The 72089-nt window shown below is 47.7% G+C and overlaps 2 protein-coding genes across 7 annotated transcripts in view; one reads left to right on the top strand and one right to left on the bottom strand.

The window, feature by feature from the left end:
- Positions 1 to 37099: 37099 nt before the first annotated feature.
- On the top strand, positions 37100 to 54742 carry LOC147081220 (uncharacterized). Of its 4 annotated transcripts, none has more exons than XM_085980889.1 (2): positions 49963 to 50181; positions 50453 to 54742. In XM_085980889.1, exon 2 carries the CDS (start codon positions 52363 to 52365, stop codon positions 53836 to 53838), a length of 1476 nt encoding a protein of 491 aa, XP_085837015.1. In that variant the 5' UTR covers positions 49963 to 50181; positions 50453 to 52362; the 3' UTR covers positions 53839 to 54742. The 4 variants fall into 3 exon arrangements, with proteins under 4 accessions (XP_085837017.1, XP_085837016.1, XP_085837015.1 ...); XM_085980891.1 differs by lacking the exon at positions 49963 to 50181 and adding an exon at positions 37100 to 37164; XM_085980890.1 differs by lacking the exon at positions 49963 to 50181 and adding an exon at positions 37574 to 37662.
- Positions 54743 to 62901: 8159 nt separating this feature from the next.
- Positions 62902 to 72089, bottom strand: part of LOC147081219 (uncharacterized) — a 22279-nt gene continuing 13091 nt past the window's right edge. For all 3 annotated transcript variants that reach the window (XM_085980885.1, XM_085980887.1, XM_085980886.1), the window contains one exon: positions 62902 to 64927. In XM_085980885.1, coding sequence (XP_085837011.1) covers positions 63589 to 64927 — 1339 coding nt within the window. In that variant the 3' untranslated portion in view covers positions 62902 to 63588. The remainder of the gene's footprint in view (positions 64928 to 72089) is intronic.

Genomic DNA, 72089 nt, shown 5'->3' with positions numbered 1-72089 from the left:
ATCTGTGTCAACAGTTGTCTAGGGAAGTTATTCTGCAGTATTCTAAATAGTAGATTACTTGATTTTCTTAACAAACAAAATATCCTCAGAAAAAACCAAATAGGCTTTCTTCCAAAACACCGCACCGCCGACCATATCTATACCCTTCACACCCTCATTGAAAAACATAAACACCAAACAAAAAATGGGAAAATATTCGCCTGTTTCATCGACTTCAAGAAAGCCTTTGACTCTATATGGCACGAAGGGCTCTATTATAAACTTCTTCAGTGTGGAATAGGGGGCAAAGTCTATGACCTTATTAAATCAATGTATCTGAAAAACAAATGCGGGGTCAAAATTGGAGACAAACGCACCGATTTCTTCACCCAGAGAAGAGGCGTCCGGCAGGGCTGCAATTTGAGCCCGACCCTGTTCAACATATACATAAATGAATTAGCAGACATGCTGGAGCAAAGCGAGTCACCAGGTCTCCGTCTCCTGGATGGAGAAGTGAAGTCCCTGTTCTATGCGGACGACCTGGTTCTGCTGTCTCCCACAGAACAGGGATTACAGCAACAACTAGACCTACTCGACAAATACTGCCAAAATTGGGCTCTAACAGTAAATCTAAAGAAAACCAACATCATGATTTTTCAGAAAAGACCCAGATGTCAGGAAAACAAATACCAGTTTACCCTCAGTGATACCACTATAGGACACACTATGAGCTACACCTACCTTGGTCTAACTATTACAGCATCAGGGAGCTTCAGCATAGCAGTGAATGCACTAAAAGAAAAAGCCCGAAGAGCCCTATATGCAATAAAAAGAAAATTCTACAACATCCAAATCCCAATCAAAATCTGGCTCAAAATTTTTGACAGCATAATCCTGCCCATTGCACTGTACGGTAGTGAAGTATGGGGCCCGCTAAATCACCAAAGCTACACTAAATGGGAAAAACACACAATAGAAGCCCTACATGCAGAATTCTGCCGAAGCATCCTTCGCACCCAAAGAAAAACGCCAACAAATGCATGCAGAGCCGAACTAGGCAGATACCCACTGATAATAAACATCCAAAAACGAGCACTAAACTTCCTAAATCACCTCAAATCTAGCTCCCCAGACACCCTTCATTTCAAAGCCTTTCAGACCCAAGAGCTAAACCCAGAAAAGAGTCCCCTGAGTCAGCTGCTACTGAAACTAAGTACTCAGCCGGACCCTGACCAGCCCCAGACCAACACAGCCGTCCAAACACCAATCCGAGTGAACCAAATCATTAAAAAATGCAAAGAAACCTACCTGGAACATTGGAACAAAATAACCGAAAGCCAAAGCAGATTAGAATGTTACCGGGCCCTAAAAAGAGAATATAAACTGGCAGACTACCTCACGACCATCAGAGACACAAAACAGAGACAGACCCTCACCAGGTACAGACTAAGCGACCACCAACTGGAAATTGAAAAAGGCAGATACAAGAAATCCTGGCAGCCTAGAGAGAATAGAATATGCGATCAATGTCTGGCTGGCGAGGTTGAAACAGAAATGCATTTCCTCCTAAAATGCGAAAAATTCAACACATCAAGAAACATATTATTCAACAAGCTAAGCCAAACAACCCCAGATTTCAAGGAATTGGATGATCTGTCAAAATTGAGATTAGTCCTAGGAGAAGGAGACAGACCATACCTTGGGGCTAAATATGTAACAACATGTCACAACCTGAGGACTGTTTAAAAGTAAGACTGTTTAAAATTAATATTGAACGTACCAAATGAAGTAGAAAGACTGTTTAAAATTAATATTGTTTAAAAGTAATATTGTATATACCCAACAAATGTCAAATCGATTGACACCTACAGAATGTTGGAAAACTGTACCTTTTTGCAATGTAAGCTTTGGCAATATGGTTCTCTGTAAACTTTCATGCCAATAAAGCATTTGAACTGAACTGAACTGAACTGAAAGCTGGCGAGAGAGAGACAGAGAAAGCTGGCGAGAGAGAGAAAGGGAAAGCTGGCGAGAGAGAGACAGAGAAAGCTGGCGAGAGAGAGACAGAGAAAGCTGGCGAGATAGAGACAGAGAAAGCTGGCAAGAGAGACAGAGAAAGGTGGCGAGAGAGAGGCAGAGAGAGCTGGCGAGAGAGACAGAGAAAGCTGGCGAGAAAGAGACAGAGAATGCTGCTGAGAGAGACAGAGAAAGCTGCTGAGAGAGACAGAGAAAGCTGGAGACAAACGCACCGATTTCTTCACCCAGAGAAGAGGCGTCCGGCAGGGCTGCAATTTGAGCCCGACCCTGTTCAACATATACATAAATGAATTAGCAGACATGCTGGAGCAAAGCGAGTCACCAGGTCTCCGTCTCCTGGATGGAGAAGTGAAATCCCTGTTCTATGCGGACGACCTGGTTCTGCTGTCTCCCACAGAACAGGGTTTACAGCAACAACTAGACCTACTCGACAAATACTGCCAAAATTGGGCTCTAACTGTAAATCTAAAGAAAACCAACATCATGATTTTTCAAAAAAGGCCCAGTTGTCAGGAAAGCAAATACCAGTTTACCCTCAGTGATACCACTATAGGACACACTATGAGCTACACCTACCTTGGTCTAACTATTACAGCATCAGGGAGCTTCAGCATAGCAGTGAATGCACAAAAAGAAAAAGCCCGAAGAGCCCTATATGCAATAAAAAGAAAATTCTACAACATCCAAATCCCAATCAAAATCTGGCTCAAAATATTTGACAGCATAATCCTGCCCTTTGCGCTGTACGGTTGTGAAGTATGGGGCCCGCTAAATCACCAAAGCTACACTAAATGGGAAAAACACACAATAGAAGCCCTACATGCAGAATTCTGCCGAAGCATCCTTCGCACCCAAAGAAAAACGCCAACAAATGCATGCAGAGCCGAACTAGGCAGATACCCACTGATAATAAACATCCAAAAACGAGCACTAAACTTCCTAAATCACCTCAAATCTAGCTCCCCAGACACACTTCATTTCAAAGCCTTTCAGACCCAAGAGCTAAACCCAGAATAGAGTCCCCTGAGTCAGCTGCAACTGAAAATAAGTTCTCAGCCGGACCCTGACCAGCCCCAGACCAACACAGCCGTCCAAACACCAATCCGAGTGAACCAAATCATTAAACAATGCAAAGAAACCTACCTGGAACATTGGAACAAAATAACCGAAAGCCAAAGCAGATTAGAATGTTACCAGGCCCTCAAAAGAGAATATAAACTGGCAGACTACCTCACGACCATCAGAGACACAAAACAGAGACAGACCCTCACCAGGTACAGACTAAGCGACCACCAACTGGAAATTGAAAAAGGCAGATACAAGAAATCCTGGCAGCCTAGAGAGAATAGAATATGCGATCAATGTCTGGCCGGCGAGGTTGAAACAGAAATGCATTTCCTCCTAAAATGCGAAAAATTCAACACATCAAGAAACATATTATTCAACAAGCTAAGCCAAACAACCCCAGATTTCAAGGAATTGGATGACCTGTCAAAATTGAGATTAGTCCTGGGAGAAGGAGACAGACCATACCTTGGGACCAAATATGTAACAACATGTCACAACCTGAGGACTGTTTAAAAGTAAGACTGTTTAAAATTAATATTGAACGTACCAAATGAAGTGGAAAGACTGTTTAAAATTAATATTGTTTAAAAGTAATATTGTATGTACCCAACAAATGTCAAATCGATTGACACCTGCAGAATGTTGGAAAACTGTACCTTTTTGCTATGTAAGCTTTGGCAATATGGTTCTCTGTAAACTTTTATGCCAATAAAGCATTTGAATTGGAATTGGAATTGGACAGGCCGGGAGAGGGAGAGAGAGACAGGCCGGGAGAGAGAGAGAGACAGGCCGGGAGAGGGAGAGAGAGACAGGCCGGGAGAGGGAGAGAGAGACAGGCCGGGAGACAACTCGATTGTGAAATAAATAAAAGCGGTAGGGAGGTAGTGCAACTCTGCCGAGCCTTAGGCCTGTACATAGTTAACGGTAGGTTCAGAGGGGACTCCTTAGGGAGACTCACATATTCCTCAACTCTTGGGTCTAGTGTGGTGGATTATACAATCACTGACCTGGACCCTTGCGATATCAACGCATTCACTGTCAGGCAGCAATCCCCCCTCTCAGACCATAACCAAATAAATGTGTACCTTAAACTTTCTGCCCAAACTACAGACACAAAAAAGGAACCCAGTAAGCTACATAAAATAAACCAGACATACAGATGGGCCCCAGACAGTGGAGATAAATTCATCGCAGCACTAACTTCACCTGATCTCACAAGTAAAATTTCAAAATTTAAAGAAAATCTATATGAGATCACCAGAGATGGTGTAAACATGGCCATAGAGGATATAAATATGATCTTCCATGAGACAGCTGTAAAAGCCGACCTCGTGAAACAGAAGAGGAAGAGTCACAAAAGACAAAATAAAAATAAGAAATGGTTTGACCACGAATGCAAAAATGCCAGAAAAGACCTGAGAAAAATATCAAACCAAAAGCATCGCCAACCAAACAATCCGGACCTACGTACTAGATACAATGAAACCCTCAAAAGATATAAACACACCATTAGGAACAAAACACAAAACTATACCCACAAAATACTAGAAGAAATTGAAAACTCCACCAATCCAAAACAATTCTGGGAAATGTGGAATAACCTGAGTACAACACAATTGCAAGCATTACCAATCCAAGATGGCGACATCTGGAGTACACATTTTGAAAACCTCTACAAAGACATCCCAATAAACGAAACAAACCCAAGTCAACATCAGGTCACAGAAAAACTCCACACATTAGAAGCAACAATCAAAGACAACCAAAACCCTCTAGACTCCCCAATCACATGGAAAGAACTGGCCACAAAAACAAAATCTCTCCACCTAAAGAAAGCCTGTGGCCCAGACAACATCAAAAATGAAATGCTCAAGTTCAGCAATATGGAGATGCAGGGTGCGGTACTCAAATTATTCAACATCATATTACGTTCAGGCTGTTTCCCGATATCTGGTGCCAAGGATTAATCTCCCCCATATATAAAAGCGGAAACAAATCAGACCCAAATAACAATGCGGCATCTGTGTCAACAGTTGTCTAGGGAAGTTATTTTGCAGTATTCTAAATAGTAGATTACTTGATTTTCTTAACAAACATAATATCCTCAGAAAAAACCAAATAGGCTTTCTTCCAAAACACCGCACCGCCGACCATATCTATACCCTTCACACCCTCATTGGAAAACATATACACCAAACAAAAAATGGGAAAATATTCGCCTGTTTCATCAACTTCAAGAAAGCCTTTGACTCTATATGGCACGAAGGGCTCTATTATAAACTTCTTCAATGTGGAATAGGGGGCAAAGTCTATGACCTTATTAAATCAATGTATCTGAAAAACAAATGCGGGGTCAAAATTGGAGACAAACGCACCGATTTCTTCACCCAGAGAAGAGGCGTCCGGCAGGGCTGCAATTTGAGCCCGACCCTGTTCAACATATACATAAATGAATTAGCAGACATGCTGGAGCAAAGCGAGTCACCAGGTCTCCGTCTCCTGGATGGAGAAGTGAAATCCCTGTTCTATGCGGACGACCTGGTTCTGCTGTCTCCCACAGAACAGGGATTACAGCAACAACTAGACCTACTCGACAAATACTGCCAAAATTGGGCTCTAACAGTAAATCTAAAGAAAACCAACATCATGATTTTTCAAAAAAGGCCCAGATGTCAGGAAAACAAATACCAGTTTACCCTCAGTGATACCACTATAGGACACACTATGAGCTACACCTACCTTGGTCTAACTATTACAGCATCAGGGAGCTTCAGCAAAGCAGTGAATGCACTAAAAGAAAAAGCCCGAAGAGCCCTATATGCAATAAAAAGAAAATTCTACAACATCCAAATCCCAATCAAAATCTGGCTCAAAATATTTGACAGCATAATCCTGCCCATTGCACTGTACGGTAGTGAAGTATGGGGCCCACTAAATCACCAAAGCTACACTAAATGGGAAAAACATACAATAGAAGCCCTACATGCAGAATTCTGCCGAAGCATCCTTCGCACCCAAAGAAAAACGCCAACAAATGCATGCAGAGCCGAACTAGGCAGATACCCACTGATAATAAACATCCAAAAACGAGCACTAAACTTCCTAAATCACCTCAAATCTAGCTCCCCAGACACCCTTCATTTCAAAGCCTTTCAGACCCAAGAGCTAAACCCAGAAAAGAGTCCCCTGAGTCAGCTGCTACGGAAACTAAGTACTCAGCCGGACCCTGACCAGCCCCAGACCAACACAGCCGTCCAAACACCAATCCGAGTGAACCAAATCATTAAAAAATGCAAAGAAACCTACCTGGAACATTGGAACAAAATAATCGAAAGCCAAAGCAGATTAGAATGTTACCGGGCCCTAAAAAGAGAATATAAACTGGCAGACTACCTCACGACCATCAGAGACACAAAACAGAGACAGACCCTCACCAGGTACAGACTAAGCGACCACCAACTGGAAATTGGAAAAGGCAGATACAAGAAATCCTGGCAGCCTCGAGAGAAGAGAATATGCGATCAATGTCTGGCTGGCGAGGTTGAAACAGAAATGCATTTCCTCCTAAAATGCGAAAAATTCAACACATCAAGAAACATATTATTCAACAAGCTAAGCCAAACAACCCCAGATTTCAAGGAATTGGATCATCTGTCAAAATTGAGATTAGTCCTAGGAGAAGGAGACAGACCATACCTTGGGGCCAAATATGCAACAACATGTCACAGCATGAGGACTGTTTAAAATTAAGACTGTTTTAAATTAATATTTAACGTACCAAATGAAGTACAAAGACTGTTTAAAATTAATATTGTTTAAAAGTAATATTGTATGTACCCAACAAATGTCAAATCGATTGACACCTACAGAATGTTGGAAAACTGTACCTTTTTGCTATGTAAGCTTTGGCAATATGGTTCTCTGTAAACTTTCATGCCAATAAAGCATTTGAATTGGAATTGAATTGAGAGACAGGCCGGGAGAGAGAGAGAGAGGCAGGCCGGGAGAGGGAGAGAGAGACAGGCCGGGAGAGGGAGAGAGAGACAGGCCGGGAGAGGGAGACAGAGACAGACCGGTAGAGGGAGAGAGAGACAGGCCGGGAGAGGGAGAGAGAGACAGGCCGGGAGAGGTAGAGAGAGACAGGCCGGGAGAGGGAGAGAGAGACAGGCCGGGAGAGGTAGAGAGAGACAGGCCGGGAGAGGGAGAGAGAGACAGGGCGGGAGAGAGAGAGAGACCCGAGCCCTTTAGATGTCACACCAGCCATCGCAAATCGGAACAACCTTGATCGTGAAATAAATAAAAGCGGTAGGGAGGTAGTGCAACTCTGCCGAGCCTTAGGCCTGTACATAGTTAATGGTAGGTTCAGAGGGGACTCCCTAGGGAGACTCACATACTCCTCAACTCTTGGGTCTAGTGTGGTGGACTATACAATCACTGACCTGGACCCCTGCGATATCAACGCATTCACTGTCAGGCAGCAATCCCCCCTCTCAGACCATAACCAAATAAATGTGTACCTTAAACTTTCTGCCCAAACTACAGACACAAAAAAGGAACACAGTAAGCTACATAAAATAAACCAGACATACAGATGGGCCCCAGACAGTGGAGATAAATTCATCACAGCACTAAATTCACCTGATCTCACAAGTAAAATTTCAAAATTAAAAAAAAATCTATATGAGATCACCAGAGATGGTGTAAACACGGCCATAGAGGATATAAACATGATCTTCCATGAGGCAGCTGTAAAAGCCGACCTCGTGAAACAGAAGAGGAAGCATCAAAAAAGACAAAATAAAAATATGAAATGGTTTGACCACGAATGCAAAAATGCCAGAAAAGACCTGAGAAAAATATCAAACCAAAAGCATCGGCAACCAAACAATCCGGACCTACGTACTAGATACAATGAAACCCTCAAAAGATATAAACACACCATTAGGAACAAAACACAAAACTATACCCACAAAATACTCGAAGAAATTGAAAACTCCACCAATCCAAAACAATTCTGGGAAATGTGGAATAACCTGAGTACAACACAATTGCAAGCATTACCAATCCAAGATGGCGACATCTGGAGAACACATTTTGAAAACCTCTACAAAGACATCCCAAAAAACAAAACAAACCCAAGTCAACATCAGGTCACAGAAAAACTCCACACATTAGAAGCAACAATTAAAGACAACCAAAACCCTCTAGACTCCCCAATCACATGGAAAGAACTGGCCACAAAAACAAAATCTCTCCACCTAAAGAAAGCCTGTGGCCCAGACAACATCAAAAATGAAATGCTAAAGTTCAGTAATATGGAGATGCAGGGTGCGATACTCAAACTATTCAACATCATATTACGCTCAGGCTGTTTTCCCGATATCTGGTGCCAAGGACTAATCTCCCCCATATATAAAAGTGGAAACAAATCAGACCCAAATAACTACCGCGGCATCTGTGTCAACAGTTGTCTAGGGAAGTTATTCTGCAGTATTCTAAATAGTAGATTACTTGATTTTCTTAACAAACATAATATCCTCAGAAAAAACCAAATAGGCTTTCTTCCAAAACACCGCACCGCCGACCATATCTATACCCTTCACACCCTCATCGAAAAACATAAACACCAAACAAAAAATGGGAAAATATTCGCCTGTTTCATCGACTTCAAGAAAGCCTTTGACTCTATATGGCACGAAGGGCTCTATTATAAACTTCTTCAGTGTGGAATAGGGGGCAAAGTCTATGACCTTATTAAATCAATGTATCTGAAAAACAAATGCGGGGTCAAAATTGGAGACAAACGCACCGATTTCTTCACCCAGAGAAGAGGCGTCCGGCAGGGCTGCAATTTGAGCCCGACCCTGTTCAACATATACATAAATGAATTAGCAGACATGCTGGAGCAAAGCGAGTCACCAGGTCTCCGTCTCCTAGATGGAGAAGTGAAGTCCCTGTTCTATGCGGACGACCTTGTTCTGCTGTCTCCCACAGAACAGGGATTACAGCAACAACTAGGCCTACTCGACAAATACTGCCAAAATTGCGCTCTAACAGTAAATCTAAAGAAAACCAACATCATGATTTTTCAGAAAAGACCCAGATGTCAGGAAAACAAATACCAGTTTACCCTCAGTGATACCACTATAGGACACACTATGAGCTACACCTACCTTGGTCTAACTATTACAGCATCAGGGAGCTTCAGCATAGCAGTGAATGCACTAAAATAAAAAGCCCGAAGAGCACTATATGCAATAAAAAGAAAATTCTACAACATCCAAATCCCAATCAAAATCTGGCTCAAAATTTTTGACAGCATAATCCTGCCCATTGCACTGTACGGTAGTGAAGTATGGGGCCCGCTAAATCACCAAAGCTACACTAAATGGGAAAAACACACAATAGAAACCCTACATGCAGAATTCAGCCGAAGCATCCTTCGCACCCAAAGAAAAACGCCAACAAATGCATGCAGAGCCGAACTAGGCAGATACCCACTGATAATAAACATCCAAAAACGAGCACTAAACTTCCTAAATCACCTCAAATCTAGCTCCCCAGACACCCTTCATTTCAAAGCCTTTCAGACCCAAGAGCTAAACCCAGAAAAGAGTCCCCTGAGTCAGCTGCTACTGAAACTAAGTACTCAGCCGGACCCTGACCAGCCCCAGACCAACACAGCCGTCCAAACACCAATCCGAGTGAACCAAATCATTAAAAAATGCAAAGAAACCTACCTGGAACATTGGAACAAAATAACCGAAAGCCAAAGCAGATTAGAATGTTACCGGGCCCTAAAAAGAGAATATAAACTGGCAGACTACCTCACGACCATCAGAGACACAAAACAGAGACAGACCCTCACCAGGTACAGACTAAGCGACCACCAACTGGAAATTGAAAAAGGCAGATACAAGAAATCCTGGCAGCCTAGAGAGAATAGAATATGCGATCAATGTCTGGCTGGCGAGGTTGAAACAGAAATGCATTTCCTCCTAAAATGCGAAAAATTCAACACATCAAGAAACATATTATTCAACAAGCTAAGCCAAACAACCCCAGATTTCAAGGAATTGGATGATCTGTCAAAATTGAGATTAGTCCTAGGAGAAGGAGACAGACCATACCTTGGGGCTAAATATGTAACAACATGTCACAACCTGAGGACTGTTTAAAAGTAAGACTGTTTAAAATTAATATTGAACGTACCAAATGAAGTAGAAAGACTGTTTAAAATTAATATTGTTTAAAAGTAATATTGTATATACCCAACAAATGTCAAATCGATTGACACCTACAGAATGTTGGAAAACTGTACCTTTTTGCTATGTAAGCTTTGGCAATATGGTTCTCTGTAAACTTTCATGCCAATAAAGCATTTGAACTGAACTGAACTGAACTGAACTGAGAGAGACAGGCTGGGAGAGAGAGAGAGAGACAGGCCGGGAGAGAGAGAGAGAGACAGGCCGGGAGAGGGAGAGAGAGACAGGGCGGGAGAGGGAGAGAGAGAGACAGGCCGGGAGAGGGAGAGAGAGACAGGCCGGGAGAGAGAGAGAGAGACAGGCCGGGAGAGGGAGAGAGAGACAGGCCGGGAGAGGGAGAGAGAGACAGGCCGGGAGAGGGAGAGAGAGACAGGCCGGGAGAGAGAGAGAGAGACAGGCCGGGAGAGGGAGAGAGAGAGACAGGCCGGGAGAGGGAGAGAGAGAGACAGGCCGGGAGAGGGAGAGAGAGAGACAGGCCGGGAGAGAGAGAGAGAGGCAGGCCGGGAGAGGGAGAGAGAGACAGGCCGGGAGAGGGAGAGAGAGACAGGCCGGGAGAGGGAGAGAGAGACAGGCCGGGAGAGGGAGAGAGAGACAGGCCGGGAGAGGGAGAGAGAGACAGGCTGGGAGAGGTAGAGAGAGACAGGCCGGGAGAGGGAGAGAGAGACAGGCCGGGAGAGAGAGACAGGCCGGGAGAGGGAGAGAGAGGCAGGCCGGGAGAGGTAGAGAGAGACAGGCCGGGAGAGGGAGAGAGAGACAGGCTGGGAGAGGGAGAGAGAGACAGGCCGGGAGAGAGAGAGAGACAGGCCGGGAGAGAGAGAGAGAGACAGGCCGGTAGAGAGAGAGAGAGACAGGCCGGTAGAGGGAGAGAGATACAGACCGGGAGAGGGAGAGAGAGACAGGCCGGGAGAGGGAGAGAGAGACAGGCCAGGAGAGGGAGAGAGAGACAGGCCGGGAGAGGGAGAGAGAGACAGGCTGGGAGAGGGAGAGAGAGACAGGCCGGGAGAGGGAGAGAGAGACAGGCCGGGAGAGGGAGAGAGAGACAGGCCGGGAGAGGGAGAGAGAGACAGGCCGGGAGAGAGAGAGAGATAGGCCGGGAGAGGGAGAGAGAGACAGGCCGGGAGAGAGAGAGAGAGAGACAGGCTGGGAGAGGGAGAGAGAGAGACAGGCCGGGAGAGGGAGAGAGAGACAGGCCGGGAGAGAGAGAGAGAGAGAGACAGGCCGGGAGAGAGAGAGAGAGACAGGCCGGGAGAGGGAGAGAGAGACAGGCCGGGAGAGGGAGAGAGAGAGACAGGCCGGGAGAGAGAGAGAGAGAGAGGCAGGCCGGGAGAGAGAGAGAGAGACAGGCCGGCAGAGGGAGAGAGAGACAGGCCGGGAGAGGGAGAGAGAGACAGGCCGGGAGAGGGAGAGAGAGACAGGCCAGGAGAGGGAGAGAGAGACAGGCCGGGAGAGGGAGAGAGAGACAGGCCGGGAGAGGGAGAGGGAGCGAACCGGGCAGTAAATAACCTAAACAATATTTTTGATAATTTGGCAACAAGTGCAAACTTGAAAGCTCGCAAGAACAAACCCAAAACAAAAAACTATGAAAAATGGTTTGACCCAGTTTGCCATAACATGAGGAAAAAACTTAGATAAATATCAAACCAAAAACACAGACATCCAGAAAACGAGGAATTACGCCTTACTTATTGTCAGACACTAACACAATACAGGAACACACTCAGAACCAAAAAAGAGCAATATATTAAGAATACACTCAGCTCCATGGAGGAATCCATTGATTCCAATTGTTTCTGGGACAACTTGAATACACTACACAAAAAACAACACGACAAATTGGCCATTCAAAATGGGGACACATGGGTAAACCACTTTGAAAAATTATACCAGACAAACGCACTAAGACCAGAGCAACACCAAATATGCAAAAAACTGGAAAAGCTAGAAATGGCCATAAAAGATAACCAAAACCCGCTAGACTCCATAATAACAGAAAAAGAACTTTTTGAAAAACTCAAGGACCTGCGACCAGGAAAAGCTTGCGGGACAGACGGCATACTAAACGAGATGATTAAACACACAGACGACAAAATGAAACTGGCTATCCTAAAACTTTTCAACTTGGTTCTGAGTGTCGGTTATTTCCCTGATATCTGGAACAAAGGACTCATAACGCCCATATACAAAAGTGGGGACAAAATCGACCCAAACAACTATTGAGGCATCTGTGTAAACAGTAACCTGGGGAAGGTATTCTGTAGTATCATAAACAAAAGACTTATAAACTTCCTTGAGGAGCACAATGTCTTGAGTAAAAGCCAAATTGGATTCCTGCCAAACTATAGAACATCAGATCATATCTTCACCCTACAGACCCTAATTGACAAACACGTTCACCATAACAAAAGCAAAATCTACGCATGCTTTATAGATTTCCAGAAGGCTTTCGACTCCATCTGGCATGACGGTTTATTCCTGAAACTTATCGAAAGCGGGGTAGGAGGAAAAACATATGATGTAATTAAATCAATGTATACAAACAACAAATGTGCAGTTAAGATTGGAGACAAACAAACAACATACTTCCCACAGAGGCGGGGGGTGACGCAGGGCTCGCCAATCTCACCGACACTCTTTAATATTTACATAAATGAATTGGCAAAACTACTTGAACAATCCACAGCACCCGGCCTCACCCTATATGAATCCAAGGTTAAATTCCTCCTTGGGCAGCACGGTGGCATAGTGGTTAGCACTGTTGCCTCACTGCGCCAGGGACCCAGGTTCGAATCCGGCCTCGGGCGTCTGTCTGTGTGGAGTTTGAACATTCTCCCCGTGTTTGCGTGGGTTTCCTCCGGGTGCTCCGGTTTCCTCCCACAGTCCAAAGATGTGCGGGTTAGACTGATTGGCTATGATAAATTGACCCTTAGTGTTAGGGGGATTAAATACGTGGGGTTACGGGGATAGGGTGGGATATGTGTTGGTGATGAGGATCGGGTGGGATATGTCTCGGTGCAGGCTCGATGGGCCGAAATGGCCTCTATCTGCACTGTGGGGTTTCTGTGATTCTGTGATTCTATGCAGACGACCTGGTTCTGCTGTCACCAACTAAGGAGGGTCTACAGCAGAACCTGGACCTGCTGGAGTTGTACTGCCAGACTTGGGCCCTGACAATAAATCGCCAAAAAACCAAAGTCCTTGTGTTCCAGCAAAGATCCAAACATCAGGGACCCAAAACAAATTTCACACTAGGAACAACCAAAATTGAACAAACCACTAACTACACATACTTGGGCTTAAAAATCAGTTCTACGGGAAACTTCAAACTGGCTGTGAATGAACTGAAAGAGAAAGCAAAAAGGGCTTTCTATGCCATCAAAAAATCAATCCAAATAGAAATCCCAATTAGCATTTGGCTCAAAATTTTCAAATCAGTAATTGAACCAATTGCACTCTATGGCAGTGAGGTATGGGGACCGCTAACACAACAAGAATTTGCAAAATGGGACAAACACCCAATTGAGATCCTACATGCAGAATTCTGTAAAAGTATCCTCCGGACTCAAAGGAAAACAGTAAACAATGCATGCAGGGCGGAACTAGGCCAATATCCATTAATAATCACTATCCAAAAAAGAGCCACCAAATTTTGGAATCACCTACAAATGAGCAACCCCCAATGCTATCACTACGACGCCATGAAATGCCAAGAGCTGACCATAAAGAAGAATACCCTCAGTCAACTAGTCCTGGGACTCAGTGAAGTAACTACTAACAATACTAACAATAACCAGCCCCAGGACAGTGACAGGGTAACACAAAGAATTCGACCCAACACAATCGTCGCTAAGCAAAAGGAAAAATATCTGACATATTGGGCAGAAACAACAAAAACCCAAAGCAAACTCAATTGCTACTTGGCCCTAAACAGACAATACAACATAGCTGATTACCTGACCATGGTAAAGGATAACAAACTGAGAAGAACCTTGACAAGGTACAGACTTAGCGAACATAGCCTAGCGATCGAAAAAGGCAGACACAGGCAGACCAGGCTGCCAAGAGAAGACAGGATATGCTCTCACTGCAGTCAGGGAGTAGTGGAGACAGAGATGCACTTCCTCACAGCCTGTGGAAAATATCAGGGCATCAGGGAGAATTTCTACCAAAAATTCTCACAAATATGCCCTGAATTCAGAAATCTGAATGACAACCAAAAACTCCCATACCTACTGGGGGAGGAGAGAAGCTGTGTAACACTGGCGGCACACTATGTTACAGCTTGCCATGAACAGAGGGACAACCAGTAAACTTAGAAAAGAGTATATATAAATAATGCGAATGTATATTTATACACTCAGGGATATATCTGTTTCTACACTGTATGAATAGAACTGCGTTTATGTGTTCAACCATAAATGTATTTTGATGCTTTGGCAACATAAGATGTACCTTATCATGCCAATAAAGCGATTTGAATTGAATTGAATTGAATTGAATTGAGAGGGAGAGAGAGACAGGCCGGGAGAGGGAGAGAGAGACAGGCTGGGAGAGGGAGAGAGAGACAGGGCGGGAGAGGGAGAGAGAGACAGGCCGGGAGAGGGAGACAGGCCGGGAGAGGGAGAGAGAGACAGGCCGGGAGAGGGAGAGAGAGACAGGCCGGGAGAGGGAGAGAGAGACAGGCCGGGACAGGGAGAGAGACAGGCCGGGAGAGGGAGAGAGAGACAGGCCGGGAGAGGGAGAGAGAGACAGGCCGGGAGAGAGAGAGAGAGAGAGACAGGCCGGGAGAGGGAGAGAGAGACAGGCCGGGAGAGGGAGAGAGAGACTGGCCGCGAGAGGGAGAGAGAGACAGGCCGGGAGAGGGAGAGAGGCAGGCCGGGAGAGGGAGAGAGAAACAGGCCGGAAGAGGGAGAGAGACAGGCTGGGAGAGGGAGAGAGAGACAGGCCGGGAGAGGGAGAGAGAGACAGGCCGGGAGAGAGAGAGAGAGACAGGCCGGGAGAGGGAGAGAGAGACAGGCCGGGAGAGGGAGAGAGAGACAGGCCGGGAGAGGGAGAGAGAGACAGGCCAGGAGAGGGAGCGAGAGACAGGCCGGGAGAGGGAGAGAGATACAGGCCGGGAGAGGGAGAGAGAGAGACAGGCCGGGAGAGGGAGAGAAAGACAGGCCGGGAGAGAGAGAGAGAGAGACAGGCCGGGAGAGGGAGAGAGAGAGACAGGCCGGGAGAGGGAGAGAGAGAGACAGGCCGGGAGAGGGAGAGAGAGACAGGCCGGGAGAGGGAGAGACAGGCCGAGAGAGGGAGAGAGAGACAGGCCGGGAGAGGGAGAGAGAGACAGGCCGGGAGAGGGAGAGAGAGAGACAGGGCGGGAGAGGGAGAGAGACAGGCCGGGAGAGGGAGAGAGAGAGACAGGCCGGGAGAGAGAGAGAGAGACAGGCCGGGAGAGACAGAGAGAGAGACAGGCCGGGAGAGGGAGAGAGAGACAGGCCAGGAGAAGGAGAGAGAGACAGGCTGGGAGAGGGAGAGAGAGAGACAGGCCGGGAGAGGGAGAGAGAGACAGGCCGGGAGAGGGAGAGAGAGACAGGCCGGGAGAGGGTGAGAGAGACAGGCCGGGAGAGGGAGAGAGAGAAAGGCTGGGAGAGGGAGAGAGAGACAGGCCGGGAGAGGGAGAGAGAGACAGGCCGGGAGAGGGAGAGAGAGAGAGACAGGCCGGGAGAGGGAGAGAGAGAGACAGGCCGGGAGAGGGAGAGAGAGACAGGCCGGGAGAGGGAGAGAGAGACAGGCCGGGAGAGGGAGAGAGAGACAGGCCGGGAGAGGGAGAGAGAGACAGGCCGGGAGAGGGAGAGAGAGACAGGCCGGGAGAAAGAGAGAGAGAGACAGGCCGGGAGAGGGAGAGAGAGACAGGCTGGGAGAGGGAGAGAGATACAGGCCGGGAGAGAGACAGGCCGGGAGAGGGAGAGAGAGAAAGGCCGGGAGAGGTTGAGAGAGACAGGCTGGGAGAGGGACAGAGAGACAGGCCGGGAGAGAGAGAGAGACAGGCCGGGAGAGGGAGAGAGAGAGACAGGCCGGGAGAGGGAGAGAGAGTCAGGCCGGGAGATGGAGAGAGAGAGACAGGCCGGGAGAGGGAGAGAGAGACAGGCCGGGAGAGGGAGAGAGAGACAGGCCGGGAGAGGGAGAGAGAGACAGGCCGGGAGAGCGAGAGAGAGAGAGAGACAGGCCGGGAGAGGGAGAGAGAGAGAGGGAGAAGCCCTACATGCAGAATTGTGCCGAAGCATCCTTCGCACCCAAAGAAAAACGCCAACAAATGCATGCAGAGCCGAACTAGGCAGATACCCACTGATAATAAACATCCAAAAACGAGCACTAAACTTCCTAAATCACCTCAAATCTAGCTCCCCAGACACCCTTCATTTCAAAGCCTTTCAGACCCAAGAGCTAAACCCAGAAAAGAGTCCCCTGAGTCAGCTGCTACGGAAACTAAGTACTCAGCCGGACCCTGACCAGCCCCAGACCAACACAGCCGTCCAAACACCAATCCGAGTGAACCAAATCATTAAAAAATGCAAAGAAACCTACCTGGAACATTGGAACAAAATAACCGAAAGCCAAAGCAGATTAGAATGTTACCGGGTCCTAAAAAGAGAATATAAACTGGCAGACTACCTCACGACCATCAGAGACACAAAACAGAGACAGACCCTCACCAGGTACAGACTAAGCGACCACCAACTGGAAATTGAAAAAGGCAGATACAAGAAATCCTGGCAGCCTAGAGAGAATAGAATATGCGATCAATGTCTGGCTGGCGAGGTTGAAACAGAAATGCATTTCCTCCTAAAATGCGAAAAATTCAACACATCAAGAAACATATTATTCAACAAGCTAAGCCAAACAACTCCAGATTTCAAGGAATTGGATGATCTGTCAAAATTGAGATTAGTCCTAGGAGAAGGAGACAGACCATACCTTGGGGCCAAACATGTAACAACATGTCACAACCTGAGGACTGTTTAAAATTAAGACTGTTTAAAATTAATATTGAACGTACCAAATGAAGTACAAAGACTGTTTAAAATTAATATTGTTTAAAAGTAATATTGTATGTACCCAACAAATGTCAAATCGATTGACACCTACAGAATGTTGGAAAACTGTACCTTTTTGCTATGTAAGCTTTGGCAATATGGTTCTCTGTAAACTTTCATGCCAATAAAGCATTTTAATTGGAATTGGAATTGGAATTGGAATTGGACAGGCCGGGAGATGGAGAGAGAGAGACAGGCCGGGAGAGGGAGAGAGGGACAGGCCGGGAGAGAGAGAGAGAGACAGGCCGGGAGAGGGAGAGAGAGACAGGCCGGGAGAGGGAGAGAGAGACAGGCCGGGAGAGGGAGAGAGAGACAGGCTGGGAGAGGGAGAGAGAGACAGGCCGGGAGAGGGAGAGAGAGACAGGCTGGGAGAGGGAGAGAGAGACAGGCCGGGAGAGGGAGAGAGAGACAGGCCGGGAGAGAGGGAGGGAGAGACAGGCCGGGAGAGGGAGAGAGAGACAGGCCGGGAGAGGGAGAGAGAGAAACAGGCCGGGAGAGGGAGAGAGAGACAGGCCGGGAGAGGGAGAGAGATACAGGCCGGGAGAGAGACAGGCCAGGAGAGGGAGAGAGAGACAGGCCGGGAGAGGTTGAGAGAGACAGGCTGGGAGAGGGACAGAGAGACAGGCCGGGAGAGAGAGAGAGAGACAGGCCGGGAGAGGGAGAGAGAGAGACAGGCCGGGAGAGGGAGAGAGAGTCAGGCCGGGAGATGGAGAGAGAGAGACAGGCCGGGAGAGGGAGAGAGAGAGAGGCCGGGAGAGGGAGAGAGAGACAGGCCGGGAGATGGAGAGAGAGAGACAGGCCGGGAGAGGGAGAGAGGGACAGGCCGGGAGAGAGAGAGAGAGACAGGCCGGGAGAGGGAGAGAGAGACAGGCCGGGAGAGGGAGAGAGAGACAGGCCGGGAGAGGGAGAGAGAGACAGGCCGGGAGAGGGAGAGAGAGACAGGCCGGGAGAGAGAGAGAGAGACAGGCCGGGAGAGGGAGAGAGAGAGACAGGCCGGGAGAGGGAGAGAGAGACAGGCTGGGAGAGGGAGAGAGAGACAGGCCGGGAGAGGGAGAGAGAGACAGGCTGGGAGAGGGAGAGAGAGACAGGCCGGGAGAGAGGGAGGGAGAGACAGGCCGGGAGAGGGAGAGAGAGACAGGCCGGGAGAGGGAGAGAGAGAAACAGGCCGGGAGAGGGAGAGAGACAGGCCGGGAGAGAGAGAGAGAGACAGGCCGGGAGAGGGAGAGAGAGATAAGCCGGGAGAGAGAGAGAGAGAGACAGGCCGGGAGAGGGAGAGAGAGAGATAGGCCGGGAGAGGGAGAGAGAGAGACAGGCCGGGAGAGAGAGACAGGCTGGGAGAGAGAGAGAGAGACAGGCCGGGAGAGGGAGAGACAGGCCGGGAGAGGGAGAGAGATAGACAGGCTGGGAGAGGGAGAGAGAGAGACAGGCCGGGAGAGGGAGAGAGAGACAGGCCGGGAGAGGGAGAGGGAGACAGGCCGGGAGAGAGAGAGACAGGCCGGGAGAGGGAGAGAGAGACAGGCCGGGAGAGGTGAGAATATCATTTCGAGAAACAGAAACCAGAAACTGTAGAAACAGCAGAGAAGTAAAAAGGGCTGGCCTGATACCTGATCTTTAATTGTTAACGAGGCTGGCACCCATGCTGTTACCCCTTGCTGATAGGAACAATGTAGCAGAAACTGTTTAGACTTTAGTGATTGCAAACGCATTACCATAATGTTGAGGTGATCATAACACATTCCCAGTATGTATACTTAGCTGTAACCCATTCAGTAAAATCTGACTTCTTTATTTGAAACTGCCAGACCAGGAAATCCAATTAAAATGTATACATGCACAGCTCCTGATTGGTGCAGAATGTACGAGGTGTTAATGCTCTCTCAAAAGCAGGGATAAAAATGTAGCACGCTGTATGAGAAATTGCTTGCTCTGTTGGGTTCGTTAGACTCTTGCAGGAGTTGGTGCCGACATTTCAGAGTAAGACTCCGCGGGTAATAAATCATTTGAATTCTCCAGTTGCATTCGACTCAGTGATTACTGAACCAGACTGAGGGTAAAAGAATCCGTTCTATCATTTGGTGTCAGAAGTGGGATCTCAACGGACAGTCACCGAGAGTTCGCGAACTTGGAGCTGAATCGTCTCGGACGTGGAGGGAGGAAATGGGCCCCCGATGTAAGTAGTTTCTTGTACTGCCTCGGTTTTCCTCTGATTCCGCCAGTCTGACGACGAGTCGGCCAATCGCTAACTCCCGTGTGGTGTCACGCCGAGATCCGGTTCAGTCTGGCGAATACTGGATGGGATAGGTGATTTGGTCAGTGATCGGATATCACTGAGGGTCAGTGATCGGATATCACTGAGGGTCAGTGATCGGATATCACTGAGGGTCAGTGATTGGATATCACTGAGGGTCAGTAATCGGATATCACTGAGGGTCAGTATACGTACTGAGGGAACAACTAGGAACTGTGTGAACTTAGTAATAATACTTGTGTCAGGTAAGGTGTAGACCTTGTAACTCACTTGGCCCACCTAGGCTCTGAACAAGTTTAAAACGTGACTGTGTAAAGTTCACAAGGGGAGTAAGATGGGCAACTGTTTAGATACCACGACTGAATCGGGTAGCGCCTTACAGACCCTTTGTGAACAACATCCTGACAAAGCGAAGCAACTCAGACAGTTGTCAGGAGGATTAAATATGAAATTAGGAAGTGATCAATGGCCACTAGGAGGAACTAAGAATCTAGATGCCGCTAAAAAGGCTCAAGAACTAATTTGGAAAAGTAACAGGGGCACCACTGCCAAAGAACTAATTGCCCTATGGAGACAGTACTGTCAGGAACTGAAAGAAACTTCCTTGTTAGCAAGTTGGCAGGATAATGCCTTAAAATTAGGAATAGCACTTACAGGGGGAGGGGTAGTCAAATCAGTAGAGGTATTGAAAAAGGAATGTGCTCATGAGAAACGCTTAAAACAAAAGTCTGAAAAGACCATGAGCGAGCCTGGAAAGGCTGATAAGAGTGGATTACGTAATCCAATGGTTGGCCTTGCCTTGACAGAGGGAGATGGTGATGATGATTTGGACGAATGGAATCACAGGGCTCGTGTTGTTCCCCGCGCTCCCCCCCGCCGTACGTTAACATTTATCCCCCGGTGGCACCACCCGTACCAACTGCACAAACCCCCGCGCCGACACCTCAAGTATCTGCCAGTGTCGTTTCCCCGCCGCCGTCAGTCACGGTTCAGATGAACAGTCCCCCGCCAGTCCAGATGGGAAACCAACCACCGGGTCCCCAGTATACTGACCCCGTAGCTTTCCGTACCCGACACAACGGAAGGAGAATCCCACTTCCCCCACCTTTAGATAGTCCAGTAGGGAAGCGCAGATGAAGAAGAAAGAGACAGATGGTGCTGAGTAAGAAGTCAAACAGTCAGGAACAGAGTTCCCTAGAGGCTCCAGACTATAGTGATACTGATGAGGGAGATTCGGGAGACGACTGGTCATCCCTGGAATAAGAATCTGATACCGAGAGACCCACCAGACATAAACCGACACCCCGGCAGTTGCCGGTGAGACAAATGCCGAACCCTACATTTAACGCAAATATTCCAGTGGCCACCGATAACCCCCGGACCATAGGTATCTTCTACCCCTGGAAACCTAACGAGATAATGGCTATCTTAACCGGGATGCCAGATAGGAAGAAATCCCCTACCTTGTTTGTAGATTTCCTCCGGACTACTATACTCGTCTATAATGCTGAATCCAGAGACTTATGGGCGTTAGTACAGCAGATCTTGAATCCCGCCGAACATGCAAGGTTTTTGGTTAACCTAGGCTTTGAGGACCATGCCACATTAGAGGCTCAAAAAGCACAGAGTGCTGCTCGTGAACGCGCCATACTCACTGCTTTAACCACCACCCTGCAGAAACCCATTGATATATCCAAGGTGTTGGATACTAAACCACGAAAGGGCGAGGGAGCAGAGGAATTTCTAGAGAGATTCTCTGAGGTGTATCGGAGTCAGTCAGGAGATGCTAATTACCAGAATGGAGCAAACTCGCCGCAATACTGTGCTATCCTGATAAATTGTCTACCAACCTCGGTGTCTGAAGCAATTAAGACTAACAATATGGACTGGTCAGAGAATAGTCCCAGCCAGATGGCCAGGGCAGTGGAATATTATTGGAAAGAAAATAAGAGCCAGGAGAGTCAGCCCCAGTTCAAAGTCAAGACTGAGTATGTGATGAAAAAGGAAGAGCCAAAGCCCACCCAAGATGTAATGGGATTTCAGATGGAACCCCAGCAATGTGTCCCAGGGTGGGTTGATGGACAGGGGTACAGATATATCAGCCACCCCAACGGACCGACCGCCCCTACGAAATGAGTTCATAAAACACCAATTCGTGATCACAAATGGGCTGGATTGCAATCTCATGGCCAGAGACCTGTTATGCGCATTTCAATTAAGAAGCATTGTACTACTATCAACCAGCATGTTTTCTCACAGAACCACCCCTCGAACAAACAGACCCAGGACATGATTGTCTATTTTTAATCAAGATACCTCCGTCAGGGAGTATCTATCTGATGCCCCAATGCAGAGTCCTGACACAACCATGTATGTAGATGGAAGTGCGTCCGTCAGTCCCCTTGGGAAAAGACTTTCTGGATATGCAATCATAAATCAGACGGTAACACTTTGGAGTCTGCTGCCTTTGAGTTTCCGTTTTCCACCCAACAAGCAGAACTGTTCGTATTAATACGAGCTTGTATCTTAGGGAAGGACTTAAAGGTTAATGTTTATACAGACTCAAGATATGCCTTCGGAGTGGTTCATGATTTCGGGCAATTATGGAAAAACAGAGGGTTCCTAACCTCTGCAGGAACACAGATACCCCATCAGAAATTAGTATCTGATTTGCTACAAGCCCTCATGCTACCAAAACAGATCTCCATGATAAAGTGCTCTGCACACACAGCAGGACAAACCCCAGTAGATATAGGGAATAGATGCGCTGACCAGGGAGCTAGGGAAGCGTCCCAGGAACAACGAGTGGTTGTGACTAGAATGATGAGCCAGACTAAAAGCTCAAATAAAAGCAAGTCTCCCTCGGAAAAGCCAATGCCAACCATCCAAGACGTCAATAAGTTACAGGAGGACGCTCCTGACCGTGATAAGGGACTGTGGAAACAGCTCGGTTGTACATATGATTGTGTGTCTAAATTATGGGTCACCTCCGCCGAGCAAACTTGTATGTCAGATGAGCTAGCATTATGGGTTATTGAATGTATACACTTTGCATCTCATTGTGGTGCCAGAGCAACTAGTGACACGTTATTAGCTACATGGTGGCATCCTAGATTACAAGCTCTGGCTCAAGGTATTAGCAGTCGTTGCCTCATTTGTCAGCAGCATAACCCGGGAAAAGGCATACCTTGTGAAACGGGTAGGACGCCGTTACCCACGGGTCCCTTTGAGACCCTCCAGATGGACTACATTGAATTAGAAAGGTGTCAGTGTTATGGTTATTGTTGATGTATTTAGTAAGTGGATTGAGGCCTACCCGACTACGGATAACAAAGCCTCCACTGTTGTAAAAGTTTTAATGAGAGAAATTATACCAAGGTAGGGAATTCCAAACCGATTAAGTTCAGACAACGGCCCTCACTTCGTGGGTCTGGTAAACAAGGAGTTCTGCACTCAAATGGGCATCCAACAGCAGCTACATTGTGCCTACAGGCCACAGGCCACCGGACTGGTCGAGCGGGCTAATCAGACCTTGAAAAATAAACTTGCCAAATTACAGGCCGAGACGGGAACTACATTGCTCAAACTACTCCCCGTGGCCTTGTTCCAAATACGCACTACCCTGGCTGGTGCAGCAAGATTAAGCCCTGCTGAAATCATATATGGCAGACCTCTCAAAACCCCGTGGAACCAGGAAGTCCCAAAGACTGTCCACTTTCACCACATGACGGCAGAAATGACTAACTATATTTTGTCGTTAACCAGGGCATTGAAAAGTTTGCACTCCCGGGTATGCGCTGCTTACATTGACCTCCCTCCTATAGTCAGTCCGTCCCAGGTCGAGCCCGGAGTGTATGTATTAATCAAGAATTGGACGCGAAAAGGATTGGAACCTCGTTGGGAAGGACCCTATCAAGTCCTACTCACCACCCCAGCTGCTGCCAAAGTAGAGGGAAAGAGTGCTTGGGTTCACCTCCACCACTGTAAAATTGTCAGTAATGCTATGCCTGCAACTTAAAGAATGCTAACCTCTCTTGCTCCCAAGAAATCTCTCCCTAAACAGATGTACCGCGCCGACCAGCCATGCAGACGTCGCTGTGGATCCTCTCTATCAGTGTCCTGATCACCCTTGGAATAACTCAACAGCCCAGAAGGAGAACATGCCGGCGGAACCAACCCAAGCGGGTACACCACCGATGCCATGGAGACGTGCTTCGGTGCAATGATGATAACCCAGGCGGGTTCGGGAAATGGAACGTGATCAACTGGGACACCTACATTGGGCTTATTAGACAGCCCCACCGCTCGCTAATGCTGAGATACATACACAGAGGAACATTGCCATGCCATTGGACCAAGTGTAAATTTGATTACTTCTGTCAACGCCAGGTGACCAAGTCTGTTACTGTAGGACCATGCAACAGAACTACCGATACCAAAGGACAAAGCTATTATCCGAAGTCCAACCAGGAAAGGAAAAGAAATGGACTGCCCCCTATAAGCAGCTTCGACTATTCGAGGGTAGAAGGTATCCTCACAAAGAGACATGAATGAGATCTCCAACACACTTTAACGGTTGGTTATCATAGAATGATAAAAGGAGGGAATGAGAATACCAAGGTCAAGGAAATAGAAACAAGAAACTGTGAAGGCAGCAAGAAGTAAAATAAAAAGGCTAAACTGATCTTTGGCTGCTAATATGACTGGCGCCCACAATGTCACACCTTGCTGGTAGGAACAATGTAAGGCAGCGTGCAGAAGTTATACAGGCAATAGGCGATCAGAAAACGCATTACCATGATTGCAAACGCATTACCATAATGTTTAGGTGATCATGAACACATTACCAGGATGTTTACTTAGCTGTAACCCATTCAGTTAAATGTGACTTCTTTATTTCAAACTGCCAGGCCAGGAAATCAAATTAAATGTATACGTGCACAGCTTAGGATTGGTGCAGGAATGTACGAGGTGTTAATGTCTTCTCAAATGCAAGTATAATAATGTAGCACACTGTATGACAAATTGCTTGCTCTGTTGGGTTCGTCAGACTCTTGCAGGAGTCGGTGCCGACATTTCAGAGTAAGACTCCGCGGAAAATAAATCGTTTGAATTCTCCAGTTGCATTTGACTCAGTGATTACTGAACCAGACTGAGGGTAAAAGAATCCGTTCTATCATCACAGCATACCCTCCCACCCAGCCTTGTGTCATCTGCAAATTTGGAGACATTACATCCAATTCCCTCGTCCAGATCACTAATATATATTGTGAACAGCTGGGGTCCTAGGACCGATCCTTGCGGTACCCCACTAGTCACTGCCTGCCACTCGGAAAACAACCCATTTATTCCAACTCTTTGCTTTCTGTCCGCCAACCAGTTCTCTATCCAAGTCAATACTTTGCCCCCAATCCCATGTGCCTTAATTTTGCACGCTAATCTCTTATGCGGGACCTTATTGAAAGCCTTCTGTAAGTCCAAATACAGCACATCCACTGGTTCTCCCTTATCTATTTTACCAGTTACATCCTCAAAAAATTCCAGTAGATTAGTCAAGCATGATTTACCTTTTGTAAATCCATGTTGACTTTGTCCGATCCTGTCACTGCTTTCCAAGTGCTCTGCTATTACATCTTTTATAATGGACTCTAGCATTTTCCCCACTACCGATGTCAGGCTTACCGGTCTATAATTCCCCGCTTTTTCTCTACCACCTTTTTTGAATAGTGGGGTAACATTAGCTACCCTCCAATCCATGGGTACTGTTCCAGAGTCTATCGAGTTCTGGAAGATGATCAGCAATGCATCTACTATTTCTAGGGCCACTTCCTTAAGTACCCTAGGATGTAGATTATCAGGCCGTGGGGATTTATCGGCCTTCAGTCCCATCAATTTTTCTAACACCATTTCCCTACAAATACTGATTTCTTTCAGTTCCACCCTTTCATCAGACCCTATGTTCCTGGCATCTCTGAGAGAAAGACTTGCATTTGTATAGTGCTTTCATGACCACCAGATGTCTTGAAGTGCTTTACAGCCAATGAAGTACTACAATGAAGCAGTCACTGTTGTAATGTGGTATAGAGCAGGGTAATTATCCCCAGTGTCCTAGCCAATGTTTATCTCTCATTCAACATAAAAAGATAGATTATCTGGTAATTATCACATTGCTGTTTGTTGGAGCTTGCTGTGCGCTAACTGACTGCCGTGTTTCTTACATTACAACAGTGACTACACTTCAAAAGTACTTCATTGACTGTAAAACACTTTGGGATGTCCGGTGATGGTGAAAGGTGCTATATAAAGACAGCAAAAAACAACAAAATGATTGATTAAGAAAGGGAAGATAGATTATGAAACTAAATTAGCAAAAAATATAAAAACAGATAGAAAGAGTTTTTATAGTTATATAAAAAGAAAAAGGATGGCTAAAGTAAATGTTGGTCCCTTAGAGGATGAGACCGGGAAATTAATGGTGGGAAATATGGAGATGGCAAAAACACTGAATGAATATTTTATATCAGTCTTTACAGCAGAAGACACTAAGAATATCCCAACACTGGACAAACAGGGGGCTAAAGGCGGGGAGGAGCTAAACACGATCAAAAGCACTAAGGAAGTGGTACACGGTAAAATAATGGGACTCAAGGCAGATAAATCACCTGGACCTGATGGCTTACATCCTAGGGTCTTGAGGGAAGTGGCGGTAGGGATTGTGGATGCATTGGTAATAATTTTCCAAAACTCCCTGGACTCAGCAAAGGTCCCGGCAGACTGGAAAACTGCTAATGTAACACCCTTATTTAAAAAGGGCAGTAGACAGAAGGCTGGAAACTATAGACCGGTTAGCCTAACATCTGTGGTAGGTAACATTTTGGAGTTCATTATTAAGGAGACAGTAACAGGACATTTGGATAATCATAATTTAATAGGACAAAGTCAACATGGTTTTATGAAGGGGAAGTCATGTTTGACAAATTTGCTGGAGTTCTTTGAGGAAGTAACATATAGGGTGGATAAAGGGAAACCAGTGGACGTAGTGTATTTCGACTTCCAAAAGGCATTTGACAAGGTGCCACACAAAAGATTATTGCTTAAGATAAAAAATCACGGGATTGGGGGTAATATTCTGGCATGGATAGAGGATTGGCTATCTAACAGAAGGCAGAGAGTTGGGATAAATGGTTCATTCTCAGGCTGGCAATCAGTAACAAGTGGTGCTCTGCAGGGGTCAGCGCTGGGTCCCCAACTCTTTACAATCTATATTAACGATTTGGAGGAGGGGACCGAGTGTAACATATCAAAGTTTGCAGATGATACTAAGATGGGAGGGAAAGTCGTGAGTGAGGAGGACATAAAAAACCTGCAAGGGGACATCGACAGGCTAAGTAAGTGGGCAGAGATTTGGCAGATGGAATACAATACTGGAAAGTGTGAGGTTATGCACTTTGGCAGGAAAAATCGTAGAGCAAGTTATTATCTTAATGGCAAGAAACTGGAAAGTACTGAAGTACAAAGGGATCTGGGGGTCCTGGTGCACGAAACTCAAAAGGTTAGTATGCATGTGCAGCAAGTGATTAAGAAGGCCAATGGAATGTTGGCTTTCATTGCTAGGGGGATAGAATATAAAAATAGGGAGGTATTGCTTCAGTTGTACAAGGTATTGGTGAGACCGCACCTGGAATACTGCGTACAGTTTTGGTGTCCATACTTAAGAAAGGACATACTTGCTCTCGAGTCAGTACAAAGAAGGTTCACTCGGTTAATCCCGGGGATGAGGGGATGGACATATGAGGAGAGGTTGAGTAGATTGGGACTCTACTCATTGGAGTTCAGAAGAATGAGAGGCAATCTTATTGAAACATATAAGATTGTGAAGGGGTTGGATCGGGTGGATGCGGGGAGGCTGTTCCCGATGATGGGTGAAACTAGAACTAGGGTGCATAGTCTTAGAATAAGGGGCTGCTCTTTCAAAACTGAGATGAGGAGGAACTACTTCACTCAGAGGGTGGTAGGTCCATGGAATATGCTGCCCCAAAAAGCTGTAGAAGCTACATCATTACATAAATTTAAAACAGAAATAGACAGTTTCCTAGAAGTTAAGGGAATTAAGGGTTACGGGGAGCGGGCAGGAATTTGGACATGAATCTAGGTTCGGATTGGTCATGGCCCTGTGGGTAGCAGAGCGGGCCCAGGGGCCGTGTAGCCTGATCCTGCTCCTATTTTGTGTGTCTAATTCTGTTAGTTTCAGGAGATGGTTCTGTGATAGCAGATTGGTGGTTAGGATCAGATCAGCCATGATCTTATTGAATGGCGGAGCAGGCTCGAGGGGCCGATTGGCCTACTCCTGCTCCTATTTCTTATGTTCTTATGTTCTTAAGTCTTTGTTTCTTTACTGATCTCACCAGCGACCTCTTCTAGCTGATGATTTATTGACATTACAAGAGGATTTGAGTACAGGACTAAAGAAGCCTTACTCCAATCGTACAGGGCCTTGGTGAGACCACACCTGGAGTACTGGGTACAATTTTGGTCTCCTTACCTAAGGAAGGATATACTTGCCACAGAGGGAGTGCAACAAAGGTTCACGAGATTGATTCCTGGGATGGCGTGACTGTCGTATGAGAAGAGATTGAGTAAACTAGGCCTGCATTCTCTTGAATTCAGAAGAATGAGAGGGGATCTTATTGAAGCATACTCAATTATTACAGGGCTTGATAGGGTGGATGCTGGGAGAATGTTTCCCTTGGCTGGGGAGTCTAGAACCAGGGGCCACAGCCTCAGGATAAAGGGTCGGCCATTCAGGACTGAGATGAGATGAAATTTCTTCACACAGAGGGCGGTGAATCTTTGGTATTCTCTACCCCAGAGGGCTGTGGAGGCTCAGTCATTAGGTATATTCAAGGCTGAGATCGATTTTTGGACTCTAAGGGAATCAAGGGATGTGGGGATCGGGCCGGTGAATGGAGTTGAGGTGGATGATCAGCCATGATCTCATTGAATGGTGGAGCAGGCTCGAGGGGCCGAATGGCTACTCCTGCTCCGACTGGGGACAGCCGAGAGTCCGCGCATGCGCACGCGGGTCGGCGGTTTGGGCCGAGTCCGGCACAGCAACCCCTCCCGGTCACCAAGGGCAATAACTGCGCATGCCCAGAGGAGACCAGCCCCCTCCCCCACTTGGAGCTGCGCCTGCGTGGTCGGATCCTGCCGGACAGAGTCGGTGCGGGGCATTCCGGGGAGGGGCCTTGGTGTTGGGTCCAGAGTCGCGATCGGTGACGCAAAGTGAGTTTTCTCTGCTCCGATTGGGTGGAGAATCGCGCGGGGTGGTGGGGGGAGGGGTGGATCGGGAGAGAATAAAGCGAAATAGAAAAACCCCGGCGAGGCCCCGGACCGAGCGGCCTCAGTTGGACGGTGCACGTGATCTCCTCGGGGACACGTGACCCGGGCCCACGGGCTGAGTGACGGGAGCTTCCGACCAATAGGGAGTGAGCGGGGCAGGGCTGGAGGAGTGAGCCGGCGGCTGTTCCTCCAACCAATCGGGGAGCCCGAGGGGCGGGACTAGCGCCGGCTGATTGTCTGATCCGCAGGGCAGCGAGTTTCTCCAGTCCCTTGTTCAGGGCCCGGGGCCAGGGGAGGCTGTGGGCCTTTATTCCCCGCATTGGACACAAGGCTCTTTGGCTCACAACACATTGGCTCAGGTTTTAATAGAGACTTTTTAAATTCATCAATAAAAGCAGATAAACCTCGTGCTTCTGTGGAACAAACTTTCTTAATGTTTTATAGAATCAGAGAATGGTTACAGCACAGAAGGAGGCCATTCGGCCCATCGAGCCCGTGCCGGCTCTCTGCAAGACCACTTCAGCTAGTCCCACTCCCCACCCTTTCCCCGTAACCCTGCAAATTTTTTTATTTCAGGTACACGAGGGGGCGAATGGCCAGCTCCTGCTCCTATCTTCTATGTATCTATTATCCGAGGCGCAGGTAGGCCCCACAGTGGTGGCAGACCTGTGTGGAGCGAGGCGGCGGTGATATAAAGAGCGAGGCAGAGCAGGTAGGTCCCACAGCAGCGGCGGACCTGTGAGGAGCGAGGCGGTGATATAAAAAGCGAGGCGGCGGAGCAGGTAGGCCCCACAATGGGGGCGGATGGTGATATAAAGGGGGGAAAACTCTCCATTGGTTGGAATCATATCTAGCACAAAGGAAGTTGGCTGTGGTTGTTGGAGGTTATTCATCGCAATCACATGACATCACTGCAGGAGTTCCCCAGGGCAGTGTCCTAGGCCTAACCATCTTCAGCTGTTTCATCAATGACCTTCCCTCCATCATAAGGTCAGAAGTGGGGATGTTCGCTGATGATTGCACACTGTTCAGCACCATTCGAGACTCGTCAGATACTGACGCAGTCCGTGTCCATATGCAGCAAGACCTGGACAACATTGAGACATGCAAGTAACATTCGCACCACACAAGTGCCAGGCAATGACCATCTCCAACAAGCAAGATTCTAACCATCTCCCCTTGACATCTCCTGCTGAATCCCCCACTATCAACATCCTGGGGGTTACCATTGATCAGAAACTGAACTGGACCAGCCATATAAATACTGTGGCTACAAGAGCAGGCCAGAGGCTGGGAATTCTGCAGCGAGTGTCTCACCTCCTGACTCCCCAAAGCCTTTCCACCATCTACAAGGCACAAGTCAGGAGTGTGATGGAATACTCTCCACTTGCCTGGATGAGTGCAGCTCCAACAACACTCAAGAAGCTCGACACCATTCAGGATAAAGCAGCCCGCTTGATTGACACTCCATCCACCACCTTCAACATTCACTCCCTCCACCACCGGCGCACTGTGGCTGCAGTGTGTACCATCTACATGATGCATTGCAGCAACTTGCCAAAGCTCCTTCAACAGCACCTTCCAAAGCTGCGACCTCTACCACTTAGAAGGACAAGGGCAGCAGATGCATGGGAACATCACCACCTACAAGTTCCCCTCCAAGCCACACACCATCCTGACTTGGACCTGTATCGCTGTTCCTTCACTGTCGCTGGGCCAAAATCCTCGAACTCCCTTCCTAACAGCATTGTGGGTGTACCTACACCATATGGACTGCAGCGGTTCAAGAAGACGGCTCACCACCATCTTCTCAAGGGCAATTAGGGATGGGCACTAAATGCAGGCCTAGCCAGCGACGCCCACATCCCATCAATGAATAAATTTTTTTTTTTTTAAATATAAAGAGCGAGGCGGCAGAGCAGGAAGGCCCCACAGCGGCGGTGGACCTGTGAGGAGCGAGGTGGCAGTGATATAAAGAGCGAGGCGACGGAGCAGTTAGGCACCACAGTGGCGGCGGACCTGTGAGGAGCGGCGGCAGTGATATAAAGAGTGAGGCGGTGGAGCAGGTAGGCCCCACAGTGGCGGCGGACCTGTGAGGAGCGGCGGCAGTGATATAAAGAGCGAGGCGGCGGAGCAGGTAGGCCCCACAGCGGGGGCGGACCTGTGAGGAGCGAGGTGGCAGTGATATAAAGAGTGAGGCGACGGAGCAGGTAGGCCCCACAGTGGCGGCGGACCTGTGAGGAGCGGCGGCGGTGATATAAAGAGCGAGGTGGCGGAGCAGGTAGGCCCCACAGTGGGGGCGGACCTGTGTGGAGCGAGGCGGCAGTGATATAAAGTGAGGCGGCGGAGCAGGTAGGCCCCACAGCGGGGGCGGACCTGTGAGGAGCGAGGTGGCAGTGATATAAAGAGCGAGGCGACGGAGCAGGTAGGCCCCACAGTGACGGCGGACCTGTGAGGAGCGGCGGCTGTGATATAAAGAGCGAGGCGGCGGAGCAGGTAGGCCCCACAGCGGGGGCGGACCTGTGAGGAGCGGCGGCGGTGATATAAAGAGCGAGGCGGCGGAGCAGGTAAGCCCCACAGTGGGGGCGCACCTGTGTGGAGCGAGGCGGCATTGATATAAAGCGAGGCGGCGGAGCAGGTAGGCCCCACAGCGGGGGCGGACCTGTGAGGAGCGAGGCGGTGATATAAAGAGCGAGGCGGCGGAGCAGGTAGGCCCCACAGCGGGGGCGGACCTGTGAGGAGCGAGGTGGTGATATAAAGAGCGAGGCGGCGGAGCAGGTAGGCCCCACAGCGGGGGCGGACCTGTGAGGAGCGAGGCGGTGATATAAAGAGCGAGGCGGCGGAGCAGGTAGGCCCCACAGCGGGGGCGGACCTGTGAGGAGCGAGGCGGTGATATAAAGAGCGAGGCGGCAGAGCAGGTAGGCCCCACAGTGGGGGCAGACCTGTGTGGAGCGAGGCGGCAGTGATATAAAGTGAGGCGGCGGAGCAGGTAGGCCCCACAGCGGGGGCGGACCTGTCTGGAGCGAGGCGGCAGTGATATAAAGCGAGGCGGCGGAGTAGGTAGGCCCCACCAAACTCAGAGCTCCGAGAGCGTGAGAGAGAAGTAAAAAGTAATCGAACTGTAACGTCACCAGAAAGCAGGTACGTGATTGGTTGGTGAGTATTTCTTTCTTTCTCCTTTTTTACAAACTTAAATTTTGTGGTTTTTAGTTTATCGGGTGTCTGTGGTGTAGCAGGGACTGCTGGTAAACAAGGGCCCTTGAGTATATCATTTAATTGTTGTGTAATTGGTGGGATTGATTTGAATTAATTTAATTTGAATTAATTAAAGGGTAAGTCATGGCAGGAGAGCTCGGCCCCGTGGTATGCTCCTCCTGCGCTGTGTGGGAAATCTGGGACACTTCCTGTTTCCCTGATGACCATGTGTGCGGGAAGTGTATCCAGCTGCAGCTACTGACAGACCGCATTGCGGAGCTGGAGCTGCGAGTGGATACATACTGGAGCATTAGAGAAGCTGAGGAGGTCGTGGATAACATGTTTAGGGAGTTGGTCACACTGCAGGTAAAGGCTGCACAGGCAGGAAGAGAATGGGTGACCACCAGGCAGAGCAGTAGGCGCAGGCAGGTAGTGCAGGAGTCCCCTGTGGCCACCCCCCTCTCAAACAGATATACTGCTTTGGATATTGGTGAGGGAGATGGCTTATCAGAGGAAGGCAGCAGCAGCCAACTTCCTGGCACCAGGGGTGGTTCTGCTGCACAGGACGGGAGGAAAAAGAGGGATGGAGCTATAGTAATAGGGGATTCTATTGTCAGGGGAATAGATAGGTGTTTCTGCGGCCGCAAACGAGACTCCAGGATGGTATGTTGCCTCCCTGGTGCAAGGGTCAAGGATGCCTCAGAACGGCTGCAGAACATTTTGGAAGGGGAGGGTGAACAGCCAGTTGTCATGGTGCATATAGGTACCAACGATATAGGTGAAAAACGGGATGAGGTCCTAAAAGCTGAATATAGGGAGTTAGGAGGTAAATTAAACAATAGGACCTCAAAGGTAGTAATTTCAGGATTGCTACCAGTGCCACGTGCTAGCCAGAGTAGAAATAGAAGGATATTTCAGATGAATACGTGGCTAGAGGAATGGTGCCAGGGGGAGGGATTCAAATTCCTGGAACATTCGAAACAGTTCTGGGGGAGGTGAGACCAGTACAGACCGGACGGTTTGCACCTTGGCAGGACCAGGACCGCTGTCCTAGGGGGAGTGTTTGCTTGTGGTCTGGGGGAGGGTTTAAACTAAAATGGCAGGGGGTTGGGAACCTGAGCAAGGAGACGGAGGAAAGGGAAACCAGGATAGAAGCAAAAGAAAGGAAGGAGAAAAACAAAGGCAGCAGTCAGAGAAATCAAGGTTTTAAATCAAACATGGCCACAGTAAATAATAATTCTAAAAGATGTAAGAGTGTTAAAAGAAACAAGGCTGAAGGCCTTGTGTCTTAATGCAAGGAGCATTCGTAATAAGGTGGATGAATTATCTGCGCAAATCGAGGTAAACGGATATGATATGATTGGGATTACGGAAACATGGCTCCAGGGTGACCAAGGCTGGGAACTCAACTTCCAGGGGTATTCAATATACAGGAAGGATAGGCAAAAAGGTGGGGTAGCATTGCTGGTTAAAGAGGGGATTAACACAATTGAAAGGAAGGATATTAGCTCCGATGATGTGGAATCTGTATGGGTAGAACTGAGAAATACCAAGGGACAGAAAACGTTAGTGGGAGTGGTATACAGACCTCCAAACAGTAATGCGGAGGTTGGGGATGGAATTAAATGGGAAATTAGAGATGCATGCAATAAGGGCACAGCAGTTATCATGGGTGACTTTAATCTACATATAGATTGGGCTAACCAAATGAGTAACAGTACTGTGGAGGAGGAATTACTGAAGTGTATACGGGATGGTTTCCTGGACCAATATGTCGAGGAACCAACTAAAGATCAGGCCATCTTACACTGGGTATTATGTAATGAGAAAGGATTAATTAGCAATCTTGAAGTGCGAGGCCCCTTGGGTCGGAGCGATCATAATATGATAGAATTCTTCATTAAAATGGAGAGTGAAGTAGTTGACTCAGAGACTAGGGTCCTGAATTTAAATAAAGGAAACTACGATGGTATGAGGTGCGAGTTGGGTAGGATTGATAGGGGAATGTCACTCAAAGGGTTGACAGTGGATAGGCAATGGCAAACATTCAAAGATCGCATGGAGGAACTACAGAATTTGTTCATCCCAGTTTGGCATAAAAATAAAACAAAAAAGGTGACTCAACCGTGGCTAACAAGGGAATTTAGGAATAGCATAAGATCCAAGGAGAGGACATATAAATTGGCCAGAAAAAGCAGTAAACCTGAGGATTGGGAGCAGGTTAGGATTCAACAAAGGTGGGTTAAGGGATTAATTAAGAGGGGGAAAATAGAGTATGAGAGTAAGCTTGCAGGGAACATAAAAACTGACTGTAAAAGCTTTTACAGATATGTGAAGAGAAAAAGATTGCTGAAGTCAAGCGTAGGTCCCTTGCAGTCAGAATCAGGGGAATTTATAATGGGGAACAAAGAAATGGCAGACCAATTAAATACATACTTTGGTTCTGTCTTCACAAAGGAGGACACAAATAACCTCCCAAAGATGCTGGGGAACATAGGGTCTAATGACAGGGAGGAACTGATAGAAATCAGTATTTGTAGGGAAATGGTGTTAGGGAAATTGATGGGATTGAGGGCTGATAAATCCCCAGGGCCTGATAACCTACATACTAGCGTGCTTAAGGAAGTGGCCCTAGAAATAGAAGATGCATTGCGGGTCATCTTCCAAAATTCGATAGACTCTGGAACAGTACCCATGGATTGGCGGGTAGCTAATGTTACCCCACTGTTCAAAAAGAGTGGTAGAGAGAAAACGAGGAATTACAGACCGGTAAGCCTGACATTGGTAGTGGGGAAAATGCTAGAGTCCATTATAAAAGATGTAATAGCAGAACACTTGGAAAAAAGTGACCGGATTTGACAAAGTCAACATGGATTTACAAAAGGTAAATCGTGGTTGACTAAACTACTGGAATTTTTTGAGGATGTAACTGGTAAAATAGATGAGGGAGAACCAGTGGATGTGGTGTATTTGGATTTTCAAAAGGCTTTCGATAAGGTCCCACATAAGAGATTAGCGTGCAAAATTAAGGCACATGGGATTGGGGGTAATGTATTGACTTGGATAGAGAACTGGTTGGCAGACAGAAAGCAAAGAGTTGGAATAAACGGCTCTTTTTCTGAGTGGCAGGCAATGACTAGTGGGGTACCGCAGGGATCGGTCCTTGGACCCCAGCTATTCACAATATATATTAATGATCTGGATGAGGGAACTAGATGTAATATCTCCAAGTTTGCAGACGACACAAAGCTCGGTGGGCGTGTGTGCTGTGAGGAGGATACCAAGAAACTCCAGTATTATTTGGTCAGGTTGGGTGATTGGGCAGAAGCATGGAAGATGCAATATAATGTGGATAAATGCGAGGTTATCCACTTTGGTGTCAAAAGCAGGAAGGCAGATTATTATCTGAATGGCAATAGATTGGGAGAAGGGGAAGTGCAACGAGACCTGGGCGTCCTTGTGCATCAGTCGCTGAAAGTAAGCATGCAGGTGCAGCAGGCGGTTAAGAATGCAAATGGTATGTTGACTTTCGTAGCGAGAGGGTTTGAGTACAGGAACAAGGATGTCTTGCTGCAGTTGTACAGGGCCTGTGGTGAGACCACACCTTGAGTATTGAGTGCAGTTTTGGTCGCCTTATCTGAGGATGTTCTTGCCATGGAAGGAGTGCAGCGAAGGTTCACCAGACTGATACCTGGGATGGCAGGAATGACGTATGAAGAGAGATTGGGTCGATTGGGCTTGTACTCGCTGGAGTTTAGAAGAATGAGAGGGGATCTCATTGAAACGTATAAAATTCTAACAGGGCTACACAGACTAGATGCAGGAAGCATGTTACCGATGTTCATGGATTCCAGAACCAGGGGTCGCATAGAAACATTGAAGATAGGAGCAGGAGTAGGCCATTCGGCCCCTCGAGCCTGCTCCGCCATTAATTGAGATCATGACTGATCATCCAAATTCAGTACCCTGTCCCTGTCTTCTCCCCATATCCCTTGATACCTTTAGCCTTAAGAAATATATCTAACTCCTTCTTGAATACATTTAATGAATTGGCCTCAACTGCCTTGTGTGGTAGAGAATTCCACAGGTTCAACACTCTCTGGGTGAAGAAATTCCTCCTCATCTCTAAGTCTAAGGATAAGGGGTAAGTCATTTAGGACAGAGGCCGTAGGCAGTAGGCCAATTCATTAAATATATTCAAGAAGGAGTTAGATATATTTATTGAGGCTAAAGGGATCAAGGGATATGGGGAGACAGCAGGGACAGAGTACTGAATTTGGATGATCAGCCATGATCTCATTGAATGGCGGAGCAGGCTCGAGGGGCCGAATGGCCGACTCCTCTTCCTATCTTCTATGTTTCTTCTTTGTTTAATCTGAAGAACACATGAGAGAGGGGGAGGGAGTCCCTTTAAATGTAGAGGAGGTGGGTGTCCCATTAAATATGGATGGGTGGGTTTCCCTTTAAATGTGGAGGGGGTGGTTGTCCCTTTAAATGTGGAAGTGGTGGTTGTCCTTTTAAATGTGGAGGGGGTGGGTGTCCCTTTAAATGTGGAGGGGGTGGGTGTCCCATTAAATGTGGAGGGGGTGGGTGTCCCATTAAATGTGGAGGGGGTGTGTGTCCCTTTAAATGTGGAGGGGGTGGGTGTCCCATTAAATGTGGAGGGGGTGGGTGTCCCATTAAATGTGGAGGGGGTGGGTGTCCCTTTAAATGTGGAGGGGGGAGGGGTCCCTTTAAATGTGAAGGGGGAGGGGGTCCCGTTAAATGTGGAGGGGGAGGTTGGGGGTCTCGTTAAATGTGGAGGGGGTGGGGTGTCCCTTTAAATGTGGTGAGGCGGGGCCGCGCATGCTCATTCGGCCCCCTCACCACACCACCAGGCTGCCAGTGCGCCTGTGCGGGGCCTCGTGGGAGTAGACGGAAGGCCGGGCCCGGGGAAAAGGCGGAATCAGCGGCCGGGGTAAAGTCAAGTGTTGGGGAATCGATTTAAATCGGGGTGAGGGGGGTAGCGGAGAGCGAGTTTATAAAGTAAAATACGAGAAAAACCAAACCTGGGAGTCGGGGCGGGCGGGACCTCCGCGGATGCCGAGCGGAGCGGATTGATCCGCGCGGAGTGGCGGATTGAGCTGGAGCAATGTGATTCTGATTGACGGGAGTGCTGACCAATAGGAAAAGGGCTGAGCTGGGAGGACTGAGCTGGGCGGCCTGATCCTCCAACCAATGGCGGCGCGGCTAGGGGGCAGGACCTTCCGCCCCAGCGCTGAGGCTGGGGCCCGATTGTGACGTCTTCAGAAGAAGAGGCCCAATCAGGTGGATGGAGGCCCGACCCGGCCTGTGACTGACGGGAGCTCTGACCAATAGGACGAGGGGGGCCTCCAACCAATGGCGGCGCGGCAAGGAGGCGGTCCTCCTCTCCAGCTCAGGAGAGCTGGGCCCGATTGTGACTCGCTGACCCCAGGTGAGAGCAGCTCAGGCAGCACAGAGCTGGGGCTGGAATCTGGGAGAGGGGCCACAGGCAGCACAGAGCTGGGGCTGGAATCTGGGAGAGGGGCCACAGGCAGCACAGAGCTGGGGCTGGAATCTGGGAGAGGGGCCACAGTTAGAACAGAGCTGGGGCTGGAATCTGGGAGAGGGGCCGCAGGCAGCACAGAGCTGGGGCTGGAATCACAGAGAGGGGCCGCAGGCAGCACAGAGCTGGGGCTGGAATCTGGGAGAGGAGCCGCAGGCCGCGGGCCTGGCAATGGGGCACAAGCTTCACAATACAAGCTTCTTTGAAATGCAAAATTGTTTCCTACAGACAGCCTTGGTCACTCGGCAAAAAAACTGTTTAACAATTCATCATAACTCTCCTGCTTTAGGAGAGGGGTAGAGTGCAAAAGCAAGGAAGTTATGATGAAACTGTGTAAAAGACTGGAGTCAGCTGTGGCTCAGTGGATAGCAGAGTCAGAAGGTTGTGGGTTCAAATCCCTCTCCAGGAATTTGAGCATATCAAGCGAGGCTGACACTCCAGTGCGGTGCTGAGGGAGCGCCGCACTGTCGGGGGGGGCAGTACTGAGGGAGAGCCATATTGTCGGAGGGGCAGTAATGAAGGAGCGCTGCAGTGTCGGAGGTGCCGTCCTATGGATGAGACGTTAAACCGAGGCCCCCGTCTGCCCACTCAGGTGGACGTAAAAGATCCCGTGGTGCTATTTCGAAGAAGTTATCCCCGGTGTTTTGAGCCCAACATTTATCCCTCAATCAACATGACGAAAAAACATTGTCTGGTCATTATCACATTGCTGTTTGTGGGAGCTTGCTGTGTGCAAATTGGCTGCCGCGTTTCCCACATTACAACAGTGAATACACTTCAAAAGTACTTCATTGGCTGTAAAGCGCTTTGGGACGTCCGGTGGTCGTGAAAGGCAGTAAAGAAGGCAAATGGTATGCTGGCCTTCATTACAAGAGGATTTGAATACAGGATTACAGAACTCTTACTCCAATTATATCTTCTTCTTTCTTCTTAGGCAGTCCCTTGGAACCGAGGATGACTTGCTTCCACATTAAAAATGAGTTCTCAGGTGTGAGGGTAAACCGGGAGAGCTTCTTCTCCCCGAGACGGACCCTCTGATATAAAGGGTCGACTGGATCCATGTTTATCTGTAATTTAAACAGTGGTCTGGTCGTCTTCCGAGCTCTTTACCCTAGAGGAGAGGGTAGAATGGGGGTCTTTAGTGTTAAATGGTTTCACTTGGGTCCATTGCTTCCATCGCATACCCATCGGTTCCTGTAGACAAACACACGTATCACTTGTCATTAATACAGTACATGGCCCCATCCAACGGGGCCCATTCCCTTTCTTCCGATAACTTGCGTCATTACTTGTTGACCTATTCTGGGCAACTCGGCTGGTTTAAGTCCAGCATTCTGCCTTTCTAGATGTTTAATCTGTTGTTGGTTCCTTACTTCTTTATTTAGTGCTTGTACCTCTTGATTTAGTTGTACTAAGTATCGCCTTAATCTATCTTGCACTGGTCCTGGTTCTCCCACCCCTCCAGCCAAATCCTCTGGTAGTCTCATAGCTCGTCCTGTAATTAATTCATGGGGGGTCAGTCTGGTCATTCGTCCTGGGGTGGCTCACAGCCTCATTAATATGCTGGGTAATAATTCCGACCATCGCTTCCCTGTTTCTTGGATGGCTTTTGTCAGTGCATTTTTCAGTGTCCTATTCATTTTTTCTACCATCCCCGAGCTCTGGGGGTGATATGGTATGTGGTATTTTTGTGTCACATGTAGCAGCTTACAGATTTCTTTCATTATTTTGCTGGTGAAATGGGTGCCGTTGTCTGAGTCAATTTGCAGAGGCACTCCCCAACCGGGTATAACCTCGGTAGCCAATATTAGTGCAACTGTTTTTGCAGAGCAGTCTCGGGTGGCAAAGGCTTCCACCCACCTGGTAAATTGGTCAATTATTACCAGGCAATATTTCTTCCCCCGGTCCTGCGCTAAGGGGCCGGTGAAGTCAATTTGTAAGTTTTCCCAGGGTCCTTGGGGCCTGGGTTGGTTTGCTACTCTAACTCGACATCTCTGTCCTACATTATTCTTGTGCATATTATACAGCGGTGGCAATATTTCACTACTTCCTGACCTATCTTTGGCCACCACCAGTACTGTGTCAGTAGGTGCAACATGTTACTTCTGCCAGTATGTGTTACACCATCGTATAGCGCCATCAGTTGTTGTCTACAACATTCCGGTGCTGCCACCCTGGTTACGTGGGCCCCATTTCCAAATTCCATCTTGTAATTGCGCGCCAGCTTGTCTCCATTTCTCCTTTTGCTCTTTACTAGTATTTTCTTGCAGCTCCATTATATTCACTTCCTGTAACCCAATGACTATCATGACCATATTTATTTCATTTTTGAACGCGTCCTCTGGTTGCATTTATTCCGCAGTTACTTTTGCGGCTAGATCTGCATAACTATTCCCCATAGGGGCCTGGTGCTGGGGTTCATAGAAACATAGAAGATAGGAGCAGGAGTAGGCCATTCGGCCCCTCGAGCCTGGTCCACCATTCAATGAGATCATGGCTGATTATCCAATTTTGGTACACTGTCACTGCCTTCTCCCCATATCCCTTTAGCCTTAAGAAATATAACCAACTCCTTCTTGAATATATTTAATGAATTGGCCTCCACTGCCTTCTGTGGTAGAGAATTCCACAGGTTCACCACTCTCTGGGTGAAGAAATTCCTCCTCATCTCAGTCCTAAATGGCTTACTCCTTTTCCTTAGACTATGACCCCTGGTTCTGGACTCCCCGGCCATCGGGAGCATCCTTCCTGCATCCAGTCTGTCCAGTCCTGTTAGAATTTTATAAGTTTCAATGAGATCCCCCCTCATTCTTCTAAACTCCAGCAAGTACAAGCCCAATGGACCCAATCTCTCCTCATACATCATTCCTGCCATCCCAGGTATCAGTCTGGTAAATCTTCGCTGCACTCCCTCCATGGCAAGAACATCCTTCCTCAGATAAGGCGACCAAAACTGCACACAATACTCAAGGTGTGGTCTCACCAAGGCCCTGTACAACTGCAGCAAGACATCCTTGTTCTTGTACTCGAATCCTCTCGCTATCAAGGCCAACATACCATTTGCCTTCTTAACCGCCTGCTGCACCTGCATGCTTACCTTCAGCGACTGGTGCACAAGGACACCCAGGTCTCATTGCACTTCCCCTTCTCCCAATCTATTGCCGTTCAGATAATAATCTGCCTTCCTGTTTTTGCCACCAAAGTGGATAACCTCACATTTATCCACATTATAGTGCATCTGCCCAATCCTCCAACCTATCCAAATCATACTGGAGTTTCTCGGCATCCTTCTGACAGCACACACACCCACCGAGCTTTGTGTCGTCTGCAAACTTGGAGATATTACATCTAGTTCCCTCGTCTAGATCATTAATATATATTGTGAATAGCTGGGGTCCTAGGACCGACCCCTCCGGTACCCCACTAGTTACTGCCTGCCACTCGGAAAAAGAGCCGTTTATTCCAACTCTTTGCTTCCTGTCTGCCAACCAGTTCTTTATCCAAGTCAATACCTTGCCCCCAATCCCATGTGCCTTAACTTTACACGCTAATCTCTTATGCTGGACCTTATCGAAAGCCTTCTGAAAATCCAAATACACCACATCCACTGGTTCTCCCTTATCTATTTTATCAGTTACATCCTCAAAACATTCCAGTAGATTAGTCTAGCACGATTTATCTTTTGTAAATCCATGTTGACTTTGTCCAATCCTGTCACCGTTTTCCAAGTGCTCTGCTATTACATCTTTTATAATGGACTCTAGCATTTTCCCCACTACCGATGTCAGGCTTACCGGTCCATAATTTCCCGTTTTCTCTCTACCACCTTTTTTGAATAGTGGGGTAACATTAGCTACTCTCCAATACATGGGAACTGTTATAGAGTCTATCAAATTTTGGAAGATGACCAGCAATTCTGTCCCTCTAGTGCTACTTGTCTCTCCCAGTCCTCTCTTCACCTTGTTTCTCCTCTCTAATGTTTCATCCTGGTGCCCATCCCCCTGTCTAATTAATTTAAACCCTCCCCCCACAGCACTAGTTAATCGTCCCATGAGGACATTGGTCCCAGCTCTGTTGTGGTGTAACCCGTCCACCTTGTACAGGTCCCTCCTGCCCCAGAACTGGTCCCTCCTGCCCCAAGAATCTGAAGTCCTGCAATATTTCTCTTTCAGGGGCTTATCCAATTCCCTTTTGAAAGCAGTGATTGAATCTGCCTCCACCACCCTTTCAGGCAGTGCATTCCATAAGCACATAAGAAATAGGAGCAGGAGTAGGCCAATCGGCCCCTCGAGCCTGCTCCGAAATTCAATAAGATCATTGCTGATCTGATCCTAACCGCCAATCTACTATCACAGAACCATCTCCTGAATCTAACAGAATTAGACACACGAAATAGGAGCAGGATCAGGCTACACGGCCCCTGGGCCCGCTCCGCTACCCACAGGGCCATGACCGATCCGAACCTAAACTCATATCCAAATTCCTGCCCGCTCCCTGTAACCCTTAATTCCCTTCTTGGAAACTGTCTTATTTCTGTTTTAAATTTATGTAATGATGTAGCTTCTACAGCTTTTTGGGGCAGCATATTCCATGGACCTACCACCCTCTGAGTGAAGTAGTTCCTCCTCATCTCAGTTTTGAACGAGCAGCCCCTAATTCTAAGACTATGCCCCCTAGTTCCAGTTTCACCCATCATCGGGAACATCCTCCCCGCATCCACCTGATCCAAACCCTTCACAATCTTATATGTTTCAATAAGATCGCCTCTCATTCTTCTGAACTCCAATGAGTAGAGTCCCAATCTACTCAACCTCTCCTCATATGTCCATCCACTCATCCCCGGGATTAACCGAGTGAACCTTCTTTGTACTGACTCGAGAGCAAGTATGTCCTTTCTTAAGTATGGACACCAAAATTGTACGCAGTATTCCAGGTGCGGTCTCACCAATACCTTGTACAACTGAAGCAATACCTCCCTATTTTTATATTCTATCCCCCTAGCAATGAAAGCCAACATTCCATTGGCCTTCTTAATCACTTGCTGCACCTGCATACTAACCTTTTGAGTTTCGTGCACCAGGGCCCCCAGATCCCTTTGTACTTCAGTACTTTTAATTTCTTGCCATTAAAATAATAACTTGCTCGATGATTTTTCCTGCCAAAGTGCATAACCTCACACTTTCCAGTATTGTATTCCATCTGCCAAATCTCTGCCCACTTACTTAGCCTGTCGATGTCCCCTTGCAGGTTTTTTATGTCCTCCTCACTCACTACTTTCCCTCCCATCTTAGTATCATCTGCAAACTTTGATATGTTACACTCGGTCCCCTCCTCCAAATCGTTAATATCGATTGTAAAGAGTTGGGGACCCAGCACTGACCCCTGCGGAACACCACTAGTTACTGATTGCCAGTCTGAGAATGAACCATTTATCCCAACTCTCTGCCTTCTGTTAGATAGCCAATCCTCTATCCATGCCAGAATATACATAGATACATAGAGATAGGAACAGGAGTAGGCCATTCGGCCCTTCGAGCCTGCTCCGCCATTCAATGAGATCATGGCTGATCTTCGTCTGAGATCATAGCTGATCTTACCAGTTCAGTACCCCGTCCCCGCCTTTTCTCCGTAACCCTTAATCCCCTTAGCCTTCAGAAATATATCCAATTCTCTCTTGAAAATATTTATTGAATTAGCCTTCACAGCCCTCTGTGGCAGGGAATTCCACAGGCTCACCACTCTTTGAGTGAAGAAATTCTTCCTCATCTCTGTTTTAAATGATTTGCCCGCTATTTTTAGACTGTGGCCCCTGGTTCTGTGCTTCCCGGCCATTGGAAACATTCTCTCTGAATTCAGCCTGTCCAGGCCTGCCATAATTTTATATGTTTCGATGAGATCCCCTCTCAATCTTCTAAACTCCAGTGAGTACAAGCCCAAACTATTTAATCTCTCTTCGTAGGTCATTCCCGCCATTCCAGGTATCAGCCTGGTGAATCGCCGTTGCACTCTTTCCATGACAAGAACATCCTTCCGCAGATGGGGCGACCAAAACTGTACACAATACTCCAGATGCGGTCTCACCAGCACCTTGTACAGCTGTAGTAAGGTATCCCTATTCCTATACTCGAACCCCCTTGATATGAAGGCCAACATACCATTTGCCTTCTTAATCGCCTGTTGCACCTGCATGCTCTCCTTCAGTGACTGGTGCACAAGAACACCCAGGTCCCTCTGCACTTCCCCATCTCCCAATCTATTGCCATTTAGATAATAATCTACCCTCCTGTTTTTACCCCCAAAGTGGATAACCTCGCATTTATCCACATTATAGTGCATCTGCCACGTATCCGCCCATTCCCCCAACCTGTCCAAATCACACTGTAGCCTCCTGACATCCTCATCAGAGCCCACCCCTCCTCCTAGTTTAGTGTCGTCAGCGAATTTGGAAATATTGCATCCAATTCCCTGATCCAGATCATTTATATATATTGTGAACAGCTGGGGTCCCAGGACAGATCCTTGCGGCACCCCGCTGGTCACTGCCTGCCACTCCGAAAACGAGCCGTTTATTCCAACTCTCTGTTTTCTATCCGCCAGCCAGTTCTCTATCCACGTTAATACTTTGCCCCCAATCCCATGAGCCTTAATTTTGCATGATAATCTTTTGTGTGGAACCTTATCGAAGGCTTTCTGGAAGTCAAGGTACACCACATCCACTGGCTCTCCCCCATCTATTCTACCAGTTACCTCCTCAAAAAATTCCAGCAGATTAGTCAAACACGATTTACCCTTTGTAAATCCATGTTGACTCTGTCCGATCCTTTCCCCATTTGTCAAGTGCTCCGCTATTTTATCCTTAATAATGGACTCTAGCATTTTGCCCACAACCGATGTAAGGCTTACTGGTCTATAATTCCCTGCTTTCTCTCTACCCCCCTTTTTAAATATTGGGGTAACATTAGCTAGCCTCCAATCCACGGGTACTGTTCCCGAGTCAATGGAGTTCCGGAAGATGATCCTTAGAGCATCTGCTATCTCCAGGGCCACCTCCTTAAGTACCCTAGGATGTAGTTTATCAGGCCCCGGGGATTTGTCGGCCTTCAGTCCCCTCAACTTACCCAACACCATATCCCTAGAGATACTAATTTCTGTCAGCTCCTCCCTCTCATTAGTCCCTATGTTTGCCGATATTCCTGGGAGGTTATTTGTGTCCTCCTTTGTGAATACAGAACCAAAGTATGAGTTTAATTGGTCTGCCATTTCCTTATTCTCCATTATATATTCTCCCGAATCGGACTGCAAGGGACCGACTTGGGATTTTACCAGTCTTTTCCTCCTGATATACCGATAAAAGCTTTTGCAGTCTGTCTTTATGTTTGCTGCAAGTTTACTTTCGTATTCTATTTTCCCCTTCCTGATTAATCCCTTTGTCCTCTTTTGCTGTATCCTGTACTGCCCCCAATCTTCCGGTCTGGTGCTTTTTTTTGCCAGTTGATATGCCCTTTTTTTGATTTTATGCTGTCCCTAATTTCCCTCGTTATCCACGGTTGAGTCACCTTTTTAGGTTTATTTTTATGCCAAACCGGTATAAACATGTTCTGGAATTCTTCCATTCTATCTTTGAATGCTTGCCATTGTCTATCCACTGTCAATCCCCCCAGAAACACCACCCAATCAATCTTACCCAATTCCCGTCTCATACCCTCGTAATTCCCTTTATTTAAGTTCTGGACCTTAGTCTCTGATTCAATTTCCTCACTCTCCATCTCGACTGAGAGCTCGATCATATTATGATCGCTCTGACCCAAGGGGCCTCGTACAAGAAGATTGCTGATAAGTCCCTTCTCATTGCACAATACCCAGTCTAAAATGGCCTGATCTCGAGTCGGCTCCTCGACATATTGGTCCAGATAACCGTCCCGAAAACATTCCAGGAATTCCTCCTCCTCAGAATTTTTACTAATTTGGGTAGTCCAATCAATATGTAAATTAAAGTCACCCATGATGACAGCTGTGCTCTTATCGCACGCTTCTCTAATTTCCCTTTTTATGCCTTCCCTCACCTCCATATTACTATTTGGAGGCCTATATATCACACCCACTAACGTTTTCCTCCCCTTGCTATTTCTCATTTCTACCCATACAGATTCCGTTTCATCCGAGTTAATATCCTTCCTTTCCATTGCATTAATCCCCTCCTTTACCAGCAATGCTACCCCACCTCCCCTACCTTTTTGCCGATCCTTCCTAAATATTGTATATCCCTGGATGTTAAGTTCCCAGCCTTGCCCACCCTGCAGCCACGTTTCTGTAATCCCAATCAAATCATACTTGTTTACCTCTATTTCCACAACTAATTCATCCACCTTGTTCCTAATGCTTCTAGCATTAAGATACAAAGCCTTCAGGCTTGCTTTTTTCACACTCTCATTATGAATTAGTTTGGCCCTTTGTGTTTCTCTCCTTTGCTTATTGCTTCTCACCTTTCTACCATCTATTTCTGACTTCATATGACTTCCCTCTTTTCCACTACCTAGGTTCCCATCCCCCTGCCAAATTAGTTTAAATCCTCCCGAACCGCCCTAGAAAATATTACCCCGAGGACATCGGCTCCCTCACAGTTCAGGTGTAGACCGTCCCCTTGGTACAGGTCACTCCTCCCCAAGAACTGGTTCCAATGCCTCAGGAATTTAAATCCCTCTCCCTTGCACCACTGCTCAAGCCACGTATTTAGCTTATCTATCTTACTCTCTCTAAACTTATTAGCTCGTGGCACTGGTAGCAATCCAGAGATTACTACCTTTGAGGTCCTACTTTTCAATTTAGCTCCTAACTCCCTAAATTCAGCTTGTAGGACCTCCTCCCTCTTTTTACCTACATCGTTGGTACCTACATGTACCACGACAACTGGCTGATCCCCCTCAATCCCGTGATTTTTTATCTTAAGCAATAATCTTTTGTGTAGCACCTTGTCAAATGCCTTTTGGAAGTCTAAATACACTACGTCCACTGGTTCATCTTTATCCACCCTATATGTTACTTCCTCAAAGAACTCCAGCAAATTTGTCAAACATGACCTCCCCTTCATAAAACCATGCTGACTTTGTCCTATTAAATTATGATTATCCAAATGTCCTGTTACTGTCTCCTTAATAATGGACTCCAAAATTTTACCTACCACAGATGTTAGGCTAACCGATCTATAGTTTCCAGCCTTCTGTCTACTGCCCTTTTTAAATAAGGGTGTTACATTAGCAGTTTTCCAGTCTGCCGGGACACTTGCCGAGTCCAGGGTGTTTGGGAAAATTATTACCAATGCATCCACAATCCCTACTGCCACTTCCCTCAAGACCCTAGGATGTAAGCCATCAGGTCCAGGTGACTTATTCGCCTTGAGTCCCATTATTTTACCGTGTACCACTTCCTTAGTGATTTTGATCGTGTTTAGCTCCTCCCCCCCTTTAGCCCCCTGTTTGTCCAGTGTTGGGATATTCTTAGTGTCTTCTGCTGTAAAGACTGATATAAAATATTCATTCAGTGTTTTTGCCATCTCCATATTTCCCACCATTAATTTCCCGGTCTCATCCTCTCAGGGACCAGCATTTACTTTAGCCACCCTTTTTCTTTTTATATAACTATAAAAGCTCTTACTATCTGTTTTTATATTTTTTGCTAATTTACTTTCATAATCTATCTTCCCTTTCTTAATCAATCTTTTTGTTATTTTTTGCTGTCTTTTAAAGTTTTCCCAATCCTGTATCCTCCCACTAGATTTGCCCTTGTTTTTAGTTGAATACTATCCTTAATTTCTTTACTTAGCCACGGATGGCTGTCTTTTCTTTTACACCCTTTTCTTCTCAGTGGAATATATATTTTTTGGAAGTTGTAAAAAAACTCCTTAAATGTACATCACTGATCATGTATCGTCTTACCCTTTAATCTATTTTCCCAATCCACTCTACTCAATTCCGCTCTCATACCTTCATAGTCTCCTTTATTCAAGCTTAGCACGCTTGTTTGAGATCCAACCTTCTCACCCTCTAATTGAATATGGAATTCAACCATGTTATGGTCACTCATTCCAAGGTGATCCTTTACTAGGACATTTTTAATTAATCCTGTCTCGTTACACAGGACCAGATCTAAGGTTGCTTGCCCCCTGGTCGGTTCAGTTACTGCTCAAGAAACCCATCCCTAATACACTCAATGAACTCATCCTCAAGGCAGCCCTGCCCAATTTGATTTGTCCAATTAATATGATAGTTAAAATCCCCCATAATTATAGATGTTCCCTTATTACAAGCCTCAACTATTTCCAGATCCTAACCACTCGCTGCATAAAAAGTTTTTCCTCATGTCGCCTTTGGTTCTTTTGTCAATCACCTTAAATCTGTGTCCTCTGGTTCTCGACCCCTCTGCCAATTGCAAGAGTTTCTCTCCATCTACTCTGTCCAGACCCCTCCTGATTTTGAACACCTCTATCAAATCTCCTCTCAATCTTCTCTGCTTCAAGGAGAACAACACCAGCTTCTCCAGTCTATCAATGTAACTGAAGTCCCTCATCCCTGGAATCATTCTCGTAAATCTTTTCTGCACCCTCTCTAAGGCCTTCACATCCATCCTAAAGTGTGGTGTCCAGAATTGGACACAATATTCCAGTTGAGGCTGAACTAGTGTTTTATACAGGTTCAGCATAATTTCAACACTTCTGTACTCTATACCTCTATTCATGAAACCCAGGTTCCTGTAAGCTTTTTTAACTGCTTTCTCAACCTGCCCTGCCACCTTCAATGATTTGTGCACATATACGCCTCGGTCTCTCTGTTCATGCACCCACTTTAGGATTGTACCCTTTAGTTTAGATTTCCTCTCCTCATTCTTGTATCACTTCACATTTTTCTGCATTAAATTTAATCTGTCACATGTCCGCCCATTCCACCAGCCTGTCTATATCCTCTTGAAGTCTATCACTATCTTCCTCACTGTTCACTATACTTCCAAGTTCTGTGTCATCTGCAAATTTTGAAATTGTGCCTTGTACACCCACATCCAAGTCATTAATATATATCAAGAAAAGCAGTGGTCCTAGAACCGACCCCTGGGAACACCACTGTGTACCTTCCTCCAGTCTGAAAAACAACCATTCACCACTACTCACTGTTTCCTGTCACTTAGCCAATTCCCTATCCATGCAGCCACTGTCCCTTTTGCTCCATGGGCTTCAACTTTGCTGGTAAGCCTATTATGTGGCACTTTGTCGAACGCCTTGGAAATCCATGCACACCACGTCAACCGCAGTGCCCTCATCAACCCTCTCTGTTACCTCATCAAAAAACTCCAAGTTGGTTAAACACGATTTGCCTTTAACAAATCCGTGCTGGCTTTCCTTAATTAATCCACACTGTTAATTTTGTCCCTGATTTTTGTTTCTAAAAGCTTCCCCACTACCGAGGCCAAACTGACTGGCCCGTGGTTGCGGGGTTTGTCCTTACACCCTTTTTTGAACAAGGGTGTGACATTTGCAATCCTCCGGTCCTCTGGAACCACCCCAGTTTCTAATGAGGATTTGGAAGGTTATGGCCAGTAGCTCTGCTATTTCTTCCTTCACTTCCCTCAGCGTACTAGGATGCTTCCCATCCGGTCCTGGTGACTTATTTACTTTAAGTACAGCCAGCCTTTCTAGTACCTTGTCTTTATCAATTTTTCTCCCATCCAGTATCTCGTCTACTTCCTCCTTCACTATGTCTATGGCAGCATCTTCTTCCTTGGTGAAGACAGATGCAAAGTACTGATTTAGTTCCTCAGCCTTACCCTCTGCCTCCATGCGTAGGTCTCCTTTTTGGTCCCTAATCGAACCCCTCCTCTTACTACCTGTTTATTATTTATATGCCTATTGTGCTGTCTCTCCCTCTAACTTAACCTTACAGTATGTACATAACCTACTTATATATGTATAACTTACCTGTTAGGGCCGTTGCCCCTTTAACTCACCTTTTAGGGCCATTGCCCCTTTAAGACGCGCCTTAGCGTGCTGACGTCACGTACGACGTGACGTGCGTGAGGCGGCTGCCGGCCCGACTCGGCCCTCCAGAAAGGTCGCCGGCACAGCCCGGCCTAGCGTCTTCGGCCGCATCGATCAGCCGCCGGGAGCGCCGCTATCTTCCGCTCCCGCGGCAAGCACCAGCTCAGCCTGGCCTCCAGCTCCCGCTCCCGACTTAGGCCCCAACGGCCAGCGATACAACGACCGGCAAACGTGATGACGTCACAACCCCGAGCGTGATGAGGTCATCACGCTCCCCACGGGACTGCGAGCTCATTCCTCGTGGAGCCTCCGCCGGAACAGGACCTGCGCCATGGTGCTCCTCAGTTGTATTGTCCCCATGCTTGAGTCTTGGAAATTGTTTGTCTGTAAGTATTTTAGAATGCTATAGATGATTAGCGTACACTGTATGTTGTAGAAAATGTTTAGTTGCAACTTTTCTCTGTCTAGCTGGTTAACTAGTAGCCGTATTCGATACACTATGTACAGGGCTAATTTAAAGAGAATGCCTTCCAGCTTGCTAAATGTATATTCATTGCCAGATGTACTGTGTTGCCCAGGCGTACCTAAATTTGTGTATACATATCAGTTATGCGTTTGTATACTAATGTGTGCTTCCATTTCTGTGTTGTATTACAGTTTTACAATAAGAATCTTTCAGTAAAGTTTTACAAGAAAAGTCAAGCCTTGTGATTTTTATGGGAAGATATCAAGTTGTTCGCTATCTGTCTAGCTCTGCATAGGATCGCGTTGCGAGGGCAGAATAGTAAAAAGACAACAGCACAGCGGGCTCAAGCACAAGAAGATACCACTCAGCTACCATGAGTCTATGCTCAGGAAGACAATATACCATAGAGGACGTCGACCAGCCAATCGAGAAGTATGAGCCTTTCCGAGCAAACGCTGCCAAGTCACAGTCCTCTAAAGTATTCTCTAGGTCATCTCGGCGGTCCAGCAGACCGTCATCATCGACAGCTTCTGCAGCCGCCAAAGCACGTGCCAAGGCAAAAGCTACCCAGGCCCAATTGTCCTTTGCTGAAAAAGAAGCTGACCTTATGAAGCAGAGAGCCGACCTCGACGCTAGTGTGATGAAGCAGACAGCACAGTCTTCTAAAGTATCCACTAGATCATCTCGGCAGTCCAGCAGACCGTCGTCATCGACAGCTTCTGCAGCCGCCAAAGCACGTGCCAAGGCAGAAGCTGCCCAGGCTCAATTGGCCCTTGCTGAAAAAGAAGCTAGTGTGATGAAGCAGAAAGCTGACCTCGACGCTAGTGCTACGAAGCAGAGAGCTGACCTCGCTGCCATTCTCCACATTCTCCAAAGCCAGAGAGCTGCCGCTGCCGCTAAAGCCGAAGCCGCAGCTTATGAAGAAGGTAAGGAGAGCGAACGTGGGGAGCCCAGCCATGAAGCATATGATCTGGAACAGCCCCTCAGTCCAGTGCAACGTACAAGTGAGTATGTCCAACAATACTCCGAATTGTTCTTCAAGGGAAGATCCAGGTACCCCGACGTAGGACCAGCTACTCACCACAGCAACAAACAGCCTGTTTACGGAGACACTGAGCTTAAAAGAGAAGAAACAAGTAAGACTTACCTGCAGAGACCTCCACAACACCCGACCAATCCAGCCAAGCATTCCTCACCCGAGCCACAAGGTGCACAAGACCTCGCTAGGTACCTTACTCGCCGAGAATTGTTAAGTTCAGGCCTCCAAGAATTTGATGACCGTCCCGAAAATTATTGGTCATGGAAAGCGTCCTTCCTGAGTACCACCAAGGACTTGAATCTGTCAGCCAGAGAAGAACTAGACCTGATGACAAAGTGGCTCGGAGCTGAGTCGTCCAAACAGGCGAAGAGAATTCGCTCAGCGCTCGTCAGCAATCCCACAGCAGGCCTCAACCTGGTTTGGCAACGTCTCGAAGATTGTTATGGGACACCAGAAGCCATCGAACACGCACTGCTCAAGAAGATTGAGGACTTTCCGAAGCTAACCAACAAAGATAATGTCGAGCTCCGAGAACTGGGCGACATTCTCCTCGAACTGGAGTGTGCCAAGGGAGAAGGTTACCTGACCGGCCTCTCGTATTTGTATACAGCTCGTGGGGTAAACCCAATAGTGGAAAAGCTCCCCCACAACCTTCAAGAGAAATTGATATCTAAGGGATCCAAGTACAAGGAGGACAATGGAATGGCATTTCCCCCCTTCTCTCTCTTCTCCAGGTTCGTCCAACAATAGGCAAAGGTGAGGAATGATCCAAGTTTCACTTTCTCCACCTCCAGCAGTTACGCTCCTTCGAGAACAGAGAAATCCACAAAGTACAGCAATAAAGCCTCTGTGAGTGTGCACAAAACAGATGTTCCAGCCGACCCCTCAGTCAACCAATCCAGTTCTGCTGGGAATGAAGTGGATGACCCAGATCGTCAGTGTCCAATACACAAGAAGCCCCACCCACTCAAAAAGTGTCGAAGCTTTACAGACAAGCCTATTGATGAGCGCACATCATACCTGAAAAAGAACCACATCTGCTTCAGGTGCTGTGGGTCGACTATGCACATGGCAAAAGACTGCAAGGCGACAATCAAGTGCTTTGAGTGCAACAGCGAAAAACACATCGCAGCCCTGCATCCAGGTCCTCCTCCGTCAACCGCGGTCGACAAAGAGGATAGCGGGGAGCAAAGCACATCTTCAGTCACCTCCAAGTGTACAGAGGTTTGTGGAAATGCAAGCAGCCCACGCTCATGCTCCAAAATCTGCTTGGTTAAAGCATATCCTGCAGGGAGAAAGGAGAAGGCAATCAAAATGTATGCAGTGCTCGATGAGCAAAGTAACAACTCTCCAGCGAAGACAGAATTCTTCAATCTCTTCGAAGTCAAGGCCAGCGCCGCTCTGTACACGCTAAAAACCTGTGCAGGGACAACAGAGACTACGGGTAGGAGAGTTGGGAACTTCATGATCGAGTCCATGGATGGGAAACTACAGCTTCCCCTCCCCACCTTGATTGAGTGCGACATGATGCCAGAGGATAGGACGGAAATCCCCTCCCCAGATGTCGCATGCCATCAGCCCCACCTACAGCCAATTGCCAACAAGATTCCAGCTGTGGACCCGGACGCTCCAATCCTCCTGCTCTTGGGAAGAGACATCTTAAGGGTGCACAAGGTGCATGAGCATATCAACGGGCCCCACGATGCTCCTTATGCGCAGCGGCTTGACTTGGGATGGGTCCTCGTGGGTGGAGTTTGCCTGGGAACAGTCCACAAACCAGCGGATGTCAGCGTCTACAAAGCAAACGTGTTGCACAACGGTCGCACATCCTGTCTCAGCCCATGCCCAAACAGGATCCAGGTAAAGGAGGACTACGATGACATGACGCAGCATCATAGGTCAACCGCCTCTGTCTGTGAGGAAGAGGCAGGCCCCACCGTGAGCACAGATGGCCTAGGATGCTCAGCGTTTGAAAGGTCCAAGGACGATGGACACAGCTGGGTGGCACCCATGCCGTTTCGCTCTCCTGGACGCCGTCTTCCGAGTAGCGGGGAGCAGGCTGCGGGGCGCCTCTGCTCGCTCAGGAGAACCCTGGTGCCGGTGTCCACCGACCCAGACATGCCTGCAGTCCTCACCCCAGCGATGCTCCTGACTCAAAAGATGAGTTCTATTTCAGCTCCCTCTGGAAACTTCGACATGGCCGAGCTGCACGGGAAGCTATGGAAACAAGTACAGTGTCTTGCAGACACTCCTTGGAAGAGATGGAGAGGAGAGTATTTGTCCACCCTACAGAGCCGTAGGAAATGGACAGAAGACAAGCCGAATGTCAAAGTGAGAGATGCCGTCTTGCTGAAAGACAGCCAAGCACACAAACGAATGGCCAGTGGGACTGGTCGTCAAAACTCTGCCGAGCAGGGACAAGAGGGTCCGCAAGGTGGAGGTGAAGATCATCAAGAAGGGGACTGTCAAAGTGTTTCCGAGGCCAGTCTCAGAGATCGTAGTCCTCCTTTCCGAAGAAAGCCAGAGAACGGACTCTGAGTATGTCGCTGCCGAAGGACGTTCTCTTCAGGTTTATTTTGTGTCTGTAGTGGTACAAATGGGATTGTACCAAGCGGGGAGTGTGCTGTCTCTCCCTCTAACTTAACCTTACTGTATATACATAACCTACTTATATATGTATAACTTACCTGTTAGAGCCGTTGCCCCTTTAACTCACCTTTTAGGGCCATTGCCCCTTTAAGACGCGCCTTAGCATGCTGACGTCACGTCACATACGACGTGACGTGCGTGAGGTGGCTGCCGGCCCGACTCGGCCCTCCAGAAAGGCCGCCGGCACAGCCCGGCCTAGCGTCTTCGGCCGCATCGATCAGCCGCCGGGAGCGCCGCTAGCTTCCGCTCCCGCGGCAAGCACCGGCTCAGCCTGGCCTCCAGCTCCCGCTCCCGACTTAGGCCCCAACGGCCAGCGACACAACGACCGGCAAACGTGATGATGTCACAACCCCGAGCGTGATGAGGTCATCACGCTCCCCACGGGACTGCGAGCTCATTCCTCGTGGAGCCTCCGCCGGAACAGGACCTGCGCCACGGTGCTCCTCAGTTGTATTGTCCCCATGCTTGAGTCTTGGAAATTGTTTGTCTGTAAGTATTTTAGAGTGCTATAGATGATTAGCGTACACTGTATGTTGTAGAAAATGTTTAGTTGTAACTTTTCTCTGTCTAGCTGGTTAACTAGTAGCCGTATTTGATACACTATGTACAGGGCTAATTTAAAAGAATGCCTTCCAGCTTGCTAAATGTATATTCGTTGCCAAATGTACTGTGTTGCCCAGGCGTACCTAAATTTGTGTATACATATCAGTTATGCGTTTGTATACTAATGTGTGCTTCCATTTCTGTATTGTATTACAGTTTTACAATAAGAATCTTTCAGTAAAGTTTTACAAGAAAAATCAAGCCTTGTGATTTTTATGGGAAGATATCAAGTTGTTCGCTGTCTGTCTAGCTCTGCATAGGATCGCGTTGCGAGGGCAGAATACCTATAGAAGACTTTTGGATTACCTTTTATGTTAGCTGCCATTCTATTCTCATACCCTCTCTTTGCCCCTCGTATTTTCTTTTTCTCTTTTGCTCTGAACTTTCTATATTTAGCCTGATTCTCAGATGTATTCTCGACCTGACGTCTGTCATACATGCTCTTTTTCTGCTTCATCTTGCTATCTATCTTTTTTGTCATCCAGGGAGCTCTGACTTTAGTTGCCCTACATTTCCCCTTAGTGGGAATGTACCTCGACTGTACCTGAATTATTTCCTCTTTAAAGGCAGCCCATTGTTCCTCTACAGTTTTTTCTGCCAATCTTTGATTCCAATTTACCCGGGCTCGATCCATTCTCATCCCACTGAAATTGGCCTTGCCCCACTGTGCAGTGGATGCACTCTAGACTGCACTCTCCCCCCGAGGTGTCATCACCCTCACCGGGATTCAGCACTGAAAACCGGTTTCAGAGCGCCGCACTCCCGGGGGATTCCTGCACTGCCTTGCCTCCTCAAACCCTGCTGGGTGGCCACCCAGTTAAATTATATAGAAACATAGAAGATAGGAGCAGGAGTAGCCATTCGGCCCCTTTAGCCTGCTCCGCCATTCAATGAGATCATGGCTGATCATCCAAACTCAGTACCCTGTCCCTGCTTTCTCCCCATATCCCTTGATCCCTTTAGCCTTAAGAAATATATCTGACTCCTTCTTGAATATATTTAATGAATTGGCCTCAACTGCCTTCTGTGGTAGAGAATTCCACAGGTTCACCACTCTCTGGGTGAAGAAATTCCTCCTCATCTCTGTCCAAAATGGCTTACCCCTTAGACTGTGACCCTTTGGTTCTGGACTCCCTCGCCATCGGGATCATTCTTCCTGCATCTAGTCTGTCTAGTCCTGTTAGAATTTTATAAGTTTCAATGAGATCCCCTCTCATTCTTCTAAACTCCAGCAAGTATAAGCCCAATCGACCCAATCTCTCCTCATGCGTCATTCCTGCCATCCCAATTCCCACGAACTCTCTGCGGCTGCGGGGTGACCACCTCCTGGAACGTGCGCTCCAGGAAACTCTCAGCCTCCCGTCTGCCCAGCAGTGACTCCAGCCACTCCCCAAGCTCAGAGACCCTGAGCTCGAGTTCCAGGCACTGGAGGCACTTCCTGCACCTGTGGTTCACCAGGACACGTGAAGCGTCCCGGAGTTCCCGCATGGCACAGGAATTGCAGACATCGGTCCCATCGTTTGGCTTAAAATGTGTCTACTTAAGCTATAGATATATATGACGTGAGGTTAGTGTCCCCTTACCCCTGTTTATTATTCAATCAGTGATTGCCTTTTTGCCAAGCCCACTGCCTGCGGCCCCTCTCCCAGATTCCAGCCCCAGCTCTGTGCTGCCTGCGGCCCCACTCCCAGATTCCAGCCCCAGCTCTGTGCTGCCTGCGGCCCCTCTCCCAGATTCGAGCCCCAGCTGTGTGCTGCCTGCGGCCCCTCTCCCAGATTCCAGCCCCAGCTCTGTGCTGCCTGCAGCCCCTCTCCCAGCTTCCAGCCCCAGCTCTGTGCTGCCTGCGGCCCCTCTCCCAGATTCCAGCCCCAGCTCTGTGCTGCCTGCAGCCCCTCTCCCAGATTCCAGCCCCAGCTCTGTGCTGCCTGCGGCCCCTCTCCCAGATTCCAGCCCCAGCTGTGTGCTGCCTGCGGCCCCTCTCCCAGATTCCAGCCCCAGCTCTGTGCTGACTGCGGCCCCTCTCCCAGATTCCAGCCCCAGCTGTGTGCTGCCTGCGGCCCCTCTCCCAGATTCCAGCCCCAGCTCTGTGCTGCCTGCGGCCCCTCTCCCAGATTCCAGCCCCAGCTCTGTGCTGCCTGCGGCCCCTCTCCCAGATTCCAGCCCCAGCTCTGTGCTGACTGAGCTGCTCTCACCTGGGGACAGCAACTGGAGCCTGAAAATCAGCTTCAATGCCCCTGGGCTGGGAAAGGGGGACATGAGGCAACATTCTCCCTCTTACTACTTTCTACACTCCTTTTACAAGGTTTTAGAAGTGGAGCATTTACAGGCAGGAAGCTCAGACCAAACATCACGTCAGGATCAGACAGAGTCGCTCGATTCATCAGGACCTGAATATCATCGGCCTTTGCACATGGAAGGAGAGCAATGATCGCAGCGCCGACAGACCGCACACGTGTTCCGTGTGTGGACTCGCCTTCAGCCGATTGCCTGCCTTGGCGAGACACGTGCACCGTCACACTGGGGAGAAACTGGGTAAAGGTGGGGATGGCAGGAAGGGATTCAGTTCCCTGTCTGCGTCAGATGTTCATCGGCGCAGTCACACTGGGCACAGTCTGTTCACCTGCTCCGTGTGTGGGAAGGGATTTGTTTATTCATTCCACCTTCTGAGACACCAGCTTGTTCACACTGATGAGAAACCATTTAAATGTTCTGACTGTGGGAAGAGCTTTAAATGCACTGGGGACCTGAAGCATCACCAGCAAGTTCACACTGATGAGAAACCCTTTAAATGTTCTGTCTGTCAGAAGAGCTTTAAATACGCCGGGGACCTGAAGCAACACCAGCGAGTTCACACTGATGAGAGACCGTTTACATGTTCTGACTGTGGGAAGAGCTTTAAAAGCTCTGGGGATCTGACCAGACACCAGCGAGTTCACATCGGGGAGAGACCATTTCCCTGCTCTGTGTGTGGAAAGGGATTCTCTGATTCATCCAACTTGCTGACACACCAGCACGTTCACACTGATGAGAGACCCTTTAAATGTTTTGACTGTGGGAAGAGTTTTAAAGTCTCCGGGGCTCTGACCAGACACCAGTGAGTTCACACCAGGGAGAGGCAGTTCACCTGCTCTGTGTGTGGGAAGGGATTCTAGCAGTCCACCAACCTGCTGGCACACCAGCTTGTTCACACTGATGAGAGAGCGTTTACATGTTCTGACTGTGGGAAGAGCTTTAAAAACTCGAATGACCTGCTGAGACACCAGCGAGTTCACACTGTTCTGTAACGCAGGGCCCTGCAGACAGCTGGGGTGACATGAACGTGGAATGGATGAATGTTTTATAAATTCTTGTACTGCTGTTTAATCTTTCAATCTGTTGTGCTGATGATTCCCTTGATTTGACTGTTAATGTTATTTTTGTTTTTCTCCTTATCACAGGCAATTGCCCATTAAAAAAGTCAACAATCGGAACCAATAAAACCTGTAACATAACAAAAAAAGTTTAAAGGAAACTTAAATTAAATTAAAATTCTATTTTCGGTGGGGATGATGCACGCCAGTCCCTCCGGTACCCACCGGTCACGGAAGGCCTCGAGCGCGCCGGTGGACTGTTCAGGTTATTACATCGAATGTACAGCACAGAAACAGGCCATTCGGCCCAAGCCGGGGTTTATGATCCACGCGAGCCTCCTCCGACATATACTCCTAATGTTTATCTGGCTTCTCCTTAAATACATATATGCCATTGGTCTCAACTACTCCTTGTGGGAGCGAGTTCCACATTCTCATCACTCTCTGGGTAAAGACATTTCTCTTGAATTCCCTCCTGGATTTATTAATGACTATTATATTTATGGCCCCATAAATATGATGAGATTCTGTTAAGCTGACCAGTATGTTGTTGTACTTTGTCTTTTTCTGATGAATGAAACATTACTGAGCCCCTCTACCCGTGTTATGGGATGAAGTGCCAGACAAGTAAAGACACAACGTCTGGGTGTGAATCTGATAACCTCACGGACCGTATAGGTGTGATAACCAGACGGGCTTGTGGTTATAGTCTGGTCACAGATGGACTAAATTCCCTGAATTAGCAGGAGTTCAGGAGGCAGTCAACAGACAGGTCCAAACAATCCCATTTCCTGAGTGGTAACCAAGCTTGTGTATAAGAACAGGCCACTTAAGCCGTTGTCAGTTGGAACAGACTCGAGAAGATCGCGCATGAATCCACTGTACTTCTATTCTCCAGATTGATGGAATTATCACCCGATCTGCGTTATGCAGCGCTCTTAATAAAGCCTGGAGAGACAATTTGTGTTCTTGTGAGCTTGATTATCTGGTATCCGAAACCCTGGGACTCCTGATCATTAGAGTCAACGTCAGTGTGTGGAAAGGGATTCCCTGGTGTATCCCACCCGCTGACACACCAGAGTGTCCACAGTGTGACTGCGGTGGGTCGATTCCACTGTTTCCGATGCCTTTAATCACATCCAGGACTGAACCATGTTAATTCAGGCAACTGGGGCTTGTTAATGTTAAGAGCCCCCAATAACTGGGCTGGATTTAAAGATTATTCCCTGTTCTCTCAGTACTAGTGAGCAGAGAGAAGCTGATGTTATAGAATCATAGAGCACAGTAGGATGCCTTTCGGCCCATCGTGCTGGTGCCGGCTCTCTGAAAGAGCGATGCAATTAGTCCCACTGCCCTGCTCTTTCCCCACAGCCCTGCAAATTTCTGCTTTTAGTATATATCCAATTCCCTTTTGAAAGTTACTATTGAATCTGCTTCCACCTCCCATTCAGGCAGTGCATTCCAGATCATCACAATTCGCTGTGTAAAAAAAGTCTCCTCATTTCCTCTCTCGATTCTTTTGCCAATGATCTGAAATCTGTGTCCTCTCGTTACCGACCCTCCTGCCCGTGACAACAGCTTCTCCTTGTTTGCTCGATCAAAACCCCTAATAATTTTGAGCACCTCGATCACAGCTCCACTTAACCGTCTCTGCTCCAAGTTGTATTGCCATTGTTTTGTGAATTTTTGCTGTGATCGAGGTGCTGGATGTCCGTGCCTGGGGAATGGGACATTCTATACTCGTGAGCACCGAGTGTCAGCATCCAGCAATCTCTGGTCAGGGACTGTCTTTTTAAACTGCCTCACCTGAGCTTTTTGCCTCCCTGATTTCATTCTTAAACATTTCAGTGTTTTTGCAGAGTGACCAAGGCTGAACAGATAAATGTGAGGTATTACATTTTGGTAGGAAGAATGGGGAGGTCACTTATCACTGGGAGGGTGCGAGTCTAGGTGGGGTAGAGGAACAAAGGGATCTCGGAGTACAAATACACAAATCACTAAAAGTTGGGACAGGTTAGCAAGGCCATAAAAAAAGCAAACCAAGCACTAGGGTTTATTTCTAGAGGGATAGAATTGAAAAGTAGTGAAGTTATGCTAAACCTGTATCGAACCTTGGTTAGACCACACTTTGAGTAAAGCGTACAGTTCTGGTCGCCATATTATAAAAAGGATATAGAGGCACTGGAGAGGGTGCAGAGAAGATTTACAAGGATGATACCAGAAATTCTCCTCATCTCAGTCTTAAATGGGTGACCCCTTATTTTTAAACAATGACCCCTAGTTCTAGATTCTCCCACTAGAGGAAACATCCTCTCCACATTCACCATGTCCAGACCCCTCAGGATCTTATATGTTTCAATCAAGAAGGGTAGTAGGGATAAACCAGGGAATTACTGGCTAGTGAGCCTAACATCAGCTGCGGTACACGACTGGACACAGGCTTCCAGTCACAAAAACAACCTTCGACCATCACCCTCTGCCTCCTGCCACTAAGCCAATTTTGGATCCAATGTGCCAAATTGCCCTGGGTCCCATGGGCTCTTACCTACTTGACCAGTCTCCCATGCGGGACTTTGTCAAAAGCCTTACTGAAGTCCATGTAGACTACATCAACTGCATTACCCTCATCCACACACCTAGTCACCCCCTCGAAAAATTCAATCAAATTGGTCAGACATGATCTCCCCTGGCAAAGCCATGCTGGCTATCCTTGATTAATCCTTGCCTCTCCAAGTGGAGACTAATTCTGTCCCTCAGAATTTTTACCAATAATTTCCCGACCACTGATGATTCATTGAGGCCTGACCAGAGTTTGTGAACAAGAGGCCCAGAAATGAGTGATTTCCTGACAAAACACCAGATGCCAACTTGTTGATCATCCAGGGCCCATTGTCCCACTTCCTCTCGCTGTCTTCCGCCCATTGTGTTGACAAAGTTGTGGTCAAACAGGCAGGGATCAGACATCCAGGACTTCAGCAGGAAGCAAGCAGCACTGTCGGCTCAACTGTGAACGGATATTATCAAACCCGGAAACATCCTGGGAATGGACAATTTAACCCTTTCATCATTTCTAGCACAGCACAAATCCACAAGTCAACAGAAAGCAGAAAAACCTTCATCACGAGATTAAACCAAACCCTAATCTTACAGATATATGTATACACGACCAGGGTATTTTACAGTGTAGAGGGAGCTTTACTCTGTATCTAACCCGTGCTGTACCTGCCCTGGGAGTGTTTGATGGGACAGTGTAGAGGGAGCTTTACTCTGTATATAACCTGTGCTGTACCTGCCCTGGGAGTGTTTGATGGGAGAGTGTAGAGGGAGCTTTACTCTGTATCTAACCTGTGCTGTACCTGCCCTGGGAGTGTTTGATGGGACAGTGTAGAGGGAGCTTTACTCTGTATCTAACCCGTGCTGTACCTGCCCTAGGAGTGTTTGATGGGACGGTGTAGAGGGAGCTTTACTCTGTATCTAACCCATGCTGTACCTGCCCTGGGAGTGTTTGATGGGACAGTGTAGAGGGAGCTTTACTCTGTATCTAACCCCGTGCTGTACCTGCCCTGGGAGTGTTTGATGGGACAGTGTAGAGGGAGCTTTACTCTGTATCTAACCCGTGCTGTACCTGCCCTGGGAGTGTTTGATGGGACAGTGTAGAGGGAGCTTTACTCTGTATCTAACCCCGTGCTGTACCTGCCCTGGGAGTGTTTGATGGGACAGTGTAGAGGGAGCTTTACTCTGTATCTAACCCGTGCTGTACCTGCCCTGGGAGTGTTTGATGGGACAGTGTAGAGGGAGCTTTACTCTGTATCTAATCCGTGTTGTACCTACCCTGGGAGTGTTTGATGGGACAGTGTAGAGGGAGCTTTACTCTGTATCTAACCCGTGCTGTACCTGCCCTGGGAGTGTTTGATGGGACAGTGTAGAGGGAGCTTTACTCTGTATCTAACCCGTGCTGTACCTGCCCTGGGAGTGTTTGATGGGACAGTGTAGAGGGAGCTTTACTCTGTATCTAACCCCTGAGGTACCTGCCCTGGGAGTGTTTGATGGGACAGTGTATCTGGAGCTTTACTCTGTATCTAACCCGTGCTGTACCTGTCCTGGGAGTGTTTGATGGGGCAGTGTAGAGGGAGCTTTACTCTGTATCTAATCAGTGCTGTACCTGCCCTGGGAGTGTTTGATGGGACAGTGTAGAGGGAGCTTTACTCTGTATCTAACCCGTGCTGTACCTGCCCTGGGAGTGTTTGATGGGACAGTGTAGAGGGAGCTTTACTCTGTATCTAACCCGTGCTGTACCTGCCCTGGGAATGTTTGATGGGACAGTGTAGAGGGAGCTTTACTCTGTATCTAACCTATGCTGTACCTGCCCTGGGAGTGTTTGACGGGACAGTTTAGAGGGAGCTTTACTCTGTATCTAACCTGTGCTGTACCTGCCCTGGGAGTGTTTGATGGGACAGTGTAGCGGGAGCTTTACTCTGTATCTAACCCGTGCTATACCTGCCCTGGGAGTGTTTGATGGGACAGTGTAGAGGGAGCTTTACTCTGTATCTTACCCGTGATATACCTGCCCTGGGAGTGTTTGATGGGACAGTGTAGAGGGAGCTTTACTCTGTATCTAACCCGTGCTGTACCTGCCCTGGAAGTGTTTGATGGGACAGTGTAGAGGGAGCTTTACTCTGTATCTAACCCGTGCTGTACCTGCCCTGGGAGTGTTTGATGGGACAGTGTAGAGGGAGCTTTACTCTGTATCTAACACGTGCTGTACCTGCCCTGGGAGTGTTTGATGGGACAGTGTAGAGGGAGCTTTACTCTGCATCTAACCCGTGCTGTACCTACCCTGGGAGTGTTTGATGGGACAGTGGAGAGGGAGCTTTACTCTGTATCTAACCCGTGCTGTACCTGCCCTGGAAGTGTTTGATGGGACAGTGTAGCGAGAGCTTTACTCTGTATCTAACACGTGCTGTACCTGCCCTGGGAGTGTTTGATGGGACAGTGTAGAGGGAGCTTTACTCTGTATCTTACCCGTGCTGTACCTACCCTGGGAGTGTTTGATGGGACAGTGGAGAGGGAGCTTTACTCTGTATCTAACCCGTGCTTTACCTGCCCTGGGAGTGTTTGATGTTGATTCCAGGTGCTGAGAATGTTAAAATGTTCCATTCCCCCACAATGACTTCCAGAACCTCGATTGTAGTAAAACACAGAAAGTAACAGAAGCTTCTCTCCTGGACACAGATATTGAAAGGACAGGGAATGTCTGTAACAAGTCATCAATTGGCTCTCGTCTTATCTTAGAAACAAGGACTCAATCGATTGTATGTATCAAACGAAGCTGATTTATTTGTACAGAATATTAAAATGCAGCTCAGTCATTGGGGTTTTAACATCCACAAAATATAAGATGGTCACTAATAAATCCAGGACGGAATTCAGGAGGAACTTGTTTACCCAGAGAGTGGTGAGAGTGTGGAACTCGCTACCACAGGGAGTGGTTGAGGCTAAAAGTATAGATGCATTTAAGGGGGAGCCACATGAGGGTGAAAGGGAGGCTAGAGCCGTTGGGCCAGATGGCCTGTTTCTGTGCTGCACCTTCTATGTAATACCATGAAAGGTCAAATGAAGGGAACCATCAGCTCAACAGGCTGACAGATTAACTAGCAGTACAAAATTTATAAAACATTTTCCACATTCACGTTGCCCCAGCTGCCGGCAGGGCAGAGTGAACTCGCTGGTGTCTCAGCAGGTCAGAAGACTGAGTGAATCTCTTCCCACACACAGAGCAGGTGAACGGCCTCTCCCCGGTGTGAAGACGCTGGTGTCTCAGCAGGTGAGATGACCGAGTGAATCTCTTCTCACACATGGAGCAGGTGAACGGCTTCTCCCCCGTGTGAACTCGCTGGTGAGTCAGCAGGTCAGATGACTGAGTGAATTCCTTACCACACACGGAGCAGGTGAATGGCCTCTCCCCAGTGTGAACTCGCTGGTGAGTCAGCAGGTGGGATGACTGAGTGAATCCCTTCCCACACATGTAGCAGGTGAACGGCCTCTCCCCCGTGTGAACTCGCTGGTGAGTCAGCAGGTAGGATGACTGAGTGAATCCCTTACCACACACGGAGCAGGTGAATGGCCTCTCCCCAGTGTGAACTCGCTGGTGAGTCAGCAGGTGGGATGAGTGAGTGAATCCCTTCCCACACATGGAGCAGGTGAACGGCCTCTCCCTGGTGTGAACTCGCTGGTGAGCCAGCAGGTCGGATGACCGAGTGAATCCCTTCCCGCACACAGAGCAGGTGAACGGCCTCTCTCTGGTGTGAACTCGCTGGTGTCTCAGCAGGTCGGATGACCGAGTGAATCCTTTCCCACACACGGAGCAGGTGAATGGCCTCTCCCCGGTGTGAAGGCAGTGGTGTGCCTTCAGCTCTTGGGAACTATTAAAGCTCCTCCCACAGTCACAACATTTAAAGGGTCGCTCATCAGTGTGAACAAGCTGGTGTCTCAGCAGATGGTTGGACCGAGAGAATCGCTTTCCACACACGGAGCAGGGAAACAGCCCCTCTCCAGTGTCAGCACGCTGGTGATTCATCAGATTCCCAGGACTTTTGAAGCTCTTCCCACAGCCATAACATTGAAACGGTCTCTCATCAATGTGAACGTGCTGGTGTCTCAACAGGTGGGATGACTGAGTGAATCCCTTCCCACACACGGAGCAGGTGAACGGACTGTCCCCGGTGTAACTGTGCCGACGAACCTCCGACACAGATGTGGAACTGAATCCCATCCTGTTGTCCCCACCTTTACCCGGTTTCTCCCCGGTGTGACGGTGCACGTGTCTCACCAGGTCAGGCGATCGGCTGAATCCAAGTCCACACACGGAACACGTGTGCGGTTTGTCCGCGCTGCGATCGCTGCTCTCTCCTTCCATGTGAAAAGGCCAATGATATTCAGGTCCTGATGAATCGAGCGACTCTGTCTGACCCTGACGTGATGTTTGGTCTGAGCTTCCTGTCTGTAAATGCTCCACTTCTAAAACCCTGTAAAAAGAGTGTAGAAAGAGTAAGAGGGAGAATGTTGCCTCATGTCGCCCTTTCCCAGCCCAGGGGCAGTGAAGCTGATTTTCAGGCCCCAGCTGCTGCACAAGTTGGTTAGCCTACCATCAGTAGTTGTGAAAATGCTAAAGAGTCTATTATAAAGATTGTGATAACAGGACACTTAGAAAATATCAACGGGATTAGACAAAGTCAGCACAGATTTATGAAAGGGAAATCGTGTTTGACCAACCTACTGGAGTCTTTTGAGGATGTCACTGGTAGAATAGATAAGGGAGAACCAGTGGATGTGGCGTATTTGGATTTTCAGAAGGCCTTTGATAAAGTCCCACATAAGAGGTTAGTGTGCAAAATTAAGGCAATAGGATTGGGGGTAATATACTGGCATGGATTGAAAATTGGTTGACAGACAGGAAACAGAGAGTAGGAATAAATGGGTCTTTTTCGGGGTGTCAGGCAGTGACTAGTGGGGTACCGCAGGGATCAGTGCTTGGGCCCCAGCTATTCACAATATATATCAATGATTTGGATGAGGGAACCAAATGTAATATTTCCAAGTTTGCTGATGACACGAAACTAGGTGGGATTGTGATTTGTGAGGAGGATGCAAAGAGGCTTCAAGGTAATTTAGACAAGCTGAGTGAGTGGGCAAATATCAAATCAAATCAAATCAACTTTTATTGTCATTGTTAGTGCACAAGTGCAGTACAACGAAATGTAGGCTTGCGGCTCCTGAGAGTGTACAATTTGGATTAGGACACTTAAACATTTCAACATGTTTATTTGTGGAGTTCAGTAGGATGACAGCCCTGGGAAAGAAGCTGTTCCTAAATCTGGTCGTACGGGTGCGAATGCATCTGTAGCGTCTTCCAGATGGTAGGAGGCAGATGCAGTATAATGTGGATAAATGTGAAGTTATCCACTTCAGTAGGAAAAACAGAAAGGCAGAATATTATTTAAATGGTGATAGATTGGGAAATGTTGATGTACAGAGGGACCTGGGTGTCCTTGTACACCAGTCACTGAAAGCAAACATGCAGGTGCAGCAAGCAGTTAGGATGGCAAATGGTTTGTTGGCCTTCATTGCAAGAGGATTTGAGTACAGGAGCAAGGATGTCTTACTACAGTTATACAGGGCCTTGGTGAGACCACACCTAGAGTACTGTGTGCAGTTTTGGTCTCCTGACCTAAGAAAGGATATACTTGCCATAGAGGGAGAGCAGCGAAGGTTCACCAGACTGGTTCCTGGGATGGCAGGACTGTCGTATGAGGAGAGATTGAGTTGACTAGGCCTGAATTCACTAGAGTTTAGAAGAATGAGAGAGGATCTCATTGGAACATATAAAATTCTGACAGGGCTAGACAGACTGGATGCAGGGAGGATGTTTCCCCTGGCTGGGGGGCCTAGAACGAGGGGTCACATTCTCAGAATACGGGGTAGGACATTTAGGACTGAGATGAGGAGAAATTTCTTCACTCAGAGGGTGGGGAACCTGTGGAATTCTCTACCACAGAAGGCTGTGGAGGCCAAGTCACTGAATATATTTAAGGGGATAGATAGATTTCTAGACACAAAAGGCATCAAGGGGTATGGGGAGAGAGCGGGAATATGGTATTGAGATAGAGGAACAGCCCGGATCATATTGAATGGTGGAGCAGGCTCGAAGGGCCGAATGGCCTACTCCTGCTCCTATTTTTCTATGTTTCTCTGCACTGCATACAATGCAAGTATATCCTTCCCTAAATATGGAGACCAAAACTGTCCGCAGAACTCCAGGTGTGGTCTCACCAGCGCCCTGTAAAGTTGCATCAAAACTTCCCTACTTTTATACTCCATACCCCTTGCAATAAAGGCAATTCCATTTGCTTTCCTAATTACTTGCTGTACCTGCATGCTAACTTTCAGAAGTTAGCATGCAGAAGCAACAATAAGGAGGCACATTCATAGGACAGAAACATAGAAGATAGGAGCTGGAGTAGGCCATTCGGCCCCTCGAGCCTGCTCCGCCATTCAATGAGATCATGGCTGATCATCCAAACTCAGTACCCTATCCCTGCCTTCTCCCCATATCCCTTGATCCCTTTAGCCTTAAGAAATATAACCAACTCCATCTTGAATATATTTAATGAATTGGCCTCCACTGCCTTCCGTGGTAGAGAATTCCACAGGTCCACCACTCTCTGGGTGAAGAAATTCCTCCTCATCTCTGTCCTAAATGGCTTACCCCTTATCCTTAGACTGTGACACCTGCTTCTGGACTCCCAACCATCGGGAACATCCTTCCTACATCTAGTCTGTCTAGTCCTCTTAGAATTTTATAAGTTTCAATGAGATCCCCTCTCATTCTTCTAAACTCCATCGAGTATAAGCCCAATCGACCCAATCTCTCCTCATATATCATTCCTGCCATCCCAGATATCAGTCTGGTAAATCTTCGCTGCACTCCCTCCATGGCAAGAACATCCTTCCTCAGATAAGGCGACCAAAACTGCACACAATACTCAAGATGTGGTCTCACCAAGGCCCTGTACAACTGCAGCAAGACATCCTTGTTCCTTTACTCGAACCCTCTCGCTATGAAGGCCAACATACCATTTGCCTTCTTAACCGCCTGCTGCACCTGCATGCTTACCTTCAGCGACTGGTGTACAAGGACACCCAGGTCTCGTTGCACTTCCCCTTCTCCCAATCTATTACCGCTCAGATAATAATCTGCCTTCCTGTTTTTGCCACCAAGTGGATAACCTCGCATTTATCCACGTTATACTGCATCTGCCATGCTTCTGCCCAATCGCCCAACCTGTCCAAATCATACTGGAGTTTCTCGGCATCCTCCTCACAGCACACACACCCACCCAGCTTTGTGTCGTCAGCAAACTTGGAGATATTACATCTAGTTCCCTCGTCTAGATCATTAATATATATTGTGAATAGCTGGGGTCCCAGGACCGATCCCTGCGGTACCCCACTAGTCACTGCCTGCCATTCGGAAAAAGACCCGTTTTTTCCAACTCTTTGCTTCCTGTCTGCCAACCAGTTCTCTATCCAAGTCAGTACCTTGCCCCCAATCCCATGTGCTTTAACTTTGCACGCTAATCTCTTATGCGGGACCTTATGGAAAGCCTTCTGAAAGTCCAAATACACCACATCCACTTATCTCCCTTATCTATTCTACCAGTTACAGTCAGGGTAGACAGTCAGGCTGATGGGATGAAATCTGGGTGGAGAACTGTTTATACAATCAGTTTCAAAATTCTCATCCTGGTGCAAATCCCTCCATGGCCTCACCCCCCTCCCCATCTCTATCTCCTCCAGCCACCCCCCCCCAAAGAGATCTCTGCGCTCCTCCAATTCTGCCCTCTTGAGCATCCCTGATTTTTAATCGCTCCACCATTGGCGGCCGTGCCTTCAGCTGCCTGGGCCCCGAGCTCTGGAATTCCCTCCCTAAACCTCTCCGCCTCTCTTTCTTCCTTTAAGATGCTCCTTAAAACCCACTTCTGTGACCAAGCTTTTGGCCATCTCCCCTAATATCTCCTTATGTGGCTCGGTGTCAAATTTTTTGTCTTCTCATACTCCTGTGAAGCACCTTGTGACGTTTTACTATTTTAAAGGCGCAATATAAGTACTACTTGTTGGTGTAGATTTCTGTATTGTGAACCTGTCCATTTTTAGAGACTTCAGGCTTTCTTGAACAGTCTCTCTGTTTTCTGAAGATGAAGTTTAATTCCATTTCCCCCCCCACAGTTTCCACATGTACGCTGATGACACCCAGCTCTACATCACTACCACTTCTCTCAACCCCTCCACTGTCTCTGAATGGTCAGACTGCTTGTCCGACATCCGGTTCTGGATTAGCAGAAATGTTCTCCAATTAAATATCGAAGACCGAAGCTATTGACGTATATGATATGATTGGGATTACGGAAACATGGCTCCAGGGTGACCAGGGCTGGGAACTCAACATCCAGGGGTATTCAATATTGAGGAAAGACAGGCAAAAAGGAAAAGGAGGTGGGGTAGCATTGCTGGTTAAAGAGGAGGTTAACAACAGTAAGGAAGAATATTAGCTCTGATGATGTGCAATCTGTATGGGTAGAACTGAGAAATACCAAGGGACAGAAAACATTAGTGGGAGTTGTATACAGACCCCCAAACAGTAATGCAGAGGTTGGGGATGGCATTAAAAGGGAAATTAGAGACACGTGCAATAAGGGCACAGCAGGAATCATGGGTGACTTTAATCTACATATAGATTGGTCTAAACAAATTAGTAACAATACTGTGGAGGAGGAATTCCTGGAGTGTATACGGGATGGTTTCCTGGACCAATATGTCAAGGAACCAACTAGAGATCAGGCCATCTTAGACTGGGTATTATGTAATGAGAAAGGAATAATTAACAATCTTGTTGTGCGAGGCCCCTTGGGGCATAGCGATCATAATATGATCGAATTCTTCATTAAGATGGAGAGTGAAGTAGTTGACTCAGAGTCCTGAATTTAAATAAAGGAAATTATAATGGTCTGAGGAGCGAGTTGGGTAGGATTGATTGGGGAATGTCACTCAATTTGTTCATCCCTGTTTGGTATAAAAATAAAACAAAAAAGGTGAATCAACCGTGGCTAACAAAGGAAATTAGGGATAGCATAAGATCCAAGGAGAGGAGATATAAATTGGCCAGAAAAAGCAGCAAACCTGAGGATTGGGAGTTTAGGATTCAGCAAAGGAATTAATTAAGAGGGGGAAATAGAGTATGAGAGTAAGCTTTCATGGAACATAAAAACGGACTTTAAAAGCTTCTATAGATATGTGAAGAGAAAAAGATTGGTGAAGTCAAGCATAGGTACCTTGCAGTCAGAATCAGGGGAATTTATAATGGGGAACAAAGAAATGGCAGACCAATTAAATATATACTTTGGTTCTGTCTTCACAAAGGAGGACACAAATAACCTCCCAGAGATGTCGGGGAACATAGGGTCTAATGAGAGGGAGGAATTGAAAGAAATCAGTATTTGCAGGGAAATGGTGTTAGGGAAATTGACGGGATTGAAGGCCGATAAATCCCCAGGGCCTGATAATCTACATCCTAGGGTACTTAAGGAAGTGGCCCTAGAAATTGTAGATGCATTGCTGGTCATCTTCCAAAATCCGATAGACTCTGGAACAGTTCCCATGGATTGGAGGGTAGCTAATGTTACCCCACTATTCAAAAAAGGTGGTAGAGAGAAAACAGGGAATTATAAACCGGTAAGCCTGACATCGGTAGTGGGGAAAATGCTAGAGTCCATTATAAAAGATGTAATAGCAGAGCACTTGGAAAACAGTGACAGGATCGGACAAAGTCAACATGGATTTACAAAAGGTAAATGGTGCTTGACTAATCTACTGGAATTTTTAGAGGATGTAACTGGTAAAATAGATAATGGAGAACCAGTGGATGTGGTGTATTTGGACTTTCAGAAGGCTTTCGATAAGGTCCCGCTTAAGAAATTAGCGTGCAAAGTTAAGGCACATGGGATTGGGGGCAAGGTATTGACTTGGATAGAGAACTGGTTGGCAGACAGGAAGCAAAGAGTTGGAATAAACTGGTCTTTTTCTGAGTGGCAGGCAGTGACTAGTGGGGTGCCGCAGGGGTCGGTCCGAGGACCCCAGCTGTTCACAATATATATTAATGATCTAGACGAGGGAACTAGAGGTAATATCTCCAAGTTTGCAGACGACACAAAGCTGGGTGGGAGTGTCTGCTGTGAGGAGGATGCCGAGAAACTCCAGTATGATTTGGACAGGTTGGGTGATTGGGCAGAAGCATGGCAGATGCAATATAACGTGGATAAATGCGAGGTTATCCACTTTGGTGTCAAAAACAGGAAGGCAGATTATTATCTGAATGGCAATAGATTGGGAGAAGGGGAAGTGCAACGAGACCTGGGTGTCCTTGTGCACCAGTCGCTGAAGGTAAGCATGAAGGTGTAGCAGGCGGCTAAGAAGGCAAATGGCATGTTGGCCTTTGTAGCGAGAGGGTTCGAGTACAAGAACAAGGATGTCTTGCTGCAGTTGTACAGGGCCTTGGTGAGACCACACCTTGAGTATTGTGTGCAGTTTTGGTCGCTTTATCTGAGGAAGGATGTTCTTGCCATGGAGGGAGTGCAGCGAAGATTCACCAGGCTGATACCTGGGATGGCAGGAATGACGTATGAGGAGAGATTGGGTCAACTGGGCTTATACTCGCTGGAGTTTAGAAGAATGAGAGGGGATCTCATTGAAACTTATAAAATTCTAACAGGACTAGACAGGCTAGATGTAGGAAGGATGTTCCCGATGTCGGGGAGTCCAGAACCAGGGGTCACAGTCTAAGGATAAGGGGTAAGCCATTTAGGAATGAGATGAGGAGGAATTTCTTCACCCAGAGAGTGGTGAACCTGTGGAATTCTCTACCACAGAAGGCAGTGGAGGCCAATTCATTAAATATATTCAAGAAGGAGATAGATATAGTTCTTAAAGCTAAAGGGATCAAGGGATATGGGGAGAAAGCAGGGATCGGGTACTGAATTTGGATGATCAGCCATGATCTTATTAAATGGCGGAGCAGGCTCGAGGGGCCGAATGGCCGACTCCTGCTCCTATCTTCTATGTTTCGGTCCCCGCCACAAACTCCGCTCCCTGGCCACTGACTCCATCCATCTCCCGAACAATGGGTGACCACCAGAAGGAAAAGGAGGACCAGGCAGGTAGTGCAGGAGTCCCCCCGAGTGCATCTCGCTCTGGTGAGGGCGATGGTTCCTCTGGGGAGTACAGCCAGAGCCAAGTTAACAGTACTAAGGGTGGCTCAGCTGTACCGGAGTGGGAGGAAATCAGGAAAAGCAATAGCGATAGGGGATTCGATAGTTAGGGGAACAGACTGGTGTTTCTGCGGCTGCAGATGTGACTCTAGGATGGTATGATGCCTCCCTGGTGCCAGGCTCAAAGATGTCACTGAACGGCTGCCGGACAGGTGAACAGTCAGAGGTCGCGGCCCATATCGGTACCGACGACATAGGCAGAAAGAGGAATGAGGTCCTGCAGGCAGATTTTAGGGAGCTAGGAGAGAGTTTAAAAAGCAGGACCTCAAAAAGGTAGTTATATCCGGATTACTCCTGGTGCCACGTG

The sequence above is a fragment of the Somniosus microcephalus genome, unplaced genomic scaffold, assembly GCF_052327205.1.
Source record: "Somniosus microcephalus isolate GS21.2 unplaced genomic scaffold, FLI_Smic_1.0 scaffold657, whole genome shotgun sequence".
Lineage (NCBI taxonomy): Eukaryota > Metazoa > Chordata > Chondrichthyes > Squaliformes > Somniosidae > Somniosus > Somniosus microcephalus.
This window is presented reverse-complemented; position numbering and strand designations above follow the sequence as displayed.

What these genes read in the sequence shown, in the direction of transcription:
- LOC147081220 (XM_085980891.1), top strand. Translation starts at nt 52,363, where the DNA reads ATGCACATGGCAAAAGACTGCAAGGCGACAATCAAGTGCTTTGAGTGC.